General features: G+C 42.3%; 2 long non-coding RNA genes across 2 annotated transcripts; both read right to left on the bottom strand.

Moving 5' to 3' along the window:
- Positions 1–37,521: 37,521 nt before the first annotated feature.
- Positions 37,522–44,257, bottom strand: LOC142475765 (uncharacterized). Its single transcript, XR_012791124.1, has 4 exons — positions 44,160–44,257; positions 42,483–42,593; positions 39,061–39,170; positions 37,522–37,689 (listed from the first exon to the last, which is right to left on the bottom strand). It is a non-coding gene; the product is annotated as an uncharacterized LOC142475765 (long non-coding RNA).
- Positions 44,258–45,253: 996 nt separating this feature from the next.
- On the bottom strand, positions 45,254–71,166 carry LOC142475763 (uncharacterized). Its single transcript, XR_012791123.1, has 16 exons — positions 71,086–71,166; positions 68,583–68,702; positions 67,467–67,562; positions 65,919–66,022; positions 64,577–64,687; positions 62,073–62,192; positions 60,957–61,052; positions 59,409–59,512; positions 58,183–58,302; positions 57,067–57,162; positions 55,519–55,622; positions 54,177–54,287; positions 51,659–51,778; positions 50,543–50,638; positions 48,990–49,101; positions 45,254–45,363 (listed from the first exon to the last, which is right to left on the bottom strand). It is a non-coding gene; the product is annotated as an uncharacterized LOC142475763 (long non-coding RNA).
- Positions 71,167–72,089: the final 923 nt, after the last annotated feature.

Below are 72,089 nucleotides of genomic sequence, written 5' to 3'. Positions count from 1 at the left end.
TCCCTTTTCCTTTCCCCTCCCTTTTCCTTCTCTCTCCCTCTCCCTTCTCTCTCCCTCCTCTCTCCCTTGTCACCCCCTTCTCTCTCCCTCTCCCTTCTCTCTCCCTATCCCTTCTCTCTCCCTTTCCTTGTCTCTCCCTCTCCCTTGTCTCTCCATTCTCTCTCCCTATCCCTTCTCTCTCCCTCTTCCTTCTCTCTCCCTCTTACTTCTCTCTCCCTTTCCATGCTCTCTCCCTTTCCATGCTCTCTCCCTTTTCCTTATCTCTCCATTCTCTCCCTTTTCCTTGCCTCCCCTTTCCTTCGCTCTCCCTCTCCCTTCTCTCTCTCTCCACTCCCTTCTCTCTCTCTCCACTCCCTTCTCTCTCTCTCCCCCTCCCTTCTCTCTCCCTCTCCCTTATAACTCCCTCGTCATTCCCTCTACCTCTCTCTCTCCCTCTCCCTTCTCTCTCTCTCCCTTTTCTCTCTCCTCTCTCCCTCTCCCTTCTCTCTCCCTCTCCCTTCTCTCTCCCTTTTCCTTGTCACTCCCTCATCACTCTCTTTCTCTCCCTTCTCTCTCTCTCTCTCTCCCTTTTCTCTCTCCCTCTTCCTTCGCTCTCCCTATCCCTTCTCTCTCCCTTTCCTTGTCTCTCCCTCTTCCTTGTCTCTCCATTCTCTCTCCCTTCTCATTCTCTCTCCCTTTTCCTTCTATCTCCCTTTCCTTCTCTCTCCCTTTTCCTTCTCTCTCCCTTTTCCTTCTCTCTCCCTTTTCTTTCTCTCTCCATTTTCTCACTCCCTTCTCTATCCCTCTGCCTTCTCTCTCCCTTCTCTCTCCCTATCCATTCTCTCTCCCTCTTCCTTCTCTCTCCCTCTTCCTTCTCTCTCCCTTTCCAATCTCTCTCCCTTTTCCTTGTCTCTCCATTCTCTCCCTTTTCCTTTCCCCTCCCCTTTCCTTTGCTCTCCCTCTCCCTTCTCTCTCTCTCCACTCCCTTCTCTCTCTCTCTCCCCCTCCCTTCTCTATCCCTCTCCCTTATAACTCCCTGATCATTCCCTCTACCTCTCTCTCCCCCTCTCCCTTCTCTCTCTCTCCCTTTCCCTTCTATCGCACCCTCTTCCTTCTCTCTGTCTATCCCTCTCCCTTCTCTCTCTCCCTTCTCTCTCTCCTCTCTCCCTCTCCCTTCTCTCTCCCTCTCCCTTCTCTCTCCCTTTTCCTTGTCACTCCCTCATCACTCTCTCCCTCTCCCTTCTCTCTCCCTCTCCCTTCTCTCTCCCTATCCCTTCTCTCTCCCTATCCCTTCTCTCTCCCTTTCCTTGTCTCTCCCTCTCCCTTGTCTCTCCATTCTCTCTCCCTCTTCCTTCTCTCTCCCTCTTCCTTCTCTCTCCCTTTTCCTTCTATCTCCCTTTCCTTCTCTCTCCCTTTTCCTTCTCTCTCCCTTTACCTTCTCTCTCATTTTGCCTTCTCTCTCCCTTTTCTCTCCCTTTTCTCTCCCTTTTCTCTCCCTTTTCTCTCCCTTTTCCTTTTCTCTCCCTTTTCCTTTTCTCTCCATTTTCCTTTTCTCTCCCTTTTCCTTTTCTCTCCCTTTTCCTTTTCTCTCCCTTTTCCTTTTCTTTCCCTTTTCCTTTTCTCTCCCTTTTCCTTTTCTCTCCCTTTTCCTTTTCTCTCACTTTTCCTTTTCTTTCCCTTTTCCTTTTCTCTCCCTCACCCTTCTCTCTCCCTCTCCCTTCTCTCTCCATCTCCCTTCTCTCTACATCTACCTTCTCTCTCTCCGTATCCCTTCTTCCTCTCCCTATCCCTTCTCTCTCTCCCTATCCCTTCTCTCTCCCTATCCCTTATCTCTCCCTTTCCTTGTCTCTCCCTCTCCCTTCTCTCTCCCTTTTCTTTCTCTCTCCCTTCTCTCTCCCTTTTCTCACTCCCTTCTCTATCCCTCTGCCTTCTCTCTCCCTTCTCTCTCCCTATCCCATCTCTCTCCCTCTTCCTTCTCTCTCCTTCTTCCTTCTCTCTCACTTTCCATGCTCTCTCCCTTTTCCTTGTCTCTCCATTCTCTCCCTTTTCCTTTCCCCTCTCCTTTCCTTCGCTCTCCCTCTCCCTTCTCTCTCCCTCCTCTCTCCCTTGTCACTTCCATCTCTCTCCCTCTCCCTTCTCTCTCACTATCCCTTCTCTCTCCCTTTCCTTGTCTCTCCCTCTCCCTTGTCTCTCCATTCTCTCTCCCTCTTCCTTCTCTCTCCCTTTTCCTTCTATCTCCATTTCCTTCTCTCTCCCTTTTCATTTTCTCTCCCTTTTCATTTTCTCTCCCTTTTCCTTTTCTCTCCCTCTCCCTTCTCTCTCCCTCTCCCTTCTCTGTCCCTCCTCTCACACTTGTCTCTCCCTGCTTTCTCTCTCTCCCTTCTCTCTCCCTCTCTTCTCTCTCCCTCTCCCTTCTCTCTCCCTCTCCCTTCTCTCAATTTTTTTCTCTCTTACTCCCACTCTATCTCTTTCACTTCAACCCGTCTCTTGCTCTCACACACATTTCTTTCTTCCACTTCTCTCTCTCTCTTTTTCTTTCTCACACCCTCTCTTTCTCTCCCTGCTCTCTATTACTCTCCCTGACTAGCATCCCTGCTCCTTCTAAATCACCTGTATTTTACTCTCACAAATGTCCTTTCTTTCGCTCTCTCTTTCAAGGACTACCACTCTCCCCTCTCTCTCACAAACCCCTCTCTCACTCAGTCTAAGCATTGTTTATTTAGTCCATCAGTGAAAGAGGGTCCTCAACTGCATTGCTCTAAAGGGGATTGCATTATATTTTTTCACTTATCTTGGGTAAAATTTATTTGCAGTATGAAAATAGGTAAGTTCGTCTATCAAGATGCTGTTCACAAAGGACATACTAACAAGGAGGTAAGTAGTTGAGGTAAGTGAGTACACCTACACAATGCATTGCTTTTATCTCTCAGGATATAAAGCTTTGAGTTGATTTCTCTCCCTTTACACGAGTGTGCCCTTTTAGAGTCAGGCAGTGAACTCTTCGCTACTGTCCCATCTGCAGCGCTAGCTCGACTGTAAATTGGGGGAAGAAAGCATACCCCTTTACGGACGATAGACAGTAGTGCTTCTTCACTCCTAGCATACGGCAGAGGAGAAGCTCCGCTCTGTACAAAACGGATCTAGTCCTCAATGTCCAAGTACTTAGTAGTGAGGTAAAAGCTAGCTCTTTACCTCTAAGGGTGCCTCTCGCTAACATGCAACGAATGCAAGAGTTTTCAAATTTTTGAATGACTAACTGCATATAAATGCAACATGTCAATTGGATAGGGAATAGAATATATACAACAAAATAGAAAGGGCAGGCTCACAGACTGATTCCATGCCCTCCCTCACCCGCTCTTGACCCATGTTCACTATCACCCACCACCTCATCCACCTTCACCCTCACACTCATCCACCTTCACCCACCCACCATTGCCCCCTCACCAACACCTTCACTCACCCACACCTTCACTCATCCCCCTACCTCACCTACATTCACCAACCTTTAACCCCACTTAAACACACCCTCCCTCTTCCACCTTAATCCTCACCCTCCCTCACCCATGTTCACTCTACCTTACTGGCCTCAACCTTACCTACAAAGCCTCCTATACCCATATTAACCATCCCTCACCCACCTTCAACATCACCTTCCCACACCCTCCTTCACCCAACCTCCCTCACCCACCTTCTACCCTCATCATCCATATTAAAATTCACCTTCACCACCCTTACCTGCACACCAATACCCAGCCTCACCCTTGCCCACTCACCCATACCTGAACTGACCCACACTTTTTTCACCCACCTTCATCCTCACCCTCCCAGACACATTTACTCACCCTCCCTAATCCACCTTCAACACCACCTACCCACTCTCTTCATCATCCACCTTCCCTCAAAAACCTTCAACCTCCTTACCCACACCCACCATACATCCCTAAACCTCCCTCACCCACCTACCCACAACCTCCCTCACGTGCTTACCCACTTACACTTTTTCTTACCACCCTTTCAACCCCAAACCACACCCTCCCTAAATTGTTCAGAACTTAACTCTCATTGGCCAAGTACCTAAATGAGTCACATAACTAAAAATGTTCTATTCTTTTTTCACCAAACACAAATACAAAAATAATCGTAAGGGTCAACCCTAACCCTAACTTTCAACGCTAACCCTAACTCTTCTCTGATTGGTTAGTACCCAAATGAGTCACATACCTAAATTTTCGTATTCCCCTATAACCCTGGGCCAAACAAAAATAGAAAAATAATCCTAAGTGTCAACCCTAACTTTCAACCCTAACTTTCAACCCTAACTTTCAACCCTAACTTTCAACCCTAACATTCAACCCTAACTTTCAACCCTAACTTTCAACCCTAACTCTTCTCTGATTGGTTAGTACCCAAATGAGTCACATACCTAAATTTTCGTATTCCCCTATAACCCTAACCCTAACCCTAACCCTAACCCTAACCCTAACCCTAAGTGTCAACCCTAACTTTCAACCCTAACTTTCAACCCTAACTTTCCACCCTAACTCTTCTCTGATTGGTTAGTACCCAAATGAGTCACATACCTAAATTTTCGTATTCCCCTATAACCCTGGGCCAAACAAAAATAGAAAAATAATCCTAAGTGTCAACCCTAACTTTCAACCCTTACTTTCAACCCTAACTTTCAACCCTAACTCTTCTCTGATTGGTTAGTACCCAAATGAGTCACATACCTAAATTTTCGTATTCCCCTATAACCCTGGGCCAAACAAAAATAGAAAAATAATCCTAACTTTCAACCCTAACTTTCAACCCTAACTTTCAACCCTAACTTTCAACCCTAACTTTCAACCCTAACTCTTCTCTGATTGGTTAGTACCCAAATGAGTCACATACCTAAATTTTCGTATTCCCCTATAACCCTAACCCTAACCCTAACCCTAACCCTAACCCTAACCCTAACCCTAACCCAAATAATCCTAAGTGTCAACCCTAACTTTCAACCCTAACTTTCAACCCTAACTTTCAACCCTAACTTTCAACCCTAACTTTCAACCCTAACTTTCAACCCTAACTTTCAACCCTAACTCTTCTCTGATTGGTTAGTACCCAAATGAGTCACATACCTAAATTTTCGTATTCCCCTATAACCCTAACCCTAACCCTAACCCTAACCCTAACCCTAACCCTAACTTTCAACCCTAACTTTCAACCCTAACTTTCAACCCTAACTCTTCTCTGATTGGTTAGTACCCAAATGAGTCACATACCTAAATTTTCGTATTCCCCTATAACCCTAACCCTAACCCTAACCCTAACCCTAACCCTAAGTGTCAACCCTAACTTTCAACCCTAACTTTCAACCCTAACTTTCAACCCTAACTCTTCTCTGATTGGTTAGTACCCAAATGAGTCACATACCTAAATTTTCGTATTCCCCTATAACCCTGGGCCAAACAAAAATAGAAAAATAATCCTAAGTGTCAACCCTAACTTTCAACCCTAACTTTCAACCCTAACTTTCAACCCTAACTCTTCTCTGATTGGTTAGTACCCAAATGAGTCACATACCTAAATTTTCGTATTCCCCTATAACCCTAACCCTAACCCTAACCCTAACCCTAACCCTAACCCTAACCCTAACCCTAACCCTAAAAATAATCCTAAGTGTCAACCCTAACTTTCAACCCTAACTTTCAACCCTAACTCTTCTCTGATTGGTTAGTACCCAAATGAGTCACATACCTAAATTTTCGTATTCCCCTATAACCCTGGGCCAAATAAAAATAGAAAAATAATCCAAAGTGTCAACCCTAACTTTCAACCCTAACTTTCAACCCTAACTTTCAACCCTAACTCTTCTCTGATTGGTTAGTACCCAAATGAGTCACATACCTAAATTTTCGTATTCCCCTATAACCCTGGGCCAAACAAAAATAGAAAAATAATCCTAAGTGTCAACCCTAACTTTCAACCCTAACTTTCAACCCTAACTTTCAACCCTAACTCTTCTCTGATTGGTTAGTACCCAAATGAGTCACATACCTAAATTTTCGTATTCCCCTATAACCCTGGGCCAAACAAAAATAGAAAAATAATCCTAAGTGTCAACCCTAACTTTCAACCCTAACTTTCAACCCTAACTTTCAACCCTAACTTTCAACCCTAACTCTTCTCTGATTGGTTAGTACCCAAATGAGTCACATACCTAAATTTTCGTATTCCCCTATAACCCTGGGCCAAACAAAAATCGAAAAATAATCCTAAGTGTCAACCCTAACTTTCAACCCTAACTTTCAACCCTAACTTTCAACCCTAACTTTCAACCCTAACTCTTCTCTGATTGGTTAGTACCCAAATGAGTCACATACCTAAATTTTCGTATTCCCCTATAACCCTAACCCTAACCCTAACCCTAACCCTAACCCTAACCCTAACCCTAACCCTAACCCTAACCCTAACCCTAACCCTAACCCTAACCCTAACCCTAGTACCCAAATGAGTCACATACCTAAATTTTCGTATTCCCCTATAACCCTGGGCCAAACAAAAATAGAAAAATAATCCTAACTTTCAACCCTAACTTTCAACCCTAACTTTCAACCCTAACTTTCAACCCTAACTCTTCTCTGATTGGTTAGTACCCAAATGAGTCACATACCTAAATTTTCGTATTCCCCTATAACCCTGGGCCAAACAAAAATAGAAAAATAATCCTAAGTGTCAACCCTAACTTTCAACCCTAACTTTCAACCCTAACTTTCAACCCTAACTTTCAACCCTAACTTTCAACCCTAACTCTTCTCTGATTGGTTAGTACCCAAATGAGTCACATACCTAAATTTTCGTATTCCCCTATAACCCTGGGCCAAACAAAAATAGAAAAATAATCCTAAGTGTCAACCCTAACTTTCAACCCTAACTTTCAACCCTAACTTTCAACCCTAACTTTCAACCCTAACTTTCAACCCTAACTTTCAACCCTAACTCTTCTCTGATTGGTTAGTACCCAAATGAGTCACATACCTAAATTTTCGTATTCCCCTATAACCCTGGGCCAAACAAAAATAGAAAAATAATCCTAAGTGTCAACCCTAACTTTCAACCCTAACTTTCAACCCTAACTTTCAACCCTAACTCTTCTCTGATTGGTTAGTACCCAAATGAGTCACATACCTAAATTTTCGTATTCCCCTATAACCCTGGGCCAAACAAAAATAGAAAAATAATCCTAAGTGTCAACCCTAACTTTCAACCCTAACTTTCAACCCTAACTTTCAACCCTAACTTTCAACCCTAACTCTTCTCTGATTGGTTAGTACCCAAATGAGTCACATACCTAAATTTTCGTATTCCCCTATAACCCTAACCCTAACCCTAACCCTAACCCTAACCCTAACCCTAACCCTAACCCTAACCCTAACCCTAACTTTCAACCCTAACTTTCAACCCTAACTTTCAACCCTAACTCTTCTCTGATTGGTTAGTACCCAAATGAGTCACATACCTAAATTTTCGTATTCCCCTATAACCCTGGGCCAAACAAAAATAGAAAAATAATCCTAAGTGTCAACCCTAACTTTCAACCCTAACTTTCAACCCTAACTTTCAACCCTAACTTTCAACCCTAACTTTCAACCCTAACTTTCAACCCTAACTCTTCTCTGATTGGTTAGTACCCAAATGAGTCACATACCTAAATTTTCGTATTCCCCTATAACCCTGGGCCAAACAAAAATAGAAAAATAATCCGAAGTGTCAACCCTAACTTTCAACCCTAACTTTCAACCCTAACTTTCAACCCTAACTTTCAACCCTAACTCTTCTCTGATTGGTTAGTACCCAAATGAGTCACATACCTAAATTTTCGTATTCCCCTATAACCCTGGGCCAAACAAAAATAGAAAAATAATCCTAAGTGTCAACCCTAACTTTCAACCCTAACTTTCAACCTTAACTTTCAACCCTAACTCTTCTCTGATTGGTTAGTACCCAAATGAGTCACATACCTAAATTTTCGTATTCCCCTATAACCCTGGGCCAAACAAAAATAGAAAAATAATCCTAAGTGTCAACCCTAACTTTCAACCCTAACTTTCAACCCTAACTTTCAACCCTAACTTTCAACCCTAACTTTCAACCCTAACTTTCAACCCTAACTTTCAACCCTAACTCTTCTCTGATTGGTTAGTACCCAAATGAGTCACATACCTAAATTTTCGTATTCCCCTATAACCCTGGGCCAAACAAAAATAGAAAAATAATCCTAAGTGTCAACCCTAACTTTCAACCCTAACTTTCAACCCTAACTTTCAACCCTAACTTTCAACCCTAACTTTCAACCCTAACTCTTCTCTGATTGGTTAGTACCCAAATGAGTCACATACCTAAATTTTCGTATTCCCCTATAACCCTGGGCCAAACAAAAATAGAAAAATAATCCTAACTTTCAACCCTAACTTTCAACCCTAACTTTCAACCCTAACTTTCAACCCTAACTCTTCTCTGATTGGTTAGTACCCAAATGAGTCACATACCTAAATTTTCGTATTCCCCTATAACCCTAACCCTAACCCTAACCCTAACCCTAACCCTAACCCTAACCCTAACCCTAACCCTAACCCTAACTTTCAACCCTAACTTTCAACCCTAACTTTCAACCCTAACTCTTCTCTGATTGGTTAGTACCCAAATGAGTCACATACCTAAATTTTCGTATTCCCCTATAACCCTGGGCCAAACAAAAATAGAAAAATAATCCTAAGTGTCAACCCTAACTTTCAACCCTAACTTTCAACCTTAACTTTCAACCCTAACTTTCAACCCTAACTTTCAACCCTAACTCTTCTCTGATTGGTTAGTACCCAAATGAGTCACATACCTAAATTTTCGTATTCCCCTATAACCCTGGGCCAAACAAAAATAGAAAAATAATCCTAAGTGTCAACCCTAACTTTCAACCCTAACTTTCAACCCTAACTTTCAACCCTAACTTTCAACCCTAACTTTCAACCCTAACTCTTCTCTGATTGGTTAGTACCCAAATGAGTCACATACCTAAATTTTCGTATTCCCCTATAACCCTGGGCCAAACAAAAATAGAAAAATAATCCTAAGTGTCAACCCTAACTTTCAACCCTAACTTTCAACCCTAACTTTCAACCCTAACTTTCAACCCTAACTTTCAACCCTAACTCTTCTCTGATTGGTTAGTACCCAAATGAGTCACATACCTAAATTTTCGTATTCCCCTATAACCCTGGGCCAAACAAAAATAGAAAAATAATCCTAAGTGTCAACCCTAACTTTCAACCCTAACTTTCAACCCTAACTTTCAACCCTAACTCTTCTCTGATTGGTTAGTACCCAAATGAGTCACATACCTAAATTTTCGTATTCCCCTATAACCCTGGGCCAAACAAAAATAGAAAAATAATCCTAAGTGTCAACCCTAACTTTCAACCCTAACTTTCAACCCTAACTTTCAACCCTAACTTTCAACCCTAACTCTTCTCTGATTGGTTAGTACCCAAATGAGTCACATACCTAAATTTTCGTATTCCCCTATAACCCTGGGCCAAACAAAAATAGACAAATAATCCTAAGTGTCAACCCTAACTTTCAACCCTAACTTTCAACCCTAAATTTCAACCCTAACTTTCAACCCTAACTTTCAACCCTAACTTTCAACCCTAACTCTTCTCTGATTGGTTAGTACCCAAATGAGTCACATACCTAAATTTTCGTATTCCCCTATAACCCTGGGCCAAACAAAAATAGAAAAATAATCCTAAGTGTCAACCCTAACTTTCAACCCTAACTTTCAACCCTAACTTTCAACCCTAACTTTCAACCCTAACTTTCAACCCTAACTTTCAACCCTAACTCTTCTCTGATTGGTTAGTACCCAAATGAGTCACATACCTAAATTTTCGTATTCCCCTATAACCCTGGGCCAAACAAAAATAGAAAAATAATCCTAAGTGTCAACCCTAACTTTCAACCCTAACTTTCAACCCTAACTTTCAACCCTAACTTTCAACCCTAACTTTCAACCCTAACTCTTCTCTGATTGGTTAGTACCCAAATGAGTCACATACCTAAATTTTCGTATTCCCCTATAACCCTGGGCCAAACAAAAATAGAAAAATAATCCTAAGTGTCAACCCTAACTTTCAACCCTAACTTTCAACCCTAACTTTCAACCCTAACTCTTCTCTGATTGGTTAGTACCCAAATGAGTCACATACCTAAATTTTCGTATTCCCCTATAACCCTGGGCCAAATAAAAATAGAAAAATAATCCAAAGTGTCAACCCTAACTTTCAACCCTAACTTTCAACCCTAACTTTCAACCCTAACTCTTCTCTGATTGGTTAGTACCCAAATGAGTCACATACCTAAATTTTCGTATTCCCCTATAACCCTGGGCCAAACAAAAATAGAAAAATAATCCTAAGTGTCAACCCTAACTTTCAACCCTAACTTTCAACCCTAACTTTCAACCCTAACTTTCAACCCTAACTTTCAACCCTAACTCTTCTCTGATTGGTTAGTACCCAAATGAGTCACATACCTAAATTTTCGTATTCCCCTATAACCCTGGGCCAAACAAAAATAGAAAAATAATCCTAAGTGTCAACCCTAACTTTCAACCCTAACTTTCAACCCTAACTTTCAACCCTAACTCTTCTCTGATTGGTTAGTACCCAAATGAGTCACATACCTAAATTTTCGTATTCCCCTATAACCCTGGGCCAAATAAAAATAGAAAAATAATCCAAAGTGTCAACCCTAACTTTCAACCCTAACTTTCAACCCTAACTTTCAACCCTAACTCTTCTCTGATTGGTTAGTACCCAAATGAGTCACATACCTAAATTTTCGTATTCCCCTATAACCCTGGGCCAAACAAAAATAGAAAAATAATCCTAAGTGTCAACCCTAACTTTCAACCCTAACTTTCAACCCTAACTTTCAACCCTAACTTTCAACCCTAACTTTCAACCCTAACTCTTCTCTGATTGGTTAGTACCCAAATGAGTCACATACCTAAATTTTCGTATTCCCCTATAACCCTGGGCCAAACAAAAATAGAAAAATAATCCTAAGTGTCAACCCTAACTTTCAACCCTAACTTTCAACCCTAACTTTCAACCCTAACTTTCAACCCTAACTTTCAACCCTAACTCTTCTCTGATTGGTTAGTACCCAAATGAGTCACATACCTAAATTTTCGTATTCCCCTATAACCCTGGGCCAAATAAAAATAGAAAAATAATCCTAAGTGTCAACCCTAACTTTCAACCCTAACTTTCAACCCTAACTTTCAACCCTAACTTTCAACCCTAACTTTCAACCCTAACTTTCAACCCTAACTCTTCTCTGATTGGTTAGTACCCAAATGAGTCACATACCTAAATTTTCGTATTCCCCTATAACCCTGGGCCAAACAAAAATAGAAAAATAATCCTAAGTGTCAACCCTAACTTTCAACCCTAACTTTCAACCCTAACTTTCAACCCTAACTCTTCTCTGATTGGTTAGAACCCAAATGAGTCACATACCTAAATTTTCGTATTCCCCTATAACCCTGGGCCAAACAAAAATAGAAAAATAATCCTAAGTGTCAACCCTAACTTTCAACCCTAACTTTCAACCCTAACTTTCAACCCTAACTTTCAACCCTAACTTTCAACCCTAACTTTCAACCCTAACTTTCAACCCTAACTCTTCTCTGATTGGTTAGTACCCAAATGAGTCACATACCTAAATTTTCGTATTCCCCTATAACCCTAACCCTAACCCTAACCCTAACCCTAACCCTAACCCTAACCCTAATAATCCTAAATGTCAACCCTAACTTTCAACCCTAACTTTCAACCCTAACTTTCAACCCTAACTTTCAACCCTAACTCTTCTCTGATTGGTTAGTACCCAAATGAGTCACATACCTAAATTTTCGTATTCCCCTATCACCCTGGGCCAAACAAAAATAGAAAAATAATCCTAACTTTCAACCCTAACTTTCAACCCTAACTTTCAACCCTAACTTTCAACCCTAACTCTTCTCTGATTGGTTAGTACCCAAATGAGTCACATACCTAAATTTTCGTATTCCCCTATAACCCTGGGCCAAACAAAAATAGAAAAATAATCCTAAGTGTCAACCCTAACTTTCAACCCTAACTTTCAACCCTAACTTTCAACCCTAACTTTCAACCCTAACTTTCAACCCTAACTCTTCTCTGATTGGTTAGTACCCAAATGAGTCACATACCTAAATTTTCGTATTCCCCTATAACCCTGGGCCAAACAAAAATAGAAAAATAATCCTAAGTGTCAACCCTAACTTTCAACCCTAACTTTCAACCCTAACTTTCAACCCTAACTTTCAACCCTAACTTTCAACCCTAACTCTTCTCTGATTGGTTAGTACCCAAATGAGTCACATACCTAAATTTTCGTATTCCCCTATAACCCTGGGCCAAACAAAAATAGAAAAATAATCCTAAGTGTCAACCCTAACTTTCAACCCTAACTTTCAACCCTAACTTTCAACCCTAACTTTCAACCCTAAATTTCAACCCTAACTTTCAACCCTAACTTTCAACCCTAACTTTCAACCCTAACTCTTCTCTGATTGGTTAGTACCCAAATGAGTCACATACCTAAATTTTCGTATTCCCCTATAACCCTGGGCCAAACAAAAATAGAAAAATAATCCTAAGTGTCAACCCTAACTTTCAACCCTAACTTTCAACCCTAACTTTCAACCCTAACTTTCAACCCTAACTTTCAACCCTAACTTTCAACCCTAACTCTTCTCTGATTGGTTAGTACCCAAATGAGTCACATACCTAAATTTTCGTATTCCCCTATAACCCTGGGCCAAACAAAAATAGAAAAATAATCCTAAGTGTCAACCCTAACTTTCAACCCTAACTTTCAACCCTAACTTTCAACCCTAACTTTCAACCCTAACTCTTCTCTGATTGGTTAGTACCCAAATGAGTCACATACCTAAATTTTCGTATTCCCCTATAACCCTGGGCCAAACAAAAATAGAAAAATAATCCTAAGTGTCAACCCTAACTTTCAACCCTAACTTTCAACCTTAACTTTCAACCCTAACTCTTCTCTGATTGGTTAGTACCCAAATGAGTCACATACCTAAATTTTCGTATTCCCCTATAACCCTGGGCCAAACAAAAATAGAAAAATAATCCTAAGTGTCAACCCTAACTTTCAACCCTAACTTTCAACCCTAACTTTCAACCCTAACTTTCAACCCTAACTTTCAACCCTAACTTTCAACCCTAACTCTTCTCTGATTGGTTAGTACCCAAATGAGTCACATACCTAAATTTTCGTATTCCCCTATAACCCTGGGCCAAACAAAAATAGAAAAATAATCCTAAATGTCAACCCTAACTTTCAACCCTAACTTTCAACCCTAACTTTCAACCCTAACTTTCAACCCTAACTCTTCTCTGATTGGTTAGTACCCAAATGAGTCACATACCTAAATTTTCGTATTCCCCTATCACCCTGGGCCAAACAAAAATAGAAAAATAATCCTAACTTTCAACCCTAACTTTCAACCCTAACTTTCAACCCTAACTTTCAACCCTAACTCTTCTCTGATTGGTTAGTACCCAAATGAGTCACATACCTAAATTTTCGTATTCCCCTATAACCCTGGGCCAAACAAAAATAGAAAAATAATCCTAAGTGTCAACCCTAACTTTCAACCCTAACTTTCAACCCTAACTTTCAACCCTAACTTTCAACCCTAACTTTCAACCCTAACTCTTCTCTGATTGGTTAGTACCCAAATGAGTCACATACCTAAATTTTCGTATTCCCCTATAACCCTGGGCCAAACAAAAATAGAAAAATAATCCTAAGTGTCAACCCTAACTTTCAACCCTAACTTTCAACCCTAACTTTCAACCCTAACTTTCAACCCTAACTTTCAACCCTAACTTTCAACCCTAACTCTTCTCTGATTGGTTAGTACCCAAATGAGTCACATACCTAAATTTTCGTATTCCCCTATAACCCTGGGCCAAACAAAAATAGAAAAATAATCCTAAGTGTCAACCCTAACTTTCAACCCTAACTTTCAACCCTAACTTTCAACCCTAACTTTCAACCCTAACTCTTCTCTGATTGGTTAGTACCCAAATGAGTCACATACCTAAATTTTCGTATTCCCCTATAACCCTGGGCCAAACAAAAATAGAAAAATAATCCTAAGTGTCAACCCTAACTTTCAACCCTAACTTTCAACCCTAACTTTCAACCCTAACTTTCAACCCTAACTTTCAACCCTAACTCTTCTCTGATTGGTTAGTACCCAAATGAGTCACATACCTAAATTTTCGTATTCCCCTATAACCCTGGGCCAAACAAAAATAGAAAAATAATCCTAAGTGTCAACCCTAACTTTCAACCCTAACTTTCAACCCTAACTTTCAACCCTAACTCTTCTCTGATTGGTTAGTACCCAAATGAGTCACATACCTAAATTTTCGTATTCCCCTATAACCCTGGGCCAAACAAAAATAGAAAAATAATCCTAAGTGTCAACCCTAACTTTCAACCCTAACTTTCAACCCTAACTTTCAACCCTAACTCTTCTCTGATTGGTTAGTACCCAAATGAGTCACATACCTAAATTTTCGTATTCCCCTATAACCCTGGGCCAAACAAAAATAGAAAAATAATCCTAAGTGTCAACCCTAACTTTCAACCCTAACTTTCAACCCTAACTTTCAACCCTAACTTTCAACCCTAACTCTTCTCTGATTGGTTAGTACCCAAATGAGTCACATACCTAAATTTTCGTATTCCCCTATAACCCTGGGCCAAACAAAAATAGACAAATAATCCTAAGTGTCAACCCTAACTTTCAACCCTAACTTTCAACCCTAAATTTCAACCCTAACTTTCAACCCTAACTTTCAACCCTAACTTTCAACCCTAACTCTTCTCTGATTGGTTAGTACCCAAATGAGTCACATACCTAAATTTTCGTATTCCCCTATAACCCTGGGCCAAACAAAAATAGAAAAATAATCCTAAGTGTCAACCCTAACTTTCAACCCTAACTTTCAACCCTAACTTTCAACCCTAACTTTCAACCCTAACTTTCAACCCTAACTCTTCTCTGATTGGTTAGTACCCAAATGAGTCACATACCTAAATTTTCGTATTCCCCTATAACCCTGGGCCAAACAAAAATAGAAAAATAATCCTAAGTGTCAACCCTAACTTTCAACCCTAACTTTCAACCCTAACTTTCAACCCTAACTTTCAACCCTAACTTTCAACCCTAACTCTTCTCTGATTGGTTAGTACCCAAATGAGTCACATACCTAAATTTTCGTATTCCCCTATAACCCTGGGCCAAACAAAAATAGAAAAATAATCCTAAGTGTCAACCCTAACTTTCAACCCTAACTTTCAACCCTAACTTTCAACCCTAACTTTCAACCCTAACTTTCAACCCTAACTTTCAACCCTAACTCTTCTCTGATTGGTTAGTACCCAAATGAGTCACATACCTAAATTTTCGTATTCCCCTATAACCCTGGGCCAAACAAAAATAGAAAAATAATCCTAAGTGTCAACCCTAACTTTCAACCTTAACTTTCAACCTTAACTTTCAACCCTAACTTTCAACCCTAACTTTCAACCCTAACTTTCAACCCTAACTTTCAACCCTAACTCTTCTCTGATTGGTTAGTACCCAAATGAGTCACATACCTAAATTTTCGTATTCCCCTATAACCCTGGGCCAAATAAAAATAGAAAAATAATCCAAAGTGTCAACCCTAACTTTCAACCCTAACTTTCAACCCTAACTTTCAACCCTAACTCTTCTCTGATTGGTTAGTACCCAAATGAGTCACATACCTAAATTTTCGTATTCCCCTATAACCCTGGGCCAAACAAAAATAGAAAAATAATCCTAAGTGTCAACCCTAACTTTCAACCCTAACTTTCAACCCTAACTTTCAACCCTAACTTTCAACCCTAACTTTCAACCCTAACTCTTCTCTGATTGGTTAGTACCCAAATGAGTCACATACCTAAATTTTCGTATTCCCCTATAACCCTGGGCCAAACAAAAATAGAAAAATAATCCTAAGTGTCAACCCTAACTTTCAACCCTAACTTTCAACCCTAACTTTCAACCCTAACTTTCAACCCTAACTCTTCTCTGATTGGTTAGTACCCAAATGAGTCACATACCTAAATTTTCGTATTCCCCTATCACCCTGGGCCAAACAAAAATAGAAAAATAATCCTAACTTTCAACCCTAACTTTCAACCCTAACTTTCAACCCTAACTCTTCTCTGATTGGTTAGTACCCAAATGAGTCACATACCTAAATTTTCGTATTCCCCTATAACCCTGGGCCAAACAAAAATAGAAAAATAATCCTAAGTGTCAACCCTAACTTTCAACCCTAACTTTCAACCCTAACTTTCAACCCTAACTTTCAACCCTAACTTTCAACCCTAACTCTTCTCTGATTGGTTAGTACCCAAATGAGTCACATACCTAAATTTTCGTATTCCCCTATAACCCTGGGCCAAACAAAAATAGAAAAATAATCCTAAGTGTCAACCCTAACTTTCAACCCTAACTTTCAACCCTAACTTTCAACCCTAACTTTCAACCCTAACTTTCAACCCTAACTCTTCTCTGATTGGTTAGTACCCAAATGAGTCACATACCTAAATTTTCGTATTCCCCTATAACCCTGGGCCAAACAAAAATAGAAAAATAATCCTAAGTGTCAACCCTAACTTTCAACCCTAACTTTCAACCCTAACTTTCAACCCTAACTTTCAACCCTAACTCTTCTCTGATTGGTTAGTACCCAAATGAGTCACATACCTAAATTTTCGTATTCCCCTATAACCCTGGGCCAAACAAAAATAGAAAAATAATCCTAAGTGTCAACCCTAACTTTCAACCCTAACTTTCAACCCTAACTTTCAACCCTAACTCTTCTCTGATTGGTTAGTACCCAAATGAGTCACATACCTAAATTTTCGTATTCCCCTATAACCCTGGGCCAAACAAAAATAGAAAAATAATCCTAAGTGTCAACCCTAACTTTCAACCCTAACTTTCAACCCTAACTTTCAACCCTAACTTTCAACCCTAACTCTTCTCTGATTGGTTAGTACCCAAATGAGTCACATACCTAAATTTTCGTATTCCCCTATAACCCTGGGCCAAACAAAAATAGACAAATAATCCTAAGTGTCAACCCTAACTTTCAACCCTAACTTTCAACCCTAAATTTCAACCCTAACTTTCAACCCTAACTTTCAACCCTAACTTTCAACCCTAACTCTTCTCTGATTGGTTAGTACCCAAATGAGTCACATACCTAAATTTTCGTATTCCCCTATAACCCTGGGCCAAACAAAAATAGAAAAATAATCCTAAGTGTCAACCCTAACTTTCAACCCTAACTTTCAACCCTAACTTTCAACCCTAACTTTCAACCCTAACTTTCAACCCTAACTTTCAACCCTAACTCTTCTCTGATTGGTTAGTACCCAAATGAGTCACATACCTAAATTTTCGTATTCCCCTATAACCCTGGGCCAAACAAAAATAGAAAAATAATCCTAAGTGTCAACCCTAACTTTCAACCCTAACTTTCAACCCTAACTTTCAACCCTAACTTTCAACCCTAACTTTCAACCCTAACTCTTCTCTGATTGGTTAGTACCCAAATGAGTCACATACCTAAATTTTCGTATTCCCCTATAACCCTGGGCCAAACAAAAATAGAAAAATAATCCTAAGTGTCAACCCTAACTTTCAACCCTAACTTTCAACCCTAACTTTCAACCCTAACTCTTCTCTGATTGGTTAGTACCCAAATGAGTCACATACCTAAATTTTCGTATTCCCCTATAACCCTGGGCCAAACAAAAATAGAAAAATAATCCTAAGTGTCAACCCTAACTTTCAACCCTAACTTTCAACCCTAACTTTCAACCCTAACTCTTCTCTGATTGGTTAGTACCCAAATGAGTCACATACCTAAATTTTCGTATTCCCCTATAACCCTGGGCCAAACAAAAATAGAAAAATAATCCTAAGTGTCAACCCTAACTTTCAACCCTAACTTTCAACCCTAACTTTCAACCCTAACTTTCAACCCTAACTCTTCTCTGATTGGTTAGTACCCAAATGAGTCACATACCTAAATTTTCGTATTCCCCTATAACCCTGGGCCAAACAAAAATAGACAAATAATCCTAAGTGTCAACCCTAACTTTCAACCCTAACTTTCAACCCTAAATTTCAACCCTAACTTTCAACCCTAACTTTCAACCCTAACTTTCAACCCTAACTCTTCTCTGATTGGTTAGTACCCAAATGAGTCACATACCTAAATTTTCGTATTCCCCTATAACCCTGGGCCAAACAAAAATAGAAAAATAATCCTAAGTGTCAACCCTAACTTTCAACCCTAACTTTCAACCCTAACTTTCAACCCTAACTTTCAACCCTAACTTTCAACCCTAACTTTCAACCCTAACTCTTCTCTGATTGGTTAGTACCCAAATGAGTCACATACCTAAATTTTCGTATTCCCCTATAACCCTGGGCCAAACAAAAATAGAAAAATAATCCTAAGTGTCAACCCTAACTTTCAACCCTAACTTTCAACCCTAACTTTCAACCCTAACTTTCAACCCTAACTTTCAACCCTAACTCTTCTCTGATTGGTTAGTACCCAAATGAGTCACATACCTAAATTTTCGTATTCCCCTATAACCCTGGGCCAAACAAAAATAGAAAAATAATCCTAAGTGTCAACCCTAACTTTCAACCCTAACTTTCAACCCTAACTTTCAACCCTAACTTTCAACCCTAACTTTCAACCCTAACTTTCAACCCTAACTCTTCTCTGATTGGTTAGTACCCAAATGAGTCACATACCTAAATTTTCGTATTCCCCTATAACCCTGGGCCAAACAAAAATAGAAAAATAATCCTAAGTGTCAACCCTAACTTTCAACCTTAACTTTCAACCTTAACTTTCAACCCTAACTTTCAACCCTAACTTTCAACCCTAACTTTCAACCCTAACTTTCAACCCTAACTCTTCTCTGATTGGTTAGTACCCAAATGAGTCACATACCTAAATTTTCGTATTCCCCTATAACCCTGGGCCAAATAAAAATAGAAAAATAATCCAAAGTGTCAACCCTAACTTTCAACCCTAACTTTCAACCCTAACTTTCAACCCTAACTCTTCTCTGATTGGTTAGTACCCAAATGAGTCACATACCTAAATTTTCGTATTCCCCTATAACCCTGGGCCAAACAAAAATAGAAAAATAATCCTAACTTTCAACCCTAACTTTCAACCCTAACTTTCAACCCTAACTTTCAACCCTAACTTTCAACCCTAACTTTCAACCCTAACTCTTCTCTGATTGGTTAGTACCCAAATGAGTCACATACCTAAATTTTCGTATTCCCCTATAACCCTGGGCCAAACAAAAATAGAAAAATAATCCTAAGTGTCAACCCTAACTTTCAACCCTAACTTTCAACCCTAACTTTCAACCCTAACTTTCAACCCTAACTCTTCTCTGATTGGTTAGTACCCAAATGAGTCACATACCTAAATTTTCGTATTCCCCTATCACCCTGGGCCAAACAAAAATAGAAAAATAATCCTAACTTTCAACCCTAACTTTCAACCCTAACTTTCAACCCTAACTTTCAACCCTAACTCTTCTCTGATTGGTTAGTACCCAAATGAGTCACATACCTAAATTTTCGTATTCCCCTATAACCCTGGGCCAAACAAAAATAGAAAAATAATCCTAAGTGTCAACCCTAACTTTCAACCCTAACTTTCAACCCTAACTTTCAACCCTAACTTTCAACCCTAACTTTCAACCCTAACTCTTCTCTGATTGGTTAGTACCCAAATGAGTCACATACCTAAATTTTCGTATTCCCCTATAACCCTGGGCCAAACAAAAATAGAAAAATAATCCTAAGTGTCAACCCTAACTTTCAACCCTAACTTTCAACCCTAACTTTCAACCCTAACTTTCAACCCTAACTCTTCTCTGATTGGTTAGTACCCAAATGAGTCACATACCTAAATTTTCGTATTCCCCTATAACCCTGGGCCAAACAAAAATAGAAAAATAATCCTAAGTGTCAACCCTAACTTTCAACCCTAACTTTCAACCCTAACTTTCAACCCTAACTCTTCTCTGATTGGTTAGTACCCAAATGAGTCACATACCTAAATTTTCGTATTCCCCTATAACCCTGGGCCAAACAAAAATAGAAAAATAATCCTAAGTGTCAACCCTAACTTTCAACCCTAACTTTCAACCCTAACTTTCAACCCTAACTTTCAACCCTAACTCTTCTCTGATTGGTTAGTACCCAAATGAGTCACATACCTAAATTTTCGTATTCCCCTATAACCCTGGGCCAAACAAAAATAGACAAATAATCCTAAGTGTCAACCCTAACTTTCAACCCTAACTTTCAACCCTAAATTTCAACCCTAACTTTCAACCCTAACTTTCAACCCTAACTTTCAACCCTAACTCTTCTCTGATTGGTTAGTACCCAAATGAGTCACATACCTAAATTTTCGTATTCCCCTATAACCCTGGGCCAAACAAAAATAGAAAAATAATCCTAAGTGTCAACCCTAACTTTCAACCCTAACTTTCAACCCTAACTTTCAACCCTAACTTTCAACCCTAACTTTCAACCCTAACTTTCAACCCTAACTCTTCTCTGATTGGTTAGTACCCAAATGAGTCACATACCTAAATTTTCGTATTCCCCTATAACCCTGGGCCAAACAAAAATAGAAAAATAATCCTAAGTGTCAACCCTAACTTTCAACCCTAACTTTCAACCCTAACTTTCAACCCTAACTTTCAACCCTAACTCTTCTCTGATTGGTTAGTACCCAAATGAGTCACATACCTAAATTTTCGTATTCCCCTATAACCCTGGGCCAAACAAAAATAGAAAAATAATCCTAAGTGTCAACCCTAACTTTCAACCCTAACTTTCAACCTTAACTTTCAACCCTAACTCTTCTCTGATTGGTTAGTACCCAAATGAGTCACATACCTAAATTTTCGTATTCCCCTATAACCCTGGGCCAAACAAAAATAGAAAAATAATCCTAAGTGTCAACCCTAACTTTCAACCCTAACTTTCAACCCTAACTCTTCTCTGATTGGTTAGTACCCAAATGAGTCACATACCTAAATTTTCGTATTCCCCTATAACCCTAACCCTAGCCCTAACCCTAACCCTAACCCTAACCCTAACCCTAATAATCCTAAATGTCAACCCTAACTTTCAACCCTAACTTTCAACCCTAACTTTCAACCCTAACTTTCAACCCTAACTTTCAACCCTAACTCTTCTCTGATTGGTTAGTACCCAAATGAGTCACATACCTAAATTTTCGTATTCCCCTATCACCCTGGGCCAAACAAAAATAGAAAAATAATCCTAACTTTCAACCCTAACTTTCAACCCTAACTTTCAACCCTAACTCTTCTCTGATTGGTTAGTACCCAAATGAGTCACATACCTAAATTTTCGTATTCCCCTATAACCCTGGGCCAAACAAAAATAGAAAAATAATCCTAAGTGTCAACCCTAACTTTCAACCCTAACTTTCAACCCTAACTTTCAACCCTAACTTTCAACCCTAACTTTCAACCCTAACTCTTCTCTGATTGGTTAGTACCCAAATGAGTCACATACCTAAATTTTCGTATTCCCCTATAACCCTGGGCCAAACAAAAATAGAAAAATAATCCTAAGTGTCAACCCTAACTTTCAACCCTAACTTTCAACCCTAACTTTCAACCCTAACTTTCAACCCTAACTTTCAACCCTAACTCTTCTCTGATTGGTTAGTACCCAAATGAGTCACATACCTAAATTTTCGTATTCCCCTATAACCCTGGGCCAAACAAAAATAGAAAAATAATCCTAAGTGTCAACCCTAACTTTCAACCCTAACTTTCAACCCTAACTTTCAACCCTAACTTTCAACCCTAACTCTTCTCTGATTGGTTAGTACCCAAATGAGTCACATACCTAAATTTTCGTATTCCCCTATAACCCTGGGCCAAACAAAAATAGAAAAATAATCCTAAGTGTCAACCCTAACTTTCAACCCTAACTTTCAACCCTAACTTTCAACCCTAACTCTTCTCTGATTGGTTAGTACCCAAATGAGTCACATACCTAAATTTTCGTATTCCCCTATAACCCTGGGCCAAACAAAAATAGAAAAATAATCCTAAGTGTCAACCCTAACTTTCAACCCTAACTTTCAACCCTAACTTTCAACCCTAACTTTCAACCCTAACTCTTCTCTGATTGGTTAGTACCCAAATGAGTCACATACCTAAATTTTCGTATTCCCCTATAACCCTGGGCCAAACAAAAATAGACAAATAATCCTAAGTGTCAACCCTAACTTTCAACCCTAACTTTCAACCCTAACTTTCAACCCTAACTTTCAACCCTAACTTTCAACCCTAACTTTCAACCCTAACTCTTCTCTGATTGGTTAGTACCCAAATGAGTCACATACCTAAATTTTCGTATTCCCCTATAACCCTGGGCCAAACAAAAATAGAAAAATAATCCTAAGTGTCAACCCTAACTTTCAACCTTAACTTTCAACCTTAACTTTCAACCCTAACTTTCAACCCTAACTTTCAACCCTAACTTTCAACCCTAACTTTCAACCCTAACTCTTCTCTGATTGGTTAGTACCCAAATGAGTCACATACCTAAATTTTCGTATTCCCCTATAACCCTGGGCCAAATAAAAATAGAAAAATAATCCAAAGTGTCAACCCTAACTTTCAACCCTAACTTTCAACCCTAACTTTCAACCCTAACTCTTCTCTGATTGGTTAGTACCCAAATGAGTCACATACCTAAATTTTCGTATTCCCCTATAACCCTGGGCCAAACAAAAATAGAAAAATAATCCTAAGTGTCAACCCTAACTTTCAACCCTAACTTTCAACCCTAACTTTCAACCCTAACTTTCAACCCTAACTTTCAACCCTAACTCTTCTCTGATTGGTTAGTACCCAAATGAGTCACATACCTAAATTTTCGTATTCCCCTATAACCCTGGGCCAAACAAAAATAGAAAAATAATCCTAAGTGTCAACCCTAACTTTCAACCCTAACTTTCAACCCTAACTTTCAACCCTAACTTTCAACCCTAACTTTCAACCCTAACTCTTCTCTGATTGGTTAGTACCCAAATGAGTCACATACCTAAATTTTCGTATTCCCCTATAACCCTGGGCCAAATAAAAATAGAAAAATAATCCTAAGTGTCAACCCTAACTTTCAACCCTAACTTTCAACCCTAACTTTCAACCCTAACTTTCAACCCTAACTTTCAACCCTAACTTTCAACCCTAACTCTTCTCTGATTGGTTAGTACCCAAATGAGTCACATACCTAAATTTTCGTATTCCCCTATAACCCTGGGCCAAACAAAAATAGAAAAATAATCCTAAGTGTCAACCCTAACTTTCAACCCTAACTTTCAACCCTAACTTTCAACCCTAACTCTTCTCTGATTGGTTAGAACCCAAATGAGTCACATACCTAAATTTTCGTATTCCCCTATAACCCTGGGCCAAACAAAAATAGAAAAATAATCCTAAGTGTCAACCCTAACTTTCAACCCTAACTTTCAACCCTAACTTTCAACCCTAACTTTCAACCCTAACTTTCAACCCTAACTTTCAACCCTAACTTTCAACCCTAACTCTTCTCTGATTGGTTAGTACCCAAATGAGTCACATACCTAAATTTTCGTATTCCCCTATAACCCTAACCCTAACCCTAACCCTAACCCTAACCCTAACCCTAATAATCCTAAATGTCAACCCTAACTTTCAACCCTAACTTTCAACCCTAACTTTCAACCCTAACTTTCAACCCTAACTCTTCTCTGATTGGTTAGTACCCAAATGAGTCACATACCTAAATTTTCGTATTCCCCTATCACCCTGGGCCAAACAAAAATAGAAAAATAATCCTAACTTTCAACCCTAACTTTCAACCCTAACTTTCAACCCTAACTTTCAACCCTAACTCTTCTCTGATTGGTTAGTACCCAAATGAGTCACATACCTAAATTTTCGTATTCCCCTATAACCCTGGGCCAAACAAAAATAGAAAAATAATCCTAAGTGTCAACCCTAACTTTCAACCCTAACTTTCAACCCTAACTTTCAACCCTAACTTTCAACCCTAACTTTCAACCCTAACTCTTCTCTGATTGGTTAGTACCCAAATGAGTCACATACCTAAATTTTCGTATTCCCCTATAACCCTGGGCCAAACAAAAATAGAAAAATAATCCTAAGTGTCAACCCTAACTTTCAACCCTAACTTTCAACCCTAACTTTCAACCCTAACTTTCAACCCTAACTTTCAACCCTAACTCTTCTCTGATTGGTTAGTACCCAAATGAGTCACATACCTAAATTTTCGTATTCCCCTATAACCCTGGGCCAAACAAAAATAGAAAAATAATCCTAAGTGTCAAACCTAACTTTCAACCCTAACTTTCAACCCTAACTTTCAACCCTAACTTTCAACCCTAACTTTCAACCCTAACTCTTCTCTGATTGGTTAGTACCCAAATGAGTCACATACCTAAATTTTCGTATTCCCCTATAACCCTGGGCCAAACAAAAATAGAAAAATAATCCTAAGTGTCAACCCTAACTTTCAACCCTAACTTTCAACCCTAACTTTCAACCCTAACTTTCAACCCTAACTCTTCTCTGATTGGTTAGTACCCAAATGAGTCACATACCTAAATTTTCGTATTCCCCTATAACCCTGGGCCAAACAAAAATAGAAAAATAATCCTAAGTGTCAACCCTAACTTTCAACCCTAACTTTCAACCCTAACTTTCAACCCTAACTCTTCTCTGATTGGTTAGTACCCAAATGAGTCACATACCTAAATTTTCGTATTCCCCTATAACCCTGGGCCAAACAAAAATAGAAAAATAATCCTAAGTGTCAACCCTAACTTTCAACCCTAACTTTCAACCCTAACTTTCAACCCTAACTTTCAACCCTAACTCTTCTCTGATTGGTTAGTACCCAAATGAGTCACATACCTAAATTTTCGTATTCCCCTATAACCCTGGGCCAAACAAAAATAGACAAATAATCCTAAGTGTCAACCCTAACTTTCAACCCTAACTTTCAACCCTAAATTTCAACCCTAACTTTCAACCCTAACTTTCAACCCTAACTTTCAACCCTAACTCTTCTCTGATTTGTTAGTACCCAAATGAGTCACATACCTAAATTTTCGTATTCCCCTATAACCCTGGGCCAAACAAAAATAGAAAAATAATCCTAAGTGTCAACCCTAACTTTCAACCCTAACTTTCAACCCTAACTTTCAACCCTAACTTTCAACCCTAACTTTCAACCCTAACTTTCAACCCTAACTCTTCTCTGATTGGTTAGTACCCAAATGAGTCACATACCTAAATTTTCGTATTCCCCTATAACCCTGGGCCAAACAAAAATAGAAAAATAATCCTAAGTGTCAACCCTAACTTTCAACCCTAACTTTCAACCCTAACTTTCAACCCTAACTTTCAACCCTAACTCTTCTCTGATTGGTTAGTACCCAAATGAGTCACATACCTAAATTTTCGTATTCCCCTATAACCCTGGGCCAAACAAAAATAGAAAAATAATCCTAAGTGTCAACCCTAACTTTCAACCCTAACTTTCAACCTTAACTTTCAACCCTAACTCTTCTCTGATTGGTTAGTACCCAAATGAGTCACATACCTAAATTTTCGTATTCCCCTATAACCCTGGGCCAAACAAAAATAGACAAATAATCCTAAGTGTCAACCCTAACTTTCAACCCTAACTTTCAACCCTAAATTTCAACCCTAACTTTCAACCCTAACTTTCAACCCTAACTTTCAACCCTAACTCTTCTCTGATTGGTTAGTACCCAAATGAGTCACATACCTAAATTTTCGTATTCCCCTATAACCCTGGGCCAAACAAAAATAGAAAAATAATCCTAAGTGTCAACCCTAACTTTCAACCCTAACTTTCAACCCTAACTTTCAACCCTAACTTTCAACCCTAACTTTCAACCCTAACTTTCAACCCTAACTCTTCTCTGATTGGTTAGTACCCAAATGAGTCACATACCTAAATTTTCGTATTCCCCTATAACCCTGGGCCAAACAAAAATAGAAAAATAATCCTAAGTGTCAACCCTAACTTTCAACCCTAACTTTCAACCCTAACTTTCAACCCTAACTTTCAACCCTAACTCTTCTCTGATTGGTTAGTACCCAAATGAGTCACATACCTAAATTTTCGTATTCCCCTATAACCCTGGGCCAAACAAAAATAGAAAAATAATCCTAAGTGTCAACCCTAACTTTCAACCCTAACTTTCAACCTTAACTTTCAACCCTAACTCTTCTCTGATTGGTTAGTACCCAAATGAGTCACATACCTAAATTTTCGTATTCCCCTATAACCCTGGGCCAAACAAAAATAGAAAAATAATCCTAAGTGTCAACCCTAACTTTCAACCCTAACTTTCAACCCTAACTTTCAACCCTAACTTTCAACCCTAACTTTCAACCCTAACTTTCAACCCTAACTCTTCTCTGATTGGTTAGTACCCAAATGAGTCACATACCTAAATTTTCGTATTCCCCTATAACCCTGGGCCAAACAAAAATAGAAAAATAATCCTAAATGTCAACCCTAACTTTCAACCCTAACTTTCAACCCTAACTTTCAACCCTAACTTTCAACCCTAACTCTTCTCTGATTGGTTAGTACCCAAATGAGTCACATACCTAAATTTTCGTATTCCCCTATCACCCTGGGCCAAACAAAAATAGAAAAATAATCCTAACTTTCAACCCTAACTTTCAACCCTAACTTTCAACCCTAACTTTCAACCCTAACTCTTCTCTGATTGGTTAGTACCCAAATGAGTCACATACCTAAATTTTCGTATTCCCCTATAACCCTGGGCCAAACAAAAATAGACAAATAATCCTAAGTGTCAACCCTAACTTTCAACCCTAACTTTCAACCCTAACTTTCAACCCTAACTTTCAACCCTAACTTTCAACCCTAACTCTTCTCTGATTGGTTAGTACCCAAATGAGTCACATACCTAAATTTTCGTATTCCCCTATAACACTGGGCCAAACAAAAATAGAAAAATAATCCTAAGTGTCAACCCTAACTTTCAACCCTAACTTTCAACCCTAACTTTCAACCCTAACTTTCAACCCTAACTTTCAACCCTAACTCTTCTCTGATTGGTTAGTACCCAAATGAGTCACATACCTAAATTTTCGTATTCCCCTATAACCCTGGGCCAAACAAAAATAGAAAAATAATCCTAAATGTCAACCCTAACTTTCAACCCTAACTTTCAACCCTAACTTTCAACCCTAACTTTCAACCCTAACTCTTCTCTGATTGGTTAGTACCCAAATGAGTCACATACCTAAATTTTCGTATTCCCCTATCACCCTGGGCCAAACAAAAATAGAAAAATAATCCTAACTTTCAACCCTAACTTTCAACCCTAACTTTCAACCCTAACTTTCAACCCTAACTCTTCTCTGATTGGTTAGTACCCAAATGAGTCACATACCTAAATTTTCGTATTCCCCTATAACCCTGGGCCAAACAAAAATAGAAAAATAATCCTAAGTGTCAACCCTAACTTTCAACCCTAACTTTCAACCCTAACTCTTCTCTGATTGGTTAGTACCCAAATGAGTCACATACCTAAATTTTCGTATTCCCCTATAACCCTGGGCCAAACAAAAATAGAAAAATAATCCTAAGTGTCAACCCTAACTTTCAACCCTAACTTTCAACCCTAACTTTCAACCCTAACTTTCAACCCTAACTTTCAACCCTAACTTTCAACCCTAACTCTTCTCTGATTGGTTAGTACCCAAATGAGTCACATACCTAAATTTTCGTATTCCCCTATAACCCTGGGCCAAACAAAAATAGAAAAATAATCCTAAGTGTCAACCCTAACTTTCAACCCTAACTTTCAACCCTAACTTTCAACCCTAACTTTCAACCCTAACTCTTCTCTGATTGGTTAGTACCCAAATGAGTCACATACCTAAATTTTCGTATTCCCCTATAACCCTGGGCCAAACAAAAATAGAAAAATAATCCTAAGTGTCAACCCTAACTTTCAACCCTAACTTTCAACCTTAACTTTCAACCCTAACTCTTCTCTGATTGGTTAGTACCCAAATGAGTCACATACCTAAATTTTCGTATTCCCCTATAACCCTGGGCCAAACAAAAATAGAAAAATAATCCTAAGTGTCAACCCTAACTTTCAACCCTAACTTTCAACCCTAACTTTCAACCCTAACTTTCAACCCTAACTTTCAACCCTAACTTTCAACCCTAACTTTCAACCCTAACTTTCAACCCTAACTCTTCTCTGATTGGTTAGTACCCAAATGAGTCACATACCTAAATTTTCGTATTCCCCTATAACCCTGGGCCAAACAAAAATAGAAAAATAATCCTAAGTGTCAACCCTAACTTTCAACCCTAACTTTCAACCCTAACTTTCAACCCTAACTTTCAACCCTAACTCTTCTCTGATTGGTTAGTACCCAAATGAGTCACATACCTAAATTTTCGTATTCCCCTATAACCCTGGGCCAAACAAAAATAGAAAAATAATCCTAAGTGTCAACCCTAACTTTCAACCCTAACTTTCAACCTTAACTTTCAACCCTAACTCTTCTCTGATTGGTTAGTACCCAAATGAGTCACATACCTAAATTTTCGTATTCCCCTATAACCCTGGGCCAAACAAAAATAGAAAAATAATCCTAAGTGTCAACCCTATCTTTCAACCCTAACTTTCAACCCTAACTTTCAACCCTAACTTTCAACCCTAACTTTCAACCCTAACTCTTCTCTGATTGGTTAGTACCCAAATGAGTCACATACCTAAATTTTCGTATTCCCCTTTAACCCTGGGCCAAACAAAAATAGAAAAATAATCCTAAGTGTCAACCCTAACTTTCAACCCTAACTTTCAACCCTAACTTTCAACCCTAACTTTCAACCCTAACTTTCAACCCTAACTCTTCTCTGATTGGTTAGTACCCAAATGAGTCACATACCTAAATTTTCGTATTCCCCTATAACCCTGGGCCAAACAAAAATAGAAAAATAATCCTAAGTGTCAACCCTAACTTTCAACCCTAACTTTCAACCCTAACTTTCAACCCTAACTTTCAACCCTAACTCTTCTCTGATTGGTTAGTACCCAAATGAGTCACATACCTAAATTTTCGTATTCCCCTATCACCCTGGGCCAAACAAAAATAGAAAAATAATCCTAAGTGTCAACCCTAACTTTCAACCCTAACTTTCAACCCTAACTTTCAACCCTAACTCTTCTCTGATTGGTTAGAACCCAAATGAGTCACATACCTAAATTTTCGTATTCCCCTATAACCCTGGGCCAAACAAAAATAGAAAAATAATCCTAAGTGTCAACCCTAACTTTCAACCCTAACTTTCAACCCTAACTTTCAACCCTAACTTTCAACCCTAACTCTTCTCTGATTGGTTAGTACCCAAATGAGTCACATACCTAAATTTTCGTATTCCCCTATAACCCTGGGCCAAACAAAAATAGAAAAATAATCCTAAGTGTCAACCCTAACTTTCAACCCTAACTTTCAACCCTAACTCTTCTCTGATTGGTTAGTACCCAAATGAGTCACATACCTAAATTTTCGTATTCCCCTATAACCCTAACCCTAACCCTAACCCTAACCCTAACCCTAACTTTCAACCCTAACTTTCAACCCTAACTTTCAACCCTAACTTTCAACCCTAACTCTTCTCTGATTGGTTAGTACCCAAATGAGTCACATACCTAAATTTTCGTATTCCCCTATAACCCTGGGCCAAACAAAAATAGAAAAATAATCCTAAGTGTCAACCCTAACTTTCAACCCTAACTTTCAACCCTAACTTTCAACCCTAACTTTCAACCCTTACTTTCAACCCTAACTCTTCTCTGATTGGTTTGTACCCAAATGAGTCACATACCTAAATTTTCGTATAACCCTAACCCTAACCCTAACCCTAACCCTATGTCACTTATGTGACCCGCATGGCTTTGTATGGGTTACACTGGGTGGAGGGCTCTGAGGCCAAGACTTACCAACGCCTGCTGGACCTCATCTTTCAGGAGCAGCTCATGCAGCAGTGCCCGCCGGCGGTGAGGGCTTTTGTGTATGATAAAAAGCCCAAGACCTACACCGAGGCGGTGAGGATGGCAGATGACTATGTGGTCAGCCGGTCCCAGATGACCGCCAAGGTACCAGCCAAAGCGGTAACCCCACCGGCGCCGGCCAAGAAAGCTGTGAGTACCCCCCAGTGGACCCAAAAGCCGCCTGCGGGCAGCGGGTCACAGAAGGCGGGAGAGCTCCGGCATGAGCGCCGGTGCTACAATTGCAACAGCACTGGTCACATCAGACCAGATTGCCCGGAACCCCTGCGTTCCAACGGACCCTATCGAGGGCAACGCACCCCAGCTGCAAAGCCGGTAGCCCGCGTGCAGGTGGCTTCCACCAAAGAACCAGGACCGGTCATGGAAACAACTCCCAGCGAGACGTCCCATGTCACCCCTACCCCGGTTTCTTCAGTGCCTACAGCCAGGAGCGGAGGACATCACAGCGCAGACCTGCAGCAGACGGACGGCAGGAGCAAGCATCTCACCCCGGTCACAGTCGGTGACCGGCAAGCAGTTGGCTTACTTGATTCAGGAGCTGCAGTGACCCTGGTCCGACCTGATATGATCCGGCCAGAGGAATTGATCCCAGGCCCTGGGATACAGATCACTGTGGCTGACGGAGAGCCACGTTTCCTGCAGGTGGCCCGCATTTTTTTGGATTGGGGGGTGGGCAAGGGTGTGCGGGAGGTGGGGGTTTTACCAGGTTTGGATGCTGAAATTCTTTTGGGCAATGACCTGGGACCGATGACCTGCACCTACGACCGTGTGCCCCAGCCCGCTGCAGTGGCGGCGGTTACCCGGAGCCAGACCGCAGCAATGTCGGCGGTGGCCACCCCAGTCCCCCAGCCTTTGGGACCAACGTTAGCGGAGGGCACAGAGGAGCCCAGGGAGGTAAGCCAGGATCAGTTGCAACCACAGGCTGACTTACTGTTCCCCCTTACCGTGTCCCCTTCCCCTGACAATGACATGACTGGGGGGGGGCAGATTTAGGAGCCCAGTTTAGGGAGGCAGTGAAGGCAGACCCTACCCTGGCCGGCGTGAGACTTCGGGCGTCCGAATCTCAGGCAGGGGAGGGCACTGAGCGCTGCCTATGGCATAAGGGACTCCTATACAGAGAAGAAGGGAACCCGAGAATAGAGAAGGGATTGACCGGTAAGCGACAGCTAGTAGTACCCCAGGGGTACCGACAGCAATTGTTATGGGTAGCTCACTCTATTCCGTTAGCGGGACATCAGGGGGTCACCAGAACGCGAGCCCGGTTATTGCAGCGTTATTTCTGGCCGGGGGCATCCAGGGATGCGGCTGATTTCTGCCGCTCCTGTGATGCCTGCCAGCGAGTAGGTAAGGCGGGCGACCGTGTGAAGGCACCCCTGAGACCCCTACCGATAATAGGGGAACCCTTCCAGAAGGTAGCGATGGACCTGATAGGACCCCTCATGATTCCTAGCAGGTCAGGGAAGTGCTACATCCTCACGGTGGTGGATTGTGCCACCCGGTACCCTGAGGCGGTAGCGCTGGGCACCATAAGTGCCAAGACAGTGGCAGCAGCTTTGCTGAACATTTTTGCTAGGGTAGGTTTCCCTAGTGAGATCCTAACTGATCAGGGGTCGCAGTTCATGAGTGAACTGTTACATTGTCTCTGGGATGCCTGCGGTGTACAGCACCAGCGCACTTCCCCTTACCATCCCCAAACAAACGGATTATGTGAGAGGTTTAATGGTACCCTGAAGCAGATGCTTCGGACCTTTATAGAGGTGGAGGGGAAAGACTGGGAGATTCACCTGCAGCACTTGCTGTTTGCATACCGAGAGGTACCGCAAGAATCTACAGGCTTCTCCCCCTTCGAGCTACTATATGGCCGCAGGGTACGTGGACCTCTGGACCTCTTCCGTGAGGGATGGGAGGGGGAGACTACTGCTACTGATGCTTCAGTGATCCAGTATGTAGTAGATCTCAGAGACCGGTTAGAGATGCTTATGGGGGTGGCCCAGGACCACCTCAGGGCTGCTCAGACCAAGCAGAAGCAATGGTATGACCAGCAGGCCGTAGCAGAGAATTCATCCCAGGACAGCAGGTGCTTGTTCTCAAACCCACTCGGGAGAACAAGCTGATGGCTGCCTGGTCGGGACCGTACCCGGTTATCCGAAAGGTGAATGAGTGCAACTATGTTGTACAGGTAGCGCCTGAGAGGCACAAGACATATCACATTAATATGTTAAAGGAATACAGAGCACCGAGTATGGGAGCAGTAATGGCCATTTGTAGCCCACTGCTGGAGGATCCGGCGAGCAATGCTCTGCCTGATCTCCTAGGGGAGGCAAAGCAAGGAAACACTGTTGAGCAGGTAGAGATCGGGGCACAGTTGAGTGCTAGGCAGAAGGGAGAAGCCAGGGACATGCTAGCTCAGTATAGCGCCCTCTTCACTGACATGCCAGGGACCACACATCTCACCAAACACCCAGTACACACAGGGGACCTGCAGCCTCTGCATAAGCACGCTTATAGAGTGTCAGCAGAGGTCAAGACAAGTATGGAGAGAGAGATTGAGGAGATGCTGACCCTAGGGGTAATTACTCCATCCCAGAGCCCTTGGGCAAGTCCAGTAGTCCTAGTGCCTAAGAAGGACAAAACCACCCGGTTTTGTGTGTACTACCGGTTGCTCAACGCTGGGACGGTGTCAGATGCTTACCCCATGCCCCGCATGGATGAGTTACTAGATGAACTCGCGGGGGCAAAGTATCTGACCACCATGGATCTGAGCAAAGGCTACTGGCAGATTCCCCTGACCCTGGAGGCTAGGGAGAAGTCAGCATTCTTCACTCCAAGTGGCCTCTATGAGTTTTTGGTGATGCCATTTGGGATGAAGAATGCCCCGGCTACCTTCCAACGCCTGGTCAATAGGTTACTGGAAGGGATGCAGAGCTATGCCAGGGCTTACTTAGATGACATTGCTGTCTTTAGTAATTCCTGGGAATCCCACATAGGACATGTAGCTGCGGTGCTGGATAGAATCAGGGAGGCTGGGCTTACCTTAAAACCCACTAAGTGTATGGTAGGTATGGCAGAAGTCCTGTACTTAGGGCACAGGGTGGGTGGAGGGCATTTCAAGCCAGAGCCAGCCAAGGTAGAAGCCATAGTTCAGTGGCCTGTTCCAAAAACCAAGAAACAGGTCATGGCCTTTTTGGGCACCGCAGGGTACTACAGGAAATTTGTCCCACAGTACAGCGCCGTGGCCAAACCCCTGACTGATCTGACTAAGAAGCAACTGCCTGTGCTTATTACCTGGTCTCCTGCTGTGAAACTGCTTTCCAGGCACTGAAAGCTGCGCTTGCTGAGGCCCCCATCCTGGCTGCCCCAGATTATACCAAGCATTTTCTTATTCAGACTGATGCCTCAGACTTTGGTGTGGGGGCTGTGTTGAGCCAGGTGGGGGACGACGGCAAAGAGCACCCTGTGGTGTATCTCAGTCGCAAACTGCTCCCCAGGGAGGTGGCATATGCCACCATTGAAAAGGAGTGCTTGGCCATTGTGTGGGCACTCAAAAAGCTCCAGCCCTATGTCTATGGGAGCGCTTTCACGGTCATTACCGACCACAATCCCCTGAGCTGGCTACAGAGGGTATCAGGGGAAAATGCCAAACTGCTGAGATGGAGCTTGGCTTTGCAAGAATTTGAATTCACCATTCAGCACAAAAAGGGTAGTGAAAACAGCAATGCTGATGGACTTTCACGCCAGGACTATCCCTCTGAGACTGAATTCATTAATGGTGCCAGCAGTGCCCCACTCCCCGTCAGGGCCAGTGGGCCACAGGACACGCATTAAGAAGGGGAGGTGTAGAGGGAGAGAGGGGGTGGCCCGGTATTAAAGGGGTTGCACCCCATTTGGCCACCCCTGACCGCACCAGGGAGACAAGGGGTTAACTGGGCTGAGGTCCAGAAATGTGATGTAACCCTTGTTATGACATGTAAATGTATTTTCCCCTGTTCCATTGTAATGTCTGGTTACTCAGTGTTTGCATCACACACACACTAGAATCCATCCGGGAGCACAAGGGTTAATAATTCTTTAATGATTATAGCTCTTTGTGTAAGTTTCCCGCCTTTTCGGGCACCATTTTGCAGGTCCCCATTGGCCGCCATTAGGGCTCAATGCATTTCAATAGGAATTTGTGCTGTTTTCGTCCTGTTTCCTGTAGTGACCAGCAGGTGGCGTCCGAGAGGGAGAGCGGCGGTTTCCCATTGAAAGTCAATGGGCTCATTGACTTCAATGGAGATGCCTCGAGGTAACCTAGTTGGCTGCCGTCCAGACCGCAAAGCGGATACAATGTCCTTCAAAAGAGCTAAAATCACTGGGTCAAGTTCAACGTCAATTAGCGGGGAAATAAACTGTTTTAGGGCACCTAGGGATAAAATTCTTTTTGCCCCTAGTTCCTAAGCGTCCCCCCACTCGACCACCACCGGGTCCCCGAATCCTGGACCCCCGATAAGGGTCGAACCAGATAGAGCGGGTCGCGCCATAGGCTTTGCCGGCGGCGGCAGAAACGGCTCAGAAAAATGACTAAGTGAGAAATGCTGAATTTTAGGAATCCATATCTCCGGTTCCGGAGGGTTCAGCGGATCAGGGTTTGGGGTATCTGTAGCCACTGCTCCGGCATCGCTGCAGAACCATCCTTGACCCGCTTGGACCAACCCGACGGAGTATGGACCCCCTTGAAGTTCGGGACTTTTCCCATAAACTTCAATGGCAGAAAACCCCCATTGACTTCAATGGCGGCGATTTACCATTGAAAGTCTATGGCGGAGCTGCCCGTTGTTTTCAATGGGGATTTAGTGAAAAGCTGAGATTTCTTTTTCAATGGAGATTTTTGTATTAAAATGATTTAATGTGCATTGGTGTAACTTCGGTTTCTTAGGTCGTAGCAAGTCGCTTTTTGGACCATATGGTGTCCCAGTTCTGGCAATGCGAACTGGGAAGTTTGGACCTGCTAAACCTAACGGAACCGGATATTTTAATACGTTTATGTTTTATGCTTAATAGTGTATCTTAAGGTATGGACAAAGACCCAGAAGAGATTCTTTTGGGCCATAAGGTAGCAGATGGCCCTGGGGACGCCGCTATGTCTAGGATTTAAGTGCTGTTCAAAGAGTTTTATCACCCTCACTGTTTATCCGAAGCCCAAACCAGGGCAGGTCTTAAGTGTTCCAGTTAACACCTTTCAACAAAGGTTTTCCTGCCAGAACTCCAAATGGTAGACTGTCTGGCATTCCTGACGTAAATGTGGGGCTTCAGAAATGAGACCCCCAGAGTTCTACTGCGCATGTGCCAACTAGCAGGGGGGCATGGGTCAGAATGCTTTCCCACGTTAGTGAGTGGCTGGAGGTAATTGTAAACCAATCCCCTGTGCTTAAGGTTAAGAATAGAAGGAGAATGGTTTATAAACTGCTGTCCACCCATATATCCTTTGTCTTCGTTTGCTGATATGGTTACCTGATATCACCTGAATGATTTCCTCACTGCTGAAAGAAATGCTACATCATACTTCTCATTCCCCAACCCTTAAGTAAGTGTACTTCTTGTTCGTTACTGTATTATCTGTTGTGTTCACCTATATTCTAAGGAATAAATACAATTTATTATATCTTAAGCCTCGTTCAGTTCAAACCCAATTATTTTTGTGTAATATTAATAAGCCTGTGGAAGCTATCGTCACAAGGAGGTATTATAGTGTGTATTGTGGGGAGAATTAGTGTGTGTGTTGTTTGGGAGTGATATTCGGGAGGATTGTGTGTGCAGAAGGAAGAATGAGTGAGGGGGGAGTAAGGGAGCAGGATTGAATGAGAGGGGGTCATTGAGTGATAGCGGGGAGGGGAGGGAAGAGTGAGGAGAGTGGGTGTAGGAGGGAGCAGTGCAAGAGACCGTCGGGGGCAGAATACATGGTGAGAAGGGAGGCTGCCTAGAAGCATAAAAATCTACTTCACCACTGTTCTGTACTCTCTTCAATACTCTGTGTTACAGATCTCTCTGGCAAGAAATGGGGTCCAATGGCAAAGACTGCTCTAAATAAGATAGTATAAATGAACACAGAGAGAAATTCCAAAGAGTAACCCAAGAAAATACAAGTGAAATCTAATCGTAAGGTAATTAGTCCCATTAAGTGAAATACATAAAGGAATAGTCCATAAAAAAGCACAAAGGAAAAAAATAGGAGTACTTTATTGTGATGTTACATTTCAGAGAATATAAAATTATAGGAAAACAATTCCACTTTGTTCAGAAAACCAGAAAGTCTTGGTCCCAGGTGGACTGAATTTTTATTGCAAATAAGTTCCTTAATACACAAGTAAAGAATATAGTTACTTATTCTATTCTCTACTGTAAGACGTGCCACATTGCCCAATATTTGGGTACAGTGCCCAGATTGTGACCATGCACTACAGAGGTGAGATTCCCCCAACTCCAATTTGCTACACACTCCAAGAGAGATTATTGTGATCAGAGGTGGAATGAGAGGGGTGAGAAGGGTCGCTGCCCAGGGAGTAGCCTGACAGGGGGTACAGAAATCTCTTTTGGTGCATATATTGCGGAGCTGCATTGATTGACTTGTCAATCAGCTCTGCTGCCTATCCCATTGACATCATGATCCGGCACTGTGATCAGCTGCAGCGCTGACCCAGGTGTGTTAGTGCAGCACTTTACAGGGAGGGAACAGAGGTTGTGGATGACAGATGCTGGGGATAGGCCATGAGTACGGGCCAGAGTAAGGTGGAGACTTTCTGTACTCTGCATACAGGACACTGCATGCATGACAGTGTCTGTGTGTGTGTGTGTGTGTGTGTATTCCAAGTGTCAGTGTGCATAAGTAAGTGTGCTCTGTAAGTATGCCTGTGTGGCAGGTATAGGGGGGTGGTTCAGCTGGAGGAACTTATCCAGGCACAAAAGCACATAGATGCCCCAGATTATACCACCCCAAATGCTGATAATATCCTGCTGCACTTTACAGAAGATGATGCAGATGTCAGTGGGTGGTGGGTTCATTAAATCCATCCATCATATCATAGCCACACTGTGCATATGATGTACTGAATCAATCACAGGAAGACATCTCCATGGTAGGGGTAGAAGTTAACAGAATATGTCCAGCACTGTGGTGTGTAGCCCATAAATAATAATTGTGCACATTACAGAACATACTTGCAACTGCAAGATCATTTTGCTGCTTGTAGTGTTTGCTCTTGTCCTGTGCAGTGTTGTCGTAGATCCGTCTCTTCAGTGTTCACTGCAATAAAAGTAAGACATTGCATTAATATTACAGAAGTTTGGGAGCTGAAATCCCACTATGCTGCAGACATTTTCCCTTTGCATAAGATTCTTGTGATTATATCTCAATGATGATCAATAACAACTACATCATAACACAGCCGCTCAATACAAAATATGTATTTGCTATCAATGGTCATGGAGGCCAAACGTCACACAATGTACAGATATACTGCTGCGGCCGAGTTTATTCGAGCATTTGCCCGTTCTTGGCCGCAGCAGTAACCTGGCGCGCGCCGGAGGGTGCCGGGCGCACGCCGAAGCAGCGGAGGAGCGCCCTCCGATCGGGGCTTTCTCCCTTCCGCTGCCGGGTCCGTCGGGTCCCCCGGAACCCCCTGCCGCTGTCCCCCACATCGCGGGACACCAGTGCTCCCTCGGGGAGCCCTGGACGCGCGTGCAGGGGGCGCAGGCACCCGATGACGCGTGACCGTGCATCGGTGATGCGCGGCACGCTGAGGGAGTGCGGCTAGCACGCCGGGGCATCCCCCGGCTTGCGGTGCTAGCCGTGCTTCAATAAAACGTGTCGGTAGTGTAGCAAGGATTATTTCTTCCTCTGGTGCATTATGATGGGATGTGTTGTAAGATTCTGCATTATTAGCATCACTGAATCTTTTGGAAACTGAGTAATATTCTATGTTTTAATGCAATATTATGGATGATCAGCCGGTAAAATAAAGCTTACTGTATCTGTAGCCATGCTCTACCCATGATGTGCTGAATCAATGACTGCAGAGTGATTCAGAGTGGTAAACATGACTGGAACTCATCTCTGAATAGAGGACAGAACAGCAGTGCAGAGTAGGAGGTGAATGTATCTCAAATGGAAGACTTAGTAGCTGTGTGGGGAGTAGACAGTACAGACTGATCAAATAAATAGTTAAAGGAGTATCTTCAACATTACTTGGCTTTGTTATCAACATTGAAGTTTCTCTTGTTTTTTCTGTTCTTTAAATCACTACTACTGATGCCATGTGTAACCTGTACTGAGAGATATACTCTACTGGCCTAGATGAAACCATATGATGCAAACAGGATTCATCCCACTCCAGATTCATATGATTGCACCACTTCAACCTTTAATAAAACACATAGAACTACAGCAGTGCGCTACTGCACATGTTCTTGTTATGAATGGTAGTAGATGTGGTCCTTGGGTCAATACTTCATACAGCAGCCACACTCTACTCATGATGTATTGAATCAACAAAAACCTGCATGGTACAGATCACAGGAAGGGTAGAGTAGAGGGGAATATGTCCAATGCGAAACCCTTAGCAGCTGGATTGTGTGGAGTCAACAAAACGACAAATACTAAATGAGAAATATACACATCGCTTATCTGTCTCTGTGTAGTCATTTTCCTCCTCTTCAACTGTCTTTCAAAATTTCTCTTCTGACAGAAAAGAAACACATGGCTTCAATATTCACTGTTCTTCCCTCCTGAAATAAAAGTTAAGCATTGCATGGTTATGATCATACATACAATGAACCTTGCGCCAAACCATGTGATCCAAAGTAAATCCACCTCCCTCCCATAGCTGTGTTCCTTCTAGAGCTTCTACCACACAAGTCATTAATGTTCGTGACACTGTACTGCAGTCACAGTCTGCACACAAAGTACTGAATCAATTACATCACACTGAAAAGGCAGTCTACATGATGCAATAGTTAACCATAATAACTCTGTCATGCAAATGACAGGAAAACCTATATGTATATCATTAGGGGAGAGGGGAAAAATAATTAAAAAATAAGTGCGAAAAATAAAAACAGATTATAGGAAAGTAAATCCTTGCCCTGGGAACTTTACAATCTAATAGAAATGTTAGAAGACTTAAAGAGAGGCAGCAGTTGGGGGAAGAAGTGCAGTAGATGACAATGCTTGTCCTTAATGGTGGGTACAATTAGTAGAAAGCACATCTTGGGAACAATAGTTGTTAGCAGTGACTGTGGGTGTGGGACAGTAGCCACGAGTCAAAGTTTTTTAAATGCTTGATTTAAGTCGTGAATTTTAAGATTGGTCTTACATGTGGGTGGAAGAGGTTATGTTGGCATATACTGAGTGTGAGGAAGTTTCACATGTACGGTGCAGTGATGGAAAATGGTTTCAGGCAAGTGAGAGAACAGTAGAGGTGAAAGAAGTTTACAGGAGACAGTTATGGTTATAGTGCAAGAGACAAGCAAGGGCATAACGAGAGATCAAAGATGATATGCAAGAAGGAGCAGATTAATGGAGAGCCTTAACAAAAAGGTAAGGAGGAGAACTTTGTAGGTGATACAAAAACTTGATGGGATGCCAGGACAGGGATTTAAGGAGATGAGCAGAGACTGTTGTGGGAGAAAGTGAGATAATTCAAGCAGCAGAGTTTTGCATAGGAGAAAGTTGTGAAGCATGGAGGCCTGTTAGTAGTATGTTAAAATAACCTATAGGATAACAGTATACATTGGAGTTTTAGCAGTAGGTTGAGAGGGGAAAGGGAAGATCTTGGCAATATTACAGAGAAAGAGGCAACACATTTTACCCATAGCCGTGCATGTGAATGGAGATGGAATTGAAGAGCCAAATGTTACTCCTATGCAACATGTTTGATGACAAGATAGATGGTAGTACTGTTTACTGTGATGGAGAAAGGGGATAATATGAGCCCAGTGTTAGACATTAAGTTTAAGGCAGTGGAGTGCCATCCATGAGCATATAGCCAGGAGACAACCCAAGAGTAGGGACTGGATTGCAGGAGTGAGAACAGGGGTGGATAGATTTGTGTGTGTATCATCCGCATAGAGATTATATCTAAGGCCAAAAGCATTGATGAAGTCACCAAATGATAGTATGTAGAGAGAAAGAGAGATCTCAGAACAGAGCCCTGATGTATACCCACAGACAGATCAATAGAAGACGAAGACATGTTAGCAACAGAGATGGAGAATGTGTGACAGGAAAGTTATGATGAAAACCAGGATAGAACTTTGTTACTGATACCAAGAGAGAGTTTAGAATATGAAGGAGGAGAGTGATTGAGAGCATCAAACGCAGCCGATAGATCAAGTAGGATTAGTAGGGAAAAACCTTGGGAATTAGCTTTAAGCACAGTCTGTAGAACGTGCTGTACGAAAGGCAGGTTGTAAAGGATCCAGGAGGGCATGTGATTTAAGAATGTTGACACTAGCAATTAGAAGGCAAACAGCATGAGGGATACAGAGCGGTAGTTAGTAAGGCACATAGGGTGTAGTTTGTTTCTGACAAAAGGGTGACCGCTACAGGCTTAAAGTAAGAGGGCAAAAATCCAGAGAATAGGGAGAAATTGAAGATGTGGGTGAGAGTGGGGACTAAGAGATGCAGTAAGGTGTGAGGGGATACGATCTAGAGGGCATGTGGTAGAGGGAGAATAGAAGATGATTAGCTTCCAGCTCTGTAAGAGAAGAAAAGGAGTCAAGTGCAGAAGGAGATTTGGGAAGAAGGAGAGAAGGGGGAAGGGACAGAAGGAATCTCCTTTTGGGTGGCATCCACCTTGCCTCTGAAGTAGTCAAATGCTTGAGGAGAAGTGAAGGAAGGATGGCAAGTGGGAGGAGAAGGTCAGTGGAGGGAGTCAAATACAGAGAAAAAAAACAGCGTAAATTAAATTTGAGTGTTGATGAGTGTGGAAAAAAGTAGTGTATTTAGCCCTAGAGAGCAGCTTTATACAGGACAGGAGACATTTTTACTGTAGAAAAATCAAACAAAGTGTGAGATTTCCTCCGTAGGTATTAAGAACAGCGAGTGGAAGTGTGATGAGTGTGTTTGGGAATTTAGCCAAAGGTGTGGGTTAGAGGGATGAGTGTGTCAGAGCCTATAGGGGGCATATAGATAGGAGGATAGCATTGTAAGAGTTAATAAGATTGTTAGTTTAAGCAGAAAGAAAGAGAGAGAAGAGAGAAGAGAGGTTAGAGTAGATGTCAGAGGAGAGTTTAATTAAGCAGAGGCAAATCAGTGGGACAGGTAAGATGCGGTGAGGGGAATGACTGATTGTGACTGATGAGAGCAGAAGAGGTTATGTACAACTAGAGCCTTGTTAGTAAGAGTGGACATTCCAGAGGGCACAGGAGAAGGGAAGAGAAAAGTAAGGAAAGGAATGTGGATTACATTAGATAGGTTAACACTCTTAGTAGGGAGGCCTGATGTGTATATGAGCCGGTCCAAGATTATAAGAGATATCCCCCAACATCAGCGAGCATAGAAGGAGACACAGAGATAGGTGTAGAGAGAGACAGAGATAGGGATATGTAGAGAGAGAAGGGCGTCAAGAGAATGAGACAGATAGGCGTAGAGAGAGGAGACATAGAGAGAGGGGGCTTTGAGAGGGGGGCGTAGAGAATGAGGGAAGGTGGAAGAGAATAGGATGTGCAGGAGTGCATTTCATTGAGCAGTGCAGAAATAGCTGCAATAGAGGTCTGTACAAATGGTGCTTTGTGTAGACACATGCAAAGGTAGGGGAAGGAAAGTGTATAGAACATGTGGATAAAAGCAGGAGTGTGGAAGTTAGAGAAATTAGAAAAGTTTTACAGAGGAGTGAGGAAACAGTAAACAGAAAGAACAAGAGAGAGGTTACATTGGGATGACGTGCTGTGGTAGAGAGAAATGCTAGGAGAGAGCCTCCAGATATTAGAGGACATGAATTGAGAGAGCAAATGTATAAATCAAAACCGGAGGGGGAGGTATAGCACGAAAGCTTGCACAGCAGTTGATGAAGATTATAGTCTTAAAGTTGCGTGTACCTGTCAGGGCACTCAAGAAGGTCAATGCTCACAAGTGCAGAGTTCATGAAGAAATGCTGAATCCAGTTCCCCTCCAATTTAATTTTAATATAACTTTTTCATTCTTCATTACTGCAAAAAGCAAACAAAACAAAACCACATTGCATTACTATTTTCAAAATGGATTGAATGACATATTCAACAGTAACTGTGTGATGCCAATATTGCCTTCTCACTCGTAGGCCAGTACGGTCAGGTACCCAGTACTGATAAAACAATAAGTGCCCGTACTAAGTACCAATATGAATTATAAGGAAATGTAAAATCTCCAGGTCTCTCTCCATCTCTGCAACAGATATATGGATAAGCCCATATTAAGGCATCACGTGACCGGAGCCGTCACTGACTGGGTATACGCAAAGATGCAGGGAGATGCAAAGAAAGGGAGGGAGAGAGACAGGGAGAAGATGGGAAACGGAGGGAGGCACGGATGGCAGGCCTCTCTCTTTCACTGGTGCATGCAAGGAGCTGGTCCCAACATCCACAAAGTGTGTGTGTATTATTGGTTGTGTTTTATGGCGGTAGGAGGATAGTGTGTATATTGTGTGTGTGTGGGAGTATTATATTGTGTGTAGGGTATTATAGTGTGTATATTATGTTGAGGTGCAGAGGAGAGTGTTAGATTGGGTATCTTGTGTTAGGGGGTATTGTGTATATTGTGTTTAAGACTATAATATTATTGGGGAGATTATTATTGAGGAGGTATTAAAGTGTGTATTGTGGGGAGTATTAGTGTATGTATTATTTGTGGGTGACAGATGCTGTGGGTAGGCCAAGAGTACGGGCCAGACTAAGGTGGAGACTTTCTGTACTCTGCATACAGGACTCTACATGCACTGCAGAGGTGAAATTCCCCCAACTCCAATTTGCTACACTCTCCAAGAGAGAATATTGTGATCAGAGGTGGAAGATGAGCAGGGTCACTGCCCAGGGAGTAGCCTGTCAGGGGGCATGGAAATCTATTTTGGTGCGTATGTTGCCACGTGGCATTGATTGACCGGTCAATTAGCACTGCTTCCTATCACAGTGACATGATCCGGTGCTGTGATCGGTTGCAGCGCTGACCAAGGTGTGTTAGTGCAGCAATTTACAGGGAGGGAACAGAGGTTGTGGGTGACAGATGCTGGGGGTAGGCCAAGAGTACGGGCCAGAGCAAGGTGGAGATATTCTGTACTCTGCATGCCCATCCTGCATGCCCAGGACTCTGCATGCATGCCAGTGGCTGTGGGGTGTGTGTGTGTAGGTATGCCAAGTGTCAGTGTGCATAAGTAAGTGTGCTGTGTGTGTAAGTAAGTTTGCCTGTGTGGCAGGAGGTGTAGGGGGGTGGGGGGCGGGGGGCGGTTCAGCTGGAGGACTTTACCCAGCACAAAAGCACATAGATGCCTCTGATTATATCACCCCAAATGCTGATAATATCCTGTTGTAGATGCACTTTACAGAAGATGATACAGATGTCATCAGTGTTTGGTGGGTTCATTAAATCAATCCATCATATAATAGCCACACTATGCATATGATGTACTGAATCAGTAACACCAATCACAGGAAGACATCTCCATGGTAGGGGTAGTGTTGAAGTTAACAAAATATGTCCAGCACTGTGGTGTGGAGCCCATACATAATAATTGTGCACATTACCAGAACAACATATTGTCAACTGCATGATCATTTTGCTGCTTGTAGTGTATACTCTTGTCCTGTGCAGTGTTGTAGTAGATCCGTCTCTTCGGTGTTCACTGCAATAAAAGTAAGACATTGCATTAATATTACAGAAGTTTGGGGGCTGAAATCCCACTATGCTAATGACAGTTTCCCTTTGCATAAGATTCTTGTGATTATATCTCAATGATGATCAATAACAACTACATCATAACACAGCTGCTCTATACAGAATATGTATTTGCCATCAATGGTCATGGAGGCAATATGTCACACAATGTACATATATAGCAAGGATTATTTCTTCCTCTGGTGTATTATGATGGGAGGGTGAGATTCTGCATTATCAGCATCAGTAAATCTGTAGGAAACTGAGTGATATTCTATTTTTTAATGCAATATTAGGGTAAAATAAAGCTTGCTGTATCTATAGCCATGCTCTACCCATGATGTGCTGAATCAATGACTGCAGAGCGATTTAGAGTGGTAAACATGACTTGAACTCATCTCTGAATAGAGGGTAGCACAGTAGTGCAGAGTAGAAGGTGAATGTATCTCAAATGGAAACCCTTAGCAGCTGTGTGGGGAGTAGACAGTACAGACTGACCAAGTAAATAGTAAAAAGTAGTAACTTCAACATTACTTGGTTTTGTTCTCCACTCCTGTTTTTCTGTTCTTTAAATCACTAATACTGATGCCATATGTAACCTGTACTGAGAGTTATATACTCTACTGGCCTAGATCAAATTAAATGATGCAAACAGGATCCCTCCCACTCAAGATTCATATGATTGCACCACCTCAACCTTTCATAGCAATAACATAGAACTGCAGCAGTGCGCTACTGCACATGTTCTTGTTATGAATGGTAGTAGATGTGGTCCTTGGGTCAGTACTTCATACTGTAGCCACACTCTATTCATGATGTATTGAATCAACAAAAATCTGCATGGTACAGATCACAGGAAGGGGTGGAGTAGAGGTGAATATGTCCAATGCGAAACCCTTAGCAGCCGGATTTTTTGGAGTCAATAAAACGACAAATACTAAATGAGAAATATACACATTGCTTATCTGTCTCTGTGTAGTCATTTTCCTCCTCTTCAACTGTCCTTCAATTTTCTATTTTGCAAGAAAATGAACACATGGCTTCAATATTCACTTCTGTTCTGCAGTCTTTCCTCTTGAAATAAAAAAGTTAAGCATTGCATTATTATTATTATAATTATTATTGACGATACATACAATGAACCTTGCTCCAAACCATGTGATACAAAGCAAATCCACCTCCCTCCCACAGCTGTGCTCCTTCTAGAGCTTCTACCACACAAGTTATTCATGTCAGTGAAACTGTACTGCAGTCCCGGTCTGCACACAATCTACTGAATCAATGACATCACACTGTGTCACACAATGTCATGCTAACGACAGGAAACAATCTTTGTATATATCTTTGTATATATAATAATAATAATAATAATAATAATAAAAAAAATAAGACAGGACAGACACTCCTACATTGCAATCAATAGAAAATAACTGGGACAGGCACTTCAAGGATGCATACGGTCCCGGATAAACTGTAGCTACCTATACACGTGTGCCTTGTCTCTAGACTCTGCATATATCTCTATTTATATACCACCCATTGTGTACTCAGCGCTTTACAAGAGAGACCAAAAAGTACAGGAAATTATTATACAATAAGTTCAACAAACAAAAACAGACAATAGGAAAGTAAATCCCTGTCCTGGGTAGTTTACAATCTAAGAGAAATGTAAGGAGACTTACAGAGAGACAACAGGTGGGGGAACAAGTGCAGTAGATGACAATGCTTGTCCTTAATGGTGGGTACTTGTAGTATAAAGCACTTCTTGGGAACAATAGTTAGTGACTGAATGAGTGACAGTAGCAACGAGTAAAAGCTATTGAAATGCTTCATTTAAGTTGTGAATTTTAAGGTTGATCTTAAATGTGGGTGGAAGAGGGTATGTTGGCATATACTGAGTGTGTGTGAGTTTCACAGGTAAATTGATGGGAAAGGGTTTCAGGCAAGAGAGCGAGTGCGCAGTAGAGGTGTAAGAAGTATAATGGAGACAGCTATTAGTAGAGCTTAGGAGACGAGGAAGGGCATAACGAGACCAAAGATGATATGTAGGAAGGAGCAGATGAATAGAGAATAGTGTTGGACTGGGTCCTCAACTATAAAAAAATGGGTAACGGGTACCCGGCCAAAATGAAAGGTTCTACCCGGTCGGGTACACGGTTTGGCACTTACCTTCCGGGTGGCGGTGACATCTAGGATCAGCAGCAGTCCTGTGACGGTGGCAGCATCTGTGGTGTCTTCAGCCGGCGGGGGAGCTGCAGGCTCACAGACACAGCTTACCTGCTTCGGTGCTGTGGAAGTGATTCCTGCAGCTCCCCCCGCCAGGTGAAGACACCTCTGATGCTGCCAACATCAGAGGACTGCTGCTGCTGATCCTAGATGTCTTAGGAAAGGTAAGTATAAAAGATTATTTCCAGCTGCCCTGACATTACCCGACGCCGGGTATTACCCGGCCAAGTCCACTTCTCAGTGGCCGGTTTCGAGTAATGTCCGGGTAGCTGGAAATGTGTCGGGTAACGCCGGGTACTCGGTACACCACTAATAGAGAACCTTAACAAAAAGGTAAGGAGGAGAACTTTGTAGGTGATCTGAAACTTGATGGGAAGCAAGGAGAGGGATTTAAGGAGGAGGAGGAGATGAGCAGATACTGTTGTGGGAGAAAGGGAAATTATTCAAGCAGCAGAGTTTTGGATAGATTGCAAATGAGAAAGTTGTGAAGCAGGGAGCCCTGTTAGCAGTATGTTAACCCATACGATAAGGGCATGCATTGGCGTTTTAGCAGTAGATTGACAGAGAAAAGGGCAAATCTTGGAAATATTACAGAGAAAGAATCGACAAACTTTAGCCAGTGTCGTGAATGAAGATGGAAAGGGAAGAGTCAAATGTTACTCCTAGGCAATGTGCTTTCATGACAGGATGATGGTAGTACTGTTTACTGCGATGGAGAAAGGTGATATTAGGCCAGATTTAGGGGGAAATATGAGGAGCTCAGTTTTAGACATTAGGTTTAAGGCAGAAGAGTGTCATCCATGGAGGATATAGCCAGGAGGCGACCCGAAACTAGGAACTAAATTGCAGGAGTGACGGTAGGGTGGATAGGTGTGTGTATCATCTGCATAGAGATGATATCAAGGGCCAAAATAGTTGATAAGGTCAACTAGTGATAGTATGTAGTGAGAGAGGTCCCAGAACAGAGTCCTGAGGTATACCAACAGACAAAACAACAGGAGACAAAGACACGTTAGCAACAGAGATGGAGAATGTGTGATGGAGAAGTATGATGAAAACCAGGATATAAGTTTGCTGCGGATACGAAGAAAGAGTTTAGAATATGAATGAGAAGAGTGATTGACAGTATCAAAAGCAGAAGAGAGATCAAGCAGGATTAGTAAGTAAAATGGACCTTGGGAATTTTCTTTATGTACATAATTGGTTACATTGGGAAAGGCAGATTGTGAAGGGCCCAGAGGAGCATGTGATTTAAGAATGTTGATCAAACGGGAGATCACAAGACGTTCTAGCAATTAGGAGGCAAATGGTAGGACGGATACAGGGCGATAGTTAGAAATTCACACAAGGTCAAGGTTATTTTTGAGAATAGGGGTGACCACTGCATGCTTAAAAGGAAGAGTTGAAAGAGCCAAAGGATATGGAGGAATTGAAGATGTGGGTGAGAGTGAGAATATAGGATTGAGAGGGCATGTGGTAGAGGGAGAAGAGAAGATCAGGTTCCAGCTTTGTGACAGGAGAAAAGGAGTCAAGAGTGCAATGAGATCTAGATAGAAAAAGAGAGAGGGGGAAGGGAGAGAACGAATCTACTTGTGGATGGCATCCACCTTGCCTCAAGTGAGCAAAGGCTTGAGGAGAAATAAAGGATGGATGTTAAGTGGGAGGAGAAAGTCAGTGGTGGGACTCAAATACATAGAAGACAGTGTGAATGAAATTGGAGTGTTGATGAGTGAGGAAAAAGTAGTGTTTGACCTTAAAAAAAGGAGCAGAGTTTTACAGAACAGGACAAAGGTTTAGTGTAGAAAATCAGACTGTGAGATTTCCTCCATAGGTGTTAAGAGCAGCAGTGTGATGTGATGAAGTGTGATGAGAGCGTGCTTGTGAATTAAACCAATGCATGGGTTAGGCTGCGTCTATAGTAAGCACGCAACAGATGGCAAAGTTAGCGCATGCCTGTCGCTCCAGCAATCCCTGCACTGAGGTCCGAGGCGACGGGGAGGCCCTGCATCGCTCGCACGCACTGTGGACAACCAAGCGTGTGCCCATGATAATCACGGCCTTAGAGGGATGAGTGTGTCAGAGCCTAGAAGGGGCATATAGATGATGGAGGAGGAGGGAGGAGGAGATGATAGCATTGTAAGAGTTAACAAGATAGCTAGTTTAAGAAGAAAGTGAGGAGAGGTTAGAGATAAGGGTAGATGTCAGAGGAGAGAGTTCAATTAAGCTGAGGTATCGAGTAGGACAGGGGTGAGGGGAATGAGAAGTGGTGGATGATGAGAGCAGAAGAGGTCATGTACAAATAGACCATGTTAGTCGTAGAGCAGACATTCCAGAGGGCACGTGAGAAGGGAAGAGTAAAGTGAGACAAGGAATGTGGATTACATTAGATGGGTTAATACGCTTAGCAGGGAGGTGGAGAGAGAGGCAAGAGGCAGAGGGTGGTGTAGGGGTAGAGGAAGAGATGTTGCATGTACCTTGTCAGAACATTAAAGAACGTCAATTCACACTGGTGCAGAGTTGATGATGAAATGCTGAATCCAGTTCACGTCCAATTCAATTTTAACAGAACTTTTTCATTCTTCATTACTGCAAAAAAAAATTAAAAAACAATGCATTACTATTTTCAAAATGGATTGAATTCCCCCACCAATGACTATGTGTTACCAATATATCCCTCTCAGTCCCACTGCAGCACATACTGTACCAGTGTGAAAGTAAGAAGGTACACAGTACCGGTAAAACAATACGTGCCGGTACTATGCACCATATGAATTATAAGGGGATGTAAATCTCCCAGTCTCTCTCCATATCCGCAACAGAGCGGGCTCCGGTCAGTGGCATGGATGCCCATATATGGGTATGCTCATATTTGGGCATCCCATGTCACTGACCGGAGCCGGCTCTGAGTATAGGGATATATGCGGAGACGCACAGGTGCAAGGAAATGGGAGGAGGCACGGTGAGAAACAGGGAGAGACCACAGGAAGATAGAGGGCAACAACTTCCACAAGGTACTTGTATGGGTATAATTGTTTGTATTTTGTGCAGAGGGGGTAATTTCAGATAAAATACAATTCTCCACCCTCTACGAAACAATTCCACTTTGTTCAGTAAGCCAGAAAGTCTTGGTCCCATGTGGACTGAATTTAATGCAAATAAGGTCCTTAATACACAAGTAAAGAATAAAGTTACTTATTCTCTACTGTAAGAAGTGCCACATTGCCCACTATTTGGGTCCTGTGCCCAGATTGTGACCATGCATGGCAGAGGTGAGATTCCCCCAACTCCAATTTGCTACACTCTCCAAGAGAGATAATTGTGATCAGAGGTGGAACTAGGGGAGGGTGTGAGCAGGGTCACTGCCCAGGGAGTAACCTGACTGGGGGCACGGAAATCTCATTTAGTGCATATGTTGCGGCACTGCATTGATTGACCGGTCAATCTGCACTGCTGCCTGTCACAGTGACATCCTGATCGGGCACTGTGATCAGCTATAGCACTGACCCAGGTGAGATAGTTCAGCACTTTACAAGGAGGGAACAGATGTTGTGGGTGACAGATGCTGGAGGTAGGCCAAGACTGTTGGCCAGAGTAACGTGGAGACTTACTGCACTCTGCATGCCCATCCTCTCCCTGACATCAGGGGAAGGAAGTGGCCCTGGGGTGTGTGTAGGTATGCCAGATGTCAGTGTATGCATAAGTAAGTATGCCTGTGTAGTGGGAGGTGTAGGGGCGTTAAGCTGGAGGACTTAAAACAGGCACAAAAGCACATAGATACCTCTGATTATACCGCACCAAATGCTGATAATATCATGCTGTAGCTGCACTTTACAGAAGATGATGCAGATGTCATCATTGGTTGGTGGGTTCATTAAATCAATCCATCATATCATAACCACACTGTGCATATGATGTACTGAATCAGTAACACCAGGAAGACATCTCCATGTTAGGAGTAGAGTTGAAGTTAACAGAATATGTCCAGCACTGTGGTGTGTAGCCCATAAATAATAATTGTGCACATTACCAGAACAACATACTGTCAACTGCAAGATCATTTTGCTGCTTGTAGCGTATGCTCATCCTGTACAGTGTTGTAGTAGATCCGTCTCTTCAGTGTTCACTGCAACAAAAGTAAGACATTGCATTAATATTACAGACGTTTGGGGGCTGAAATCTCACTTCGCTGCGGACAATTTCCCTTTGCATAAGATTCTTGTGATTATGTCAATGATGATCAATAACTGCATCATAACACAGCCGCTCTATACAGAAGATGTACTTGCTCTCATTGGTCATTGAGGTAATACGTCACACAATGTACAGATATAGCAAGGATTATTTCTCCCACTTGTGCATTATGGCATTATGATGGGAAATGTTGTGAGATTCTGCATTATCAGCATCACTGAATCTTTTGGAAATTAAGTGATATTCTATGTTTTAATGCAATATTATGGGTGATCAGCCGGTAAAATAATAATAGCTTGCTGTATCTGTAGCCATGCTCTACCCATGATGTGCTGAACCAATGACTGCAGAGAGATTCAGAGTGCTAAACATGACTGGAACGCATCTCTGAATAATGGGCAGCAAAGCAGTGCAGAATAGGAGGTGAAAGTATTTAAAATGGAAGATCCTTAGCAGCTGTGTGGAGAGTAGACAGTACAGACTGACCAAGTAAATGGTAAAAGGAGTAACTTCAACATTACTTGGCTTTGTTCTCCACATTGAAGCTTTCCTCCTCTTTAAATCACTAATACTGATGCCATGTGTAACCTGTACTGAGAGTTATATAATCTACTGGCCTAGATGAAACCATATGATGCAAACAGGATCCATCCCACTCCAGATTCATAGAATTGAACCACCTCAACCTTTCATAACAATCACATAGAACTGCAGCTGTGCGCTACTGCACATGTTCTTGTTATGAATGGTAGTAGATGTGGTCCTTGGGTCTTTACTTCATACTGTAGCCACACTCTACTCATGATGTATTGAATCAACGAAAACTTGCATGGTTCAGATCACAGGAAGGGGTAGAGTAGAGATGAAAATATTCAATGTGAAACCCGTAGCAGCCGGATTGTGTGGAGTCAATAAAACGACAAATACTAAATGGTAAATGAGAAATATACACATTGCTTATCTGTCTCTGTGTAGTAATTTTCCTTCTCTTCAACTGTCCTTCAAATTTTCTCTTTTGCAAGAAAAGGAACACATGGCTTCAATATTCACTTCTGTTCTGCAGTCATCCCTCCTGAAATAAAAGTTAAGCATTGCATTGTTATTATGATAATACATACAATAAACCTTGCTCCAAACCATTTGATGCAAAGCAAATCCACCTCCCACCCACAGCTGTGCTCCTTCTAGAGCATGCATGTCAAACTCCAGTCCTCGAGGGTCCCAAACAGGCCAGGTTTTCAGTAGGGATATCCTGAAAACCTGGCCTGTTTGCGGCCCTCGAGGACTGGAGTTTGACATCCTTGTTCTTGAGCTTCTACCACGCAAGTCATCCATGTGAGTGACACTGTACTGCAGTCCTGGTCTGCACACAATCTACTGAATCAATGACATCACACTGTAAAGGCAATCTACAAGATGTATTAGTTGTCCACACTTCCGAAATGTTACTTTTATGTCCAAATCACTTATTCCCATGACCTGATATTTGTATTTGTTATTTATAGGATTGTCACAAAGAGTTGATGAGGTCACCAAATGATAGTATGTAGAGAGAAAGAGAGATCTCAGAACAGAGCCCTGATGTATACCCACAGACAGATCAATAGAAGACGAAGACATGTTAGCAACAGAGATGGAGAATGTGTGACAGGAACGTTATGATGAAAACCAGGATAGAACTGTGTTACGGATACCAAGAGAGAGTTTAGAATATGAAGGAGGAGAGTGATTGAGAGCATCAAACGCAGCAGATAGATCAAGTAGGATTAGTAGGGAAAAGTGACCTTGGGAATTTGCTTTAAGCACAGTCTGTAGAACGAGCTGTACGAAAGGCAGGTTGTAAAGGATCCAGGAGGGAATGTGATTTAAGAATGTTGACATTCTAGCAATTAGGAGACAAACAGCAGGAGGGATACAGGGCGGTAGTTAGTAAGGCACATAGGGTGTAGGTTGTTTCTGAGAAAAGGGTGACCACTACAGGCTTAAAGTAAGAGGGTAAAGAGCCAGAGAATAGGGAGGAATTGAAGATGTGGGTGAGAGTGGGGACTAAGAGATGCAGTAAGGTGTGAGGGGATACGATCTAGAGGGCATGTGGTAGAGGGAGAAGAGAAGATGATTTGCTTCCAGCTCTGTAAGAGAAGAAAAAGAGTCAAATGCAGAAGGAGAATTAGGTAGAAGGAGAGAAGGGGGAAGGGACAGAAGGAATCTCCTTGTGGGTGGCATCCACCTTGCCTCTGAAGTAGTCAAATGCTTGAGGAGAAGTGAAGGAAGGATGGCAAGTGTGAGGAGAAGGTTAGTGGAGGGAGTCAAATACAGGGAAAAAAAGACAGCGTAAATTAAATTTGAGTGTTGATGAATGTGAAAAAAAAGTAGTGTGGTTTGGCCCCAGAGAGCAGCTTTATACAGGACTGGAGACATTTTTACTGTAGAAAAATCAAATATCAATTGTGTGATTTCCTTCATAGGCATTAAGAACAGCGAGTGGAAGTGTGATGAACATGTTTGGGAATTTAGCCAAGGGTGTGGGCTAGAGGGACAAGTGTGTCAGAGCCTAGAGGGGGCATATAGATAGGAGGATAGCATTGTAAGAGTTAATAAGATTGTTAGTTTAAGCGGAAAGAGAGAGAGAGCAGAGAGGTTAGAGTAGATGTCAGAGGAGAGTTTAATTAAGCAGAGGCAAATCAGTGGGACAGGTAAGATGGGGTGAGGGGAATGACTGATTGTGAATGATGAGAGCAGAAGAGGTCATGTACAACTAGAGCCTTGTTAGTCAGAGAACGGACATTCCAGATGGCATAGGAGAAGGGAAGAGAAAAGTAAGGAAAGGAATGTGGATTACATTAGATAGGTTAACACTCTTAGCAGGGAGGCAGAGGCAGGGAGGCCCGATGTGTATATGAGCAGGTTCAAGATTATAAGAGATATCCCACACATCAGCAAACATAGAAGGAGACACAGAGATAGGTGTAGAGAGAGACAGAGATAGCTCTATGTAGAGAGAGAGGGACGTAGAGAGAATGAGACAGATAGGCGCAGAGAGAGGGGGCGCAGAGAGAGGAGGCGCCAAAAGAGGGGGCGCAGAGAGAGGGGGCACAGAGAATAGGATATTAAAGAGTGCTTTTCATTGAGCAGTGCAGAAATAGCTGCAATAGAGGTCTGTACAAATGGTGCAGTGTGTAGACACATGCAAAGGTAGGGGAAGGAAAGAGGAGAACATGTGGATAAAAGCAGGAGTGTGGAAGTTAGAGAAATTAGAAAAGTTTAACAGAGGAGTGAGGAAACAGCAAGCAGAAAGAACAAGAGAGAGGTTACATTGGGATGACGTTCTGTGGTAAAGAGAAAATGCTAGGAGAGAGCTTTCAAATATTAGAGGACATGAATTGAGGGAGCAAATGTATAAATCAAAACCTGAGGGGGAGGTATAGCACGAAAGCTTGCACAGCAGATTATAGTCTTAATGTTGCGTGTACCTGTCAGGGTATTCAAGAAGTTAAATTCTCACAAGTGCAGAGTTCATGATGAAATGCTGAATCTAGTCCCCCTCCAATTTAATTTTAATATAACTTTTCCATTCTTCATTACTGCAAAAAGCAAACAAAACAAAACCACATTGCATTACTATTTTCAAAATGGATTGAATGGCATATTCAACAGTGACTGTGTGATGCCAATATTCCCCACTCACTCGTAGTGAAGCACATATTGTACTAGTGTTGAAAGTAGGCCGGTAGAGTCAGGTACGCAGTACTGATAAAACAATAAGTGCCCGTCGTAAGTACCAGCTCCGCAACAGTGCGGGCATCACATTAGTGACGTGGATGAACATATATGGATAAGCCCATATTAAGGCATCACGTGACCAGAGCCGTCACTGACTGGGTATACGTAAAGACGCAGGGAGATGCAAGGAAAGGGAGGGAGAGAGACAGGGAGAAGATGTGAAACGGAGGAAGGCACGGATGGAGGGAGTTCTTCCGAGCTTCTGCGGGCCTCTCTCTTTCACTGGTGCATGCCGGGAGCTGGTCCCAACATCCACAAAGTGTGTGTGTATTATTGGTTGTATTTTATGGGGGTAGGAGGGTAGTGTGTATATTGTGTGTGTGGGAGTATTATATTGTGTGTAGAGGTGCAGAGGAGAGTACTAGATTGTGTATCTTGTGTAAGGGTGTTGTGTATATTGTGTTTGGAGCTATAATATTATTGGGGAGATTAGTATTGAGGAGGTATTATAGTGTGTATTGTGGGGAGTATTAGTGTGTGTATTGTTTGTGGGTGACAGATGCTGGGGGTATGCAGCAATCCCTGCACTGAGGTCCGAGGCGGCTCTGCATCGCTCGCACGCACTGTGGATGACCAAGCATGTGCCCATGATAATCATGGCCTTAGAGGGATGAGTGTGTCAGAGCCTAGAAGGGGCATATATATGATGGAGGAGGGAGGAGGAGGAGGGAGGAGGAGGAGATGATAGCATTGTAAAAGTTAACAAGATAGTTAGTTTAAGCAGAAAGTGAGGAGAGGTTAGAGATAAGGGTAGATGTCAGAGGAGAGAGTTCAATTAAGCTGAGGTATCGAGTAGGACAGGGGTGAGGGGAATGAGAGGTGGTGGATGATGAGAGCAGAAGAGGTCATGTACAAATAGACCTTGTTAGTCAGAGAGCAGTCATTCCAGAGGGCACGTGAGAAGTGAAGAGTAAAGTGAGACATGGAATGTGGATTACATTAGATGGGTTAATACGCTTAGCAGGGAGGTGGAGAGAGAGAGGCAAGAGGCAGAGAGTGGTGCAGGGGTTGAGGAAGAGATGTTGCATGTACCTTATCAGAACATTAAAGAACATCAATTCACACTGGTGCAGAGTTGATGATGAATCCAGTTCACCTCCAATTCAATTTTAACAGAAATGTTTCATTCTTCATTACTGAAAAAAAAGAAAAGTAAAAAACATTTCATTACTATTTTCAAAATGGATTGAATTCCCCCAACAATGACTATGTGTTACCAATATATCCCTCTCAGTCCCACTGCAGCATATACTGTACCAGTGTGAAAGTAGGAAGGTACACAGTACCGGTAAAACAATACGTGCCGGTACTATGCACCATATGAATTATAAGGGGATGTAAATCTCCCAGTCTCTCTCCATATCCGCAACAGAGCGGGCTCCGGTCAGTGGCATGGATGCCCATATATGGGTATGCTCATATTTGGGCATCCCATGTCACTGACCGGAGCCGGCTCTGAGTATAGGGATATATGCGGAGACGCACAGGTGCAAGGAAATGGGAGGAGGCACGGTGAGAAACAGGGAGAGACCACAGGAAGATAGAGGGCAACAACTTCCACAAGGTACTTGTATGGGTATAATTGTTTGTATTTTGTGCAGAGGGGGTAATTTCAGATAAAATACAATTCTCCACCCTCTACGAAACAATTCCACTTTGTTCAGTAAGCCAGAAAGTCTTGGTCCCATGTGGACTGAATTTAATGCAAATAAGGTCCTTAATACACAAGTAAAGAATAAAGTTACTTATTCTCTACTGTAAGAAGTGCCACATTGCCCACTATTTGGGTCCTGTGCCCAGATTGTGACCATGCATGGCAGAGGTGAGATTCCCCCAACTCCAATTTGCTACACTCTCCAAGAGAGATAATTGTGATCAGAGGTGGAACTAGGGGAGGGTGTGAGCAGGGTCACTGCCCAGGGAGTAACCTGACTGGGGGCACGGAAATCTCATTTAGTGCATATGTTGCGGCACTGCATTGATTGACCGGTCAATCTGCACTGCTGCCTGTCACAGTGACATCCTGATCGGGCACTGTGATCAGCTATAGCACTGACCCAGGTGAGATAGTTCAGCACTTTACAAGGAGGGAACAGATGTTGTGGGTGACAGATGCTGGAGGTAGGCCAAGACTGTTGGCCAGAGTAACGTGGAGACTTACTGCACTCTGCATGCCCATCCTCTCCCTGACATCAGGGGAAGGAAGTGGCCCTGGGGTGTGTGTAGGTATGCCAGATGTCAGTGTATGCATAAGTAAGTATGCCTGTGTAGTGGGAGGTGTAGGGGCGTTAAGCTGGAGGACTTAAAACAGGCACAAAAGCACATAGATACCTCTGATTATACCGCACCAAATGCTGATAATATCATGCTGTAGCTGCACTTTACAGAAGATGATGCAGATGTCATCATTGGTTGGTGGGTTCATTAAATCAATCCATCATATCATAACCACACTGTGCATATGATGTACTGAATCAGTAACACCAGGAAGACATCTCCATGTTAGGAGTAGAGTTGAAGTTAACAGAATATGTCCAGCACTGTGGTGTGTAGCCCATAAATAATAATTGTGCACATTACCAGAACAACATACTGTCAACTGCAAGATCATTTTGCTGCTTGTAGCGTATGCTCATCCTGTACAGTGTTGTAGTAGATCCGTCTCTTCAGTGTTCACTGCAACAAAAGTAAGACATTGCATTAATATTACAGACGTTTGGGGGCTGAAATCTCACTTCGCTGCGGACAATTTCCCTTTGCATAAGATTCTTGTGATTATGTCAATGATGATCAATAACTGCATCATAACACAGCCGCTCTATACAGAAGATGTACTTGCTCTCATTGGTCATTGAGGTAATACGTCACACAATGTACAGATATAGCAAGGATTATTTCTCCCACTTGTGCATTATGGCATTATGATGGGAAATGTTGTGAGATTCTGCATTATCAGCATCACTGAATCTTTTGGAAATTAAGTGATATTCTATGTTTTAATGCAATATTATGGGTGATCAGCCGGTAAAATAATAATAGCTTGCTGTATCTGTAGCCATGCTCTACCCATGATGTGCTGAACCAATGACTGCAGAGAGATTCAGAGTGCTAAACATGACTGGAACGCATCTCTGAATAATGGGCAGCAAAGCAGTGCAGAATAGGAGGTGAAAGTATTTAAAATGGAAGATCCTTAGCAGCTGTGTGGAGAGTAGACAGTACAGACTGACCAAGTAAATGGTAAAAGGAGTAACTTCAACATTACTTGGCTTTGTTCTCCACATTGAAGCTTTCCTCCTCTTTAAATCACTAATACTGATGCCATGTGTAACCTGTACTGAGAGTTATATAATCTACTGGCCTAGATGAAACCATATGATGCAAACAGGATCCATCCCACTCCAGATTCATAGAATTGAACCACCTCAACCTTTCATAACAATCACATAGAACTGCAGCTGTGCGCTACTGCACATGTTCTTGTTATGAATGGTAGTAGATGTGGTCCTTGGGTCTTTACTTCATACTGTAGCCACACTCTACTCATGATGTATTGAATCAACGAAAACTTGCATGGTTCAGATCACAGGAAGGGGTAGAGTAGAGATGAAAATATTCAATGTGAAACCCGTAGCAGCCGGATTGTGTGGAGTCAATAAAACGACAAATACTAAATGGTAAATGAGAAATATACACATTGCTTATCTGTCTCTGTGTAGTAATTTTCCTTCTCTTCAACTGTCCTTCAAATTTTCTCTTTTGCAAGAAAAGGAACACATGGCTTCAATATTCACTTCTGTTCTGCAGTCATCCCTCCTGAAATAAAAGTTAAGCATTGCATTGTTATTATGATAATACATACAATAAACCTTGCTCCAAACCATTTGATGCAAAGCAAATCCACCTCCCACCCACAGCTGTGCTCCTTCTAGAGCATGCATGTCAAACTCCAGTCCTCGAGGGTCCCAAACAGGCCAGGTTTTCAGTAGGGATATCCTGAAAACCTGGCCTGTTTGCGGCCCTCGAGGACTGGAGTTTGACATCCTTGTTCTTGAGCTTCTACCACGCAAGTCATCCATGTGAGTGACACTGTACTGCAGTCCTGGTCTGCACACAATCTACTGAATCAATGACATCACACTGTAAAGGCAATCTACAAGATGTATTAGTTGTCCACACTTCCGAAATGTTACTTTTATGTCCAAATCACTTATTCCCATGACCTGATATTTGTATTTGTTATTTATAGGATTGTCACAAAGAGTTGATGAGGTCACCAAATGATAGTATGTAGAGAGAAAGAGAGATCTCAGAACAGAGCCCTGATGTATACCCACAGACAGATCAATAGAAGACGAAGACATGTTAGCAACAGAGATGGAGAATGTGTGACAGGAAAGTTATGATGAAAACCAGGATAGAACTGTGTTACGGATACCAAGAGAGAGTTTAGAATATGAAGGAGGAGAGTGATTGAGAGCATCAAACGCAGCAGATAGATCAAGTAGGATTAGTAGGGAAAAGTGACCTTGGGAATTTGCTTTAAGCACAGTCTGTAGAACGAGCTGTACGAAAGGCAGGTTGTAAAGGATCCAGGAGGGAATGTGATTTAAGAATGTTGACATTCTAGCAATTAGGAGACAAACAGCAGGAGGGATACAGGGCGGTAGTTAGTAAGGCACATAGGGTGTAGGTTGTTTCTGAGAAAAGGGTGACCACTACAGGCTTAAAGTAAGAGGGTAAAGAGCCAGAGAATAGGGAGGAATTGAAGATGTGGGTGAGAGTGGGGACTAAGAGATGCAGTAAGGTGTGAGGGGATACGATCTAGAGGGCATGGGTTAATACGCTTAGCAGGGAGGTGGAGAGAGAGAGGCAAGAGGCAGAGAGTGGTGCAGGGGTTGAGGAAGAGATGTTGCATGTACCTTATCAGAACATTAAAGAACATCAATTCACACTGGTGCAGAGTTGATGATGAATCCAGTTCACCTCCAATTCAATTTTAACAGAAATGTTTCATTCTTCATTACTGAAAAAAAAGAAAAGTAAAAAACATTTCATTACTATTTTCAAAATGGATTGAATTCCCCCAACAATGACTATGTGTTACCAATATATCCCTCTCAGTCCCACTGCAGCATATACTGTACCAGTGTGAAAGTAGGAAGGTACACAGTACCGGTAAAACAATACGTGCCGGTACTATGCACCATATGAATTATAAGGGGATGTAAATCTCCCAGTCTCTCTCCATATCCGCAACAGAGCGGGCTCCGGTCAGTGGCATGGATGCCCATATATGGGTATGCTCATATTTGGGCATCCCATGTCACTGACCGGAGCCGGCTCTGAGTATAGGGATATATGCGGAGACGCAGAGGTGCAAGGAAATGGGAGGAGGCACGGTGAGAAACAGGGAGAGACCACAGGAAGATAGAGGGCAACAACTTCCACAAGGTACTTGTATGGGTATAATTGTTTGTATTTTGTGCAGAGGGGGTAATTTCAGATAAAATACAATTCTCCACCCTCTACGAAACAATTCCACTTTGTTCAGTAAGCCAGAAAGTCTTGGTCCCATGTGGACTGAATTTAATGCAAATAAGGTCCTTAATACACAAGTAAAGAATAAAGTTACTTATTCTCTACTGTAAGAAGTGCCACATTGCCCACTATTTGGGTCCTGTGCCCAGATTGTGACCATGCATGGCAGAGGTGAGATTCCCCCAACTCCAATTTGCTACACTCTCCAAGAGAGATAATTGTGATCAGAGGTGGAACTAGGGGAGGGTGTGAGCAGGGTCACTGCCCAGGGAGTAACCTGACTGGGGGCACGGAAATCTCATTTAGTGCATATGTTGCGGCACTGCATTGATTGACCGGTCAATCTGCACTGCTGCCTGTCACAGTGACATCCTGATCGGGCACTGTGATCAGCTATAGCACTGACCCAGGTGAGATAGTTCAGCACTTTACAAGGAGGGAACAGATGTTGTGGGTGACAGATGCTGGAGGTAGGCCAAGACTGTTGGCCAGAGTAACGTGGAGACTTACTGCACTCTGCATGCCCATCCTCTCCCTGACATCAGGGGAAGGAAGTGGCCCTGGGGTGTGTGTAGGTATGCCAGATGTCAGTGTATGCATAAGTAAGTATGCCTGTGTAGTGGGAGGTGTAGGGGCGTTAAGCTGGAGGACTTAAAACAGGCACAAAAGCACATAGATACCTCTGATTATACCGCACCAAATGCTGATAATATCATGCTGTAGCTGCACTTTACAGAAGATGATGCAGATGTCATCATTGGTTGGTGGGTTCATTAAATCAATCCATCATATCATAACCACACTGTGCATATGATGTACTGAATCAGTAACACCAGGAAGACATCTCCATGTTAGGAGTAGAGTTGAAGTTAACAGAATATGTCCAGCACTGTGGTGTGTAGCCCATAAATAATAATTGTGCACATTACCAGAACAACATACTGTCAACTGCAAGATCATTTTGCTGCTTGTAGCGTATGCTCATCCTGTACAGTGTTGTAGTAGATCCGTCTCTTCAGTGTTCACTGCAACAAAAGTAAGACATTGCATTAATATTACAGACGTTTGGGGGCTGAAATCTCACTTCGCTGCGGACAATTTCCCTTTGCATAAGATTCTTGTGATTATGTCAATGATGATCAATAACTGCATCATAACACAGCCGCTCTATACAGAAGATGTACTTGCTCTCATTGGTCATTGAGGTAATACGTCACACAATGTACAGATATAGCAAGGATTATTTCTCCCACTTGTGCATTATGGCATTATGATGGGAAATGTTGTGAGATTCTGCATTATCAGCATCACTGAATCTTTTGGAAATTAAGTGATATTCTATGTTTTAATGCAATATTATGGGTGATCAGCCGGTAAAATAATAATAGCTTGCTGTATCTGTAGCCATGCTCTACCCATGATGTGCTGAACCAATGACTGCAGAGAGATTCAGAGTGCTAAACATGACTGGAACGCATCTCTGAATAATGGGCAGCAAAGCAGTGCAGAATAGGAGGTGAAAGTATTTAAAATGGAAGATCCTTAGCAGCTGTGTGGAGAGTAGACAGTACAGACTGACCAAGTAAATGGTAAAAGGAGTAACTTCAACATTACTTGGCTTTGTTCTCCACATTGAAGCTTTCCTCCTCTTTAAATCACTAATACTGATGCCATGTGTAACCTGTACTGAGAGTTATATAATCTACTGGCCTAGATGAAACCATATGATGCAAACAGGATCCATCCCACTCCAGATTCATAGAATTGAACCACCTCAACCTTTCATAACAATCACATAGAACTGCAGCTGTGCGCTACTGCACATGTTCTTGTTATGAATGGTAGTAGATGTGGTCCTTGGGTCTTTACTTCATACTGTAGCCACACTCTACTCATGATGTATTGAATCAACGAAAACTTGCATGGTTCAGATCACAGGAAGGGGTAGAGTAGAGATGAAAATATTCAATGTGAAACCCGTAGCAGCCGGATTGTGTGGAGTCAATAAAACGACAAATACTAAATGGTAAATGAGAAATATACACATTGCTTATCTGTCTCTGTGTAGTAATTTTCCTTCTCTTCAACTGTCCTTCAAATTTTCTCTTTTGCAAGAAAAGGAACACATGGCTTCAATATTCACTTCTGTTCTGCAGTCATCCCTCCTGAAATAAAAGTTAAGCATTGCATTGTTATTATGATAATACATACAATAAACCTTGCTCCAAACCATTTGATGCAAAGCAAATCCACCTCCCACCCACAGCTGTGCTCCTTCTAGAGCATGCATGTCAAACTCCAGTCCTCGAGGGTCCCAAACAGGCCAGGTTTTCAGTAGGGATATCCTGAAAACCTGGCCTGTTTGCTGCCCTCGAGGACTGGAGTTTGACATCCTTGTTCTTGAGCTTCTACCACGCAAGTCATCCATGTGAGTGACACTGTACTGCAGTCCTGGTCTGCACACAATCTACTGAATCAATGACATCACACTGTAAAGGCAATCTACAAGATGTATTAGTTGTCCACACTTCCGAAATGTTACTTTTATGTCCAAATCACTTATTCCCATGACCTGATATTTGTATTTGTTATTTATAGGATTGTCACAAAGAGTTGATGAGGTCACCAAATGATAGTATGTAGAGAGAAAGAGAGATCTCAGAACAGAGCCCTGATGTATACCCACAGACAGATCAATAGAAGACGAAGACATGTTAGCAACAGAGATGGAGAATGTGTGACAGGAAAGTTATGATGAAAACCAGGATAGAACTGTGTTACGGATACCAAGAGAGAGTTTAGAATATGAAGGAGGAGAGTGATTGAGAGCATCAAACGCAGCAGATAGATCAAGTAGGATTAGTAGGGAAAAGTGACCTTGGGAATTTGCTTTAAGCACAGTCTGTAGAACGAGCTGTACGAAAGGCAGGTTGTAAAGGATCCAGGAGGGAATGTGATTTAAGAATGTTGACATTCTAGCAATTAGGAGACAAACAGCAGGAGGGATACAGGGCGGTAGTTAGTAAGGCACATAGGGTGTAGGTTGTTTCTGAGAAAAGGGTGACCACTACAGGCTTAAAGTAAGAGGGTAAAGAGCCAGAGAATAGGGAGGAATTGAAGATGTGGGTGAGAGTGGGGACTAATCGATGCAGTAAGGTGTGAGGGGATACGATCTAGAGGGCATGTGGTAGAGGGAGAAGAGAAGATGATTAGCTTCCAGCTCTGTAAGAGAAGAAAAGGAGTCAAATGCAGAAGGAGAATTAGGTAGAAGGAGAGAAGGGGGAAGGGACAGAAGGAATCTCCTTGTGGGTGGCATCCACCTTGCCTCTGAAGTAGTCAAATGCTTGAGGAGAAGTGAAGGAAGGATGGCAAGTGTGAGGAGAAGGTTAGTGGAGGGAGTCAAATACAGGGAAAAAAAGACAGCGTAAATTAAATTTGAGTGTTGATGAATGTGAAAAAAAAGTAGTGTGGTTTGGCCCCAGAGAGCAGCTTTATACAGGACTGGAGACATTTTTACTGTAGAAAAATCAAATATCAATTGTGTGATTTCCTTCATAGGCATTAAGAACAGCGAGTGGAAGTGTGATGAACATGTTTGGGAATTTAGCCAAGGGTGTGGGCTAGAGGGACAAGTGTGTCAGAGCCTAGAGGGGGCATATAGATAGGAGGATAGCATTGTAAGAGTTAATAAGATTGTTAGTTTAAGCGGAAAGAGAGAGAGAGCAGAGAGGTTAGAGTAGATGTCAGAGGAGAGTTTAATTAAGCAGAGGCAAATCAGTGGGACAGGTAAGATGGGGTGAGGGGAATGACTGATTGTGAATGATGAGAGCAGAAGAGGTCATGTACAACTAGAGCCTTGTTAGTCAGAGAACGGACATTCCAGATGGCATAGGAGAAGGGAAGAGAAAAGTAAGGAAAGGAATGTGGATTACATTAGATAGGTTAACACTCTTAGCAGGGAGGCCCGATGTGTATATGAGCAGGTTCAAGATTATAAGAGATATCCCACACATCAGCAAACATAGAAGGAGACACAGAGATAGGTGTAGAGAGAGACAGAGATAGCTCTATGTAGAGAGAGAGGGACGTAGAGAGAATGAGACAGATAGGCGCAGAGAGAGGGGGCGCAGAGAGAGGAGGCGCCAAAAGAGGGGGCGCAGAGAGAGGGGGCCCAGAGAATAGGATATTAAAGAGTGCTTTTCATTGAGCAGTGCAGAAATAGCTGCAATAGAGGTCTGTACAAATGGTGCAGTGTGTAGACACATGCAAAGGTAGGGGAAGGAAAGAGGAGAACATGTGGATAAAAGCAGGAGTGTGGAAGTTAGAGAAATTAGAAAAGTTTAACAGAGGAGTGAGGAAACAGCCAGCAGAAAGAACAAGAGAGAGGTTACATTGGGATGACGTTCTGTGGTAAAGAGAAAATGCTAGGAGAGAGCTTTCAAATATTAGAGGACATGAATTGAGGGAGCAAATGTATAAATCAAAACCTGAGGGGGAGGTATAGCACGAAAGCTTGCACAGCAGATTATAGTCTTAATGTTGCGTGTACCTGTCAGGGTATTCAAGAAGTTAAATTCTCACAAGTGCAGAGTTCATGATGAAATGCTGAATCTAGTCCCCCTCCAATTTAATTTTAATATAACTTTTCCATTCTTCATTACTGCAAAAAGCAAACAAAACAAAACCACATTGCATTACTATTTTCAAAATGGATTGAATGGCATATTCAACAGTGACTGTGTGATGCCAATATTCCCCACTCACTCGTAGTGAAGCACATATTGTACTAGTGTTGAAAGTAGGCCGGTAGAGTCAGGTACGCAGTACTGATAAAACAATAAGTGCCCGTCGTAAGTACCAGCTCCGCAACAGTGCGGGCATCACATTAGTGACGTGGATGAACATATATGGATAAGCCCATATTAAGGCATCACGTGACCAGAGCCGTCACTGACTGGGTATACGTAAAGACGCAGGGAGATGCAAGGAAAGGGAGGGAGAGAGACAGGGAGAAGATGTGAAACGGAGGAAGGCACGGATGGAGGGAGTTCTTCCGAGCTTCTGCGGGCCTCTCTCTTTCACTGGTGCATGCCGGGAGCTGGTCCCAACATCCACAAAGTGTGTGTGTATTATTGGTTGTATTTTATGGGGGTAGGAGGGTAGTGTGTATATTGTGTGTGTGGGAGTATTATATTGTGTGTAGAGGTGCAGAGGAGAGTACTAGATTGTGTATCTTGTGTAAGGGTGTTGTGTATATTGTGTTTGGAGCTATAATATTATTGGGGAGATTAGTATTGAGGAGGTATTATAGTGTGTATTGTGGGGAGTATTAGTGTGTGTATTGTTTGTGGGTGACAGATGCTGGGGGTATGCAGCAATCCCTGCACTGAGGTCCGAGGCGGCTCTGCATCGCTCGCACGCACTGTGGATGACCAAGCATGTGCCCATGATAATCATGGCCTTAGAGGGATGAGTGTGTCAGAGCCTAGAAGGGGCATATATATGATGGAGGAGGGAGGAGGAGGAGGGAGGAGGAGGAGATGATAGCATTGTAAAAGTTAACAAGATAGTTAGTTTAAGCAGAAAGTGAGGAGAGGTTAGAGATAAGGGTAGATGTCAGAGGAGAGAGTTCAATTAAGCTGAGGTATCGAGTAGGACAGGGGTGAGGGGAATGAGAGGTGGTGGATGATGAGAGCAGAAGAGGTCATGTACAAATAGACCTTGTTAGTCAGAGAGCAGTCATTCCAGAGGGCACGTGAGAAGTGAAGAGTAAAGTGAGACATGGAATGTGGATTACATTAGATGGGTTAATACGCTTAGCAGGGAGGTGGAGAGAGAGAGGCAAGAGGCAGAGAGTGGTGCAGGGGTTGAGGAAGAGATGTTGCATGTACCTTATCAGAACATTAAAGAACATCAATTCACACTGGTGCAGAGTTGATGATGAATCCAGTTCACCTCCAATTCAATTTTAACAGAAATGTTTCATTCTTCATTACTGAAAAAAAAGAAAAGTAAAAAACATTTCATTACTATTTTCAAAATGGATTGAATTCCCCCAACAATGACTATGTGTTACCAATATATCCCTCTCAGTCCCACTGCAGCATATACTGTACCAGTGTGAAAGTAGGAAGGTACACAGTACCGGTAAAACAATACGTGCCGGTACTATGCACCATATGAATTATAAGGGGATGTAAATCTCCCAGTCTCTCTCCATATCCGCAACAGAGCGGGCTCCGGTCAGTGGCATGGATGCCCATATATGGGTATGCTCATATTTGGGCATCCCATGTCACTGACCGGAGCCGGCTCTGAGTATAGGGATATATGCGGAGACGCAGAGGTGCAAGGAAATGGGAGGAGGCACGGTGAGAAACAGGGAGAGACCACAGGAAGATAGAGGGCAACAACTTCCACAAGGTACTTGTATGGGTATAATTGTTTGTATTTTGTGCAGAGGGGGTAATTTCAGATAAAATACAATTCTCCACCCTCTACGAAACAATTCCACTTTGTTCAGTAAGCCAGAAAGTCTTGGTCCCATGTGGACTGAATTTAATGCAAATAAGGTCCTTAATACACAAGTAAAGAATAAAGTTACTTATTCTCTACTGTAAGAAGTGCCACATTGCCCACTATTTGGGTCCTGTGCCCAGATTGTGACCATGCATGGCAGAGGTGAGATTCCCCCAACTCCAATTTGCTACACTCTCCAAGAGAGATAATTGTGATCAGAGGTGGAACTAGGGGAGGGTGTGAGCAGGGTCACTGCCCAGGGAGTAACCTGACTGGGGGCACGGAAATCTCATTTAGTGCATATGTTGCGGCACTGCATTGATTGACCGGTCAATCTGCACTGCTGCCTGTCACAGTGACATCCTGATCGGGCACTGTGATCAGCTATAGCACTGACCCAGGTGAGATAGTTCAGCACTTTACAAGGAGGGAACAGATGTTGTGGGTGACAGATGCTGGAGGTAGGCCAAGACTGTTGGCCAGAGTAACGTGGAGACTTACTGCACTCTGCATGCCCATCCTCTCCCTGACATCAGGGGAAGGAAGTGGCCCTGGGGTGTGTGTAGGTATGCCAGATGTCAGTGTATGCATAAGTAAGTATGCCTGTGTAGTGGGAGGTGTAGGGGCGTTAAGCTGGAGGACTTAAAACAGGCACAAAAGCACATAGATACCTCTGATTATACCGCACCAAATGCTGATAATATCATGCTGTAGCTGCACTTTACAGAAGATGATGCAGATGTCATCATTGGTTGGTGGGTTCATTAAATCAATCCATCATATCATAACCACACTGTGCATATGATGTACTGAATCAGTAACACCAGGAAGACATCTCCATGTTAGGAGTAGAGTTGAAGTTAACAGAATATGTCCAGCACTGTGGTGTGTAGCCCATAAATAATAATTGTGCACATTACCAGAACAACATACTGTCAACTGCAAGATCATTTTGCTGCTTGTAGCGTATGCTCATCCTGTACAGTGTTGTAGTAGATCCGTCTCTTCAGTGTTCACTGCAACAAAAGTAAGACATTGCATTAATATTACAGACGTTTGGGGGCTGAAATCTCACTTCGCTGCGGACAATTTCCCTTTGCATAAGATTCTTGTGATTATGTCAATGATGATCAATAACTGCATCATAACACAGCCGCTCTATACAGAAGATGTACTTGCTCTCATTGGTCATTGAGGTAATACGTCACACAATGTACAGATATAGCAAGGATTATTTCTCCCACTTGTGCATTATGGCATTATGATGGGAAATGTTGTGAGATTCTGCATTATCAGCATCACTGAATCTTTTGGAAATTAAGTGATATTCTATGTTTTAATGCAATATTATGGGTGATCAGCCGGTAAAATAATAATAGCTTGCTGTATCTGTAGCCATGCTCTACCCATGATGTGCTGAACCAATGACTGCAGAGAGATTCAGAGTGCTAAACATGACTGGAACGCATCTCTGAATAATGGGCAGCAAAGCAGTGCAGAATAGGAGGTGAAAGTATTTAAAATGGAAGATCCTTAGCAGCTGTGTGGAGAGTAGACAGTACAGACTGACCAAGTAAATGGTAAAAGGAGTAACTTCAACATTACTTGGCTTTGTTCTCCACATTGAAGCTTTCCTCCTCTTTAAATCACTAATACTGATGCCATGTGTAACCTGTACTGAGAGTTATATAATCTACTGGCCTAGATGAAACCATATGATGCAAACAGGATCCATCCCACTCCAGATTCATAGAATTGAACCACCTCAACCTTTCATAACAATCACATAGAACTGCAGCTGTGCGCTACTGCACATGTTCTTGTTATGAATGGTAGTAGATGTGGTCCTTGGGTCTTTACTTCATACTGTAGCCACCCTCTACTCATGATGTATTGAATCAACGAAAACTTGCATGGTTCAGATCACAGGAAGGGGTAGAGTAGAGATGAAAATATTCAATGTGAAACCCGTAGCAGCCGGATTGTGTGGAGTCAATAAAACGACAAATACTAAATGGTAAATGAGAAATATACACATTGCTTATCTGTCTCTGTGTAGTAATTTTCCTTCTCTTCAACTGTCCTTCAAATTTTCTCTTTTGCAAGAAAAGGAACACATGGCTTCAATATTCACTTCTGTTCTGCAGTCATCCCTCCTGAAATAAAAGTTAAGCATTGCATTGTTATTATGATAATACATACAATAAACCTTGCTCCAAACCATTTGATGCAAAGCAAATCCACCTCCCACCCACAGCTGTGCTCCTTCTAGAGCATGCATGTCAAACTCCAGTCCTCGAGGGTCCCAAACAGGCCAGGTTTTCAGTAGGGATATCCTGAAAACCTGGCCTGTTTGCTGCCCTCGAGGACTGGAGTTTGACATCCTTGTTCTTGAGCTTCTACCACGCAAGTCATCCATGTGAGTGACACTGTACTGCAGTCCTGGTCTGCACACAATCTACTGAATCAATGACATCACACTGTAAAGGCAATCTACAAGATGTATTAGTTGTCCACACTTCCGAAATGTTACTTTTATGTCCAAATCACTTATTCCCATGACCTGATATTTGTATTTGTTATTTATAGGATTGTCACAAAGAGTTGATGAGGTCACCAAATGATAGTATGTAGAGAGAAAGAGAGATCTCAGAACAGAGCCCTGATGTATACCCACAGACAGATCAATAGAAGACGAAGACATGTTAGCAACAGAGATGGAGAATGTGTGACAGGAAAGTTATGATGAAAACCAGGATAGAACTGTGTTACGGATACCAAGAGAGAGTTTAGAATATGAAGGAGGAGAGTGATTGAGAGCATCAAACGCAGCAGATAGATCAAGTAGGATTAGTAGGGAAAAGTGACCTTGGGAATTTGCTTTAAGCACAGTCTGTAGAACGAGCTGTACGAAAGGCAGGTTGTAAAGGATCCAGGAGGGAATGTGATTTAAGAATGTTGACATTCTAGCAATTAGGAGACAAACAGCAGGAGGGATACAGGGCGGTAGTTAGTAAGGCACATAGGGTGTAGGTTGTTTCTGAGAAAAGGGTGACCACTACAGGCTTAAAGTAAGAGGGTAAAGAGCCAGAGAATAGGGAGGAATTGAAGATGTGGGTGAGAGTGGGGACTAAGAGATGCAGTAAGGTGTGAGGGGATACGATCTAGAGGGCATGTGGTAGAGGGAGAAGAGAAGATGATTAGCTTCCAGCTCTGTAAGAGAAGAAAAGGAGTCAAATGCAGAAGGAGAATTAGGTAGAAGGAGAGAAGGGGGAAGGGACAGAAGGAATCTCCTTGTGGGTGGCATCCACCTTGCCTCTGAAGTAGTCAAATGCTTGAGGAGAAGTGAAGGAAGGATGGCAAGTGTGAGGAGAAGGTTAGTGGAGGGAGTCAAATACAGGGAAAAAAAGACAGCGTAAATTAAATTTGAGTGTTGATGAATGTGAAAAAAAGTAGTGTGGTTTGGCCCCAGAGAGCAGCTTTATACAGGACTGGAGACATTTTACTGTAGAAAAATCAAATATCAATTGTGTGATTTCCTTCATAGGCATTAAGAACAGCGAGTGGAAGTGTGATGAACATGTTTGGGAATTTAGCCAAGGGTGTGGGCTAGAGGGACAAGTGTGTCAGAGCCTAGAGGGGGGGCATATAGATAGGAGGATAGCATTGTAAGAGTTAATAAGATTGTTAGTTTAAGCGGAAGAGAGAGAGAGCAGAGAGGTTAGAGTAGATGTCAGAGGAGAGTTTAATTAAGCAGAGGCAAATCAGTGGGACAGGTAAGATGGGGTGAGGGGAATGACTGATTGTGAATGATGAGAGCAGAAGAGGTCATGTACAACTTGAGCCTTGTAAGTCCAGAGAACGGACATTCCAGATGGCATAGGAGAAGGAAGAGAAAAGTAAGGAAGGAATGTGGATTACATTAGATAGGTTAACACTCTTAGCCAGGGAGGCCCGATGTGTATATGAGCAGGTTCAAGATTATAAGAGATATCCCACACATCAGCAAACATAGAGGAGACACAGAGATAGGTGTAGAGAGAGACAGAGATAGCTCTATGTAGAGAGAGAGGGACGTAGAGAGAATGAGACAGATAGGCGCAGAGAGAGGGGGCGCAGAGAGAGGAGGCGCCAAAAGAGGGGGCGCAGAGAGAGGGGGCCCAGAGAATAGGATATTAAAGAGTGCTTTTCATTGAGCAGTGCAGAAATAGCTGCAATAGAGGTCTGTACAAATGGTGCAGTGTGTAGACACATGCAAAGGTAGGGGAAGGAAAGAGGAGAACATGTGGATAAAAGCAGGAGTGTGGAAGTTAGAGAAATTAGAAAAGTTTAACAGAGGAGTGAGGAAACAGCAAGCAGAAAGAACAAGAGAGAGGTTACATTGGGATGACGTTCTGTGGTAAAGAGAAAATGCTAGGAGAGAGCTTTCAAATATTAGAGGACATGAATTGAGGGAGCAAAATGTATAAATCAAAACCTGAGGGGGAGGTATAGCACGAAAGCTTGCACAGCAGATTATAGTCTTAATGTTGCGTGTACCTGTCAGGGTATTCAAGAAGTTAAATTCTCACAAGTGGCAGAGTTCATGATGAAATGCTGAATCTAGTCCCCCTCCAATTTAATTTTAATAACTTTTCCATTCTTCATTACTGCAAAAAGCAAACAAAACCAAACCACATTGCATTACTATTTTCAAAATGGATTGAATGGCATATTCAACAGTGACTGTGTGATGCCAATATTCCCCACTCACTCGTAGTGAAGCACATATTGTACTAGTGTTGAAAGTAGGCCGGTAGAGTCAGGTACGCAGTACTGATAAAACAATAAGTGCCCGTCGTAAGTACCAGCTCCGCAACAGTGCAGGCATCACATTAGTGACGTGGATGAACATATATGGATAAGCCCATATTAAGGGCATCACGTGACCAGAGCCGTCACTGACTGGGTATACGTAAAGACGCAGGGAGATGCAAGGAAAGGGAGGGAGAGAGACAGGGAGAAGATGTGAAACGGAGGAAGGCACGGATGGAGGGAGTTCTTCCGAGCTTCTGCGGGCCTCTCTCTTTCACTGGTGCATGCCGGGAGCTGGTCCCAACATCCACAAAGTGTGTGTGTATTATTGGTTGTATTTTATGGGGGTAGGAGGGTAGTGTGGTATATTGTGTGTGTGGGAGTATTATATTGTGTGTAGAGGTGCCAGAGGAGAGTACTAGATTGTGTATCTTGTGTAAGGGTGTTGTGTATATTGTGTTTGGAGCTATAATATTATTGGGGAGATTAGTATTGAGGAGGTATTATAGTGTGTATTGTGGGGAGTATTAGTGTGTGTATTGTTTGTGGGTGACAGATGCTGGGGGTATGCAGCAATCCCTGCACTGAGGTCCGAGGCGGCTCTGGCATCGCTCGCACACACTGTGGATGACCAAGCATGTGCCCATGATAATCATGGGCCTTAGAGGGATGAGTGTGTCAGAGCCTAGAGGGGCATATATATGATGAGGGAGGGAGAGGAGGAGGAGAGGGGAGGAGGAGGAGGAGGA

This window comes from Ascaphus truei, unplaced genomic scaffold, assembly GCF_040206685.1.
Source record: "Ascaphus truei isolate aAscTru1 unplaced genomic scaffold, aAscTru1.hap1 HAP1_SCAFFOLD_1369, whole genome shotgun sequence".
NCBI classification, from domain to species: Eukaryota; Metazoa; Chordata; class Amphibia; order Anura; family Ascaphidae; genus Ascaphus; species Ascaphus truei.
Note: the sequence above shows the minus strand (reverse complement) of the source record. Positions and strands in the feature narration are given on the sequence as shown.